The 72089-nt window shown below is 43.7% G+C and overlaps 1 protein-coding gene across 2 annotated transcripts; it reads right to left on the minus strand.

The window, feature by feature from the left end:
- Positions 1-33069: 33069 nt before the first annotated feature.
- On the minus strand, positions 33070-43159 carry LOC139296756 (tissue factor-like). Of its 2 annotated transcripts, none has more exons than XM_070919255.1 (7): positions 42964-43159; positions 40879-40993; positions 39471-39560; positions 38488-38594; positions 36737-36915; positions 35347-35503; positions 33070-33763 (listed from the first exon to the last, which is right to left on the minus strand). In XM_070919255.1, the coding sequence occupies exons 1-7, from the start codon at positions 43028-43030 to the stop codon at positions 33618-33620; spliced, it is 861 nt and encodes a 286-aa protein (XP_070775356.1). In that variant the 5' UTR covers positions 43031-43159; the 3' UTR covers positions 33070-33617. The 2 variants fall into 2 exon arrangements, with proteins under 2 accessions (XP_070775356.1, XP_070775355.1); XM_070919254.1 differs by having other exon boundaries at positions 39471-39680.
- Between the last annotated feature and the right edge of the window lie 28930 nt (positions 43160-72089).

Genomic DNA, 72089 nt, shown 5'->3' on the forward strand with positions numbered 1-72089 from the left:
CGAATAGAATAGTTGTTCGTTACGAACAACTTGGGTCTTATTCGTGTGCGGGCTCACTAAGATCCAGGAATGCAGTGGCAATCACCCAAAAGAAGACTTAACAGGACAACAACATGCAGCTAGTAAACACTGACCGAGGTTAGCCACATTCATGTACAAAATGAAAAACTGTTGATTGATCGCTGCAGTTACGAACACAGTTTTCCTGTGTTGATTGGAAATTATTTATCAAGTGTGCTCAGGTAGTTAAAATAATCTGGGTTTAGATAATCTGGATTACTGTTGACAACCTGCTTGATCATCTGACAGTTCGTGCGACCGTGTTCTCAGTCTCAGCTTGAGAGCGCTGCAGGGATGACGTATTTTTGTAGGCCAGCCCGGAAGTTAGCATCGCCCCTGGTTCCCCCTCGAGAAAAAAGCCAGTGGGATTTTGGATTATTGTAGAAAATAAGCTCTGTGGCAAAACAAACGATTGTGATACTCACACGTTTTGTTCAGCAAGATAATCTTCATCTTGATGATGATTTTGAAGCGTAAATGGAATCGCCAGAAGCAAAAAGCTAACGTTAGGCTATAAAGGAACTACACCATGGTCGCATTACTTCAACGTCACCACTGCTAAGCTTCACTTTTAAGAGAATATAGATAGACATAGATATATAGACAGATAGATATAGAGTCTATATCTAGAGAGTATATAGATGACTTTCCATGTTCGGCATGAAGATGTTAATGTCCACGACAACCTCTGTAGTTTAATTTAGCCACTTGTTAGCAACCGCCTTAAACCTTGGGGTACCTACTGACATATTTTATGTCGTAAAACAAAATGTTGAAATCTCTTAAGCTTATTTCAAGCATCCCACTCAAAAAACCCACTGACTTCCAGACGCGAGAACCGGAAGTGTAAAAATGCTGACTCAGCCCGGGTTTTAGGACTCATTCCTGCAGTTGATGAGTACAATATTATCATAACTGACTGCCACTGATGACTAAAATAAGACCCAAATTGTAATAAATGAATGATCCTTTTAATATTAATAGAACTGGCATTTAATGCTGTGTTATATATGTTTTCACTTGTAGTGTTAGTTAATCCTGGTGGTCCAGTAGACCACGGGTCGGGTACACATGAAGAAGAACAACAATACTTGCAGCAGCGCGCATCACTATACAGCTAGTGGCAAATGCAACAGCTGAACTATCCAGCATAACTAGAAATCCAGCCAATTTACTTATTATTAATTCCATACAATATGTATGGAATTAACATGTGTATTAATATATATGTGTATTAATAGTTAATCTGTCCATCTTGTCATTTAACTTGGATTAGTGTTCATGACACTATGAGGACTTCTATTGTTCCCCGAAGAGACATCTTTCCAGTGCTTCTAATTGGGTTTTCATGGAGTAATATTTTTTGGATTAGCAAAATCAAGCCAATTACAATCTAACTTCCCAAACATATTGAAGCAAATGGATCTGAGAGGATTTGCGGGGCAGATTTATCTTCCAAAACCATCGCTTTTACATCTGTGGGCCATTTGACGCCTTAATCACAAAGCTGATTGTTTTCACCCAGCAGAACTATTTGGAGGTAGTTGCTAATCTCCCTCCCTGGCGGAGTCTGTTTTGGTCAAACATAAGCTGCCAGAGTCTTGATTGAGCTGCATAATCCCTGGATGAGGAAATGTACGCCCCCCCCCCCGGCCCCCTCCAGCCTCTATTGGGTATCTCTGTTGGTGGTTAGCGATGTGACCCCACCCCCGTCTCCTCTGGCGTAGCTTCTGTACTGTATGAGTCTGCCCTGGGGGCTAAACAATATGTTCCTATTTTTTTTTTAATTAATCAAAACCTAAATCTGTGTCTCTGAGAGCAGATCTGCTCTTTCTGACTGACGGTGTTGATCTGAGGGCTTTCCCCTGCCGTTTGGCTTCCCCTTCCCCTTCCTTTTTTTCTCTTCCCTCCCTCACCTCCATCCTACCATACCGTCTTCCCCTCTTTGCTTCTCCCCCCCCAACCCCGGTTCCGGGTCAGTGTTTTTTTTTTCTTTTTTGTCCCGTGATCTCTTGTAGCAGTGAGCAGGCAAATTGCATAACTGAGCCTAGATAGACGTCTGGGGCTTCACTGTGACACTGTGCAGCCGTTGGAGATTCAGTGACGTGGAAGTGACTGACAGCTGGGGCTGGCCAAGGAATGAATGGAGGATCGATGACACATATCAACAGACAACTCCGAGCCATGGAGGGTGTGTGTGTGTGTGTGTGTGTGTGTGTGTGTGTGTGGGTGAGTGTGTGAATGATTCAAAACAGCAGCAAATACTCTTGAGAGGTTGGATACAACTGACTTTTTTTTTTTTTGATAAATGAAAGTTTAATTGATTATCAAAAAAAAAAGTTGCCAGTTAATGTTCTTTTGATCGACTAATTGATTAATGGACTAATTGTTTCAGCTCTATTGTCTACTGTTAGTTTATGAATTAAAGGACCTGTCAATCAATGTGAGACTGACAGCAGGTGTCCCGCCCTGTGTTTTAGATTCTGCAAGTGTGGCTATTTTTATTTTTATTTATTTACTTTTTTTACATCTGAATTTTGAATTGTACCTTACGTGGTCCTATTTTACAGGAGCTTCCAGTTTCATATCCAAGTCATGCTAGCAGGAACTTCCACAACTTTATGAACACTCCTAAAAAATAAAGACAAAATGATCCTCCAATAATGACTTGTGACAGTCACACATGGGGATTCTGTGTCAGTCTCCCAGTGATGGAAATCCGTTGTGCATTTCCTGCACTTTGTGCGCCCTCTGCTGGCAACAGTACAGCTGAGCACCATTCCCCTCCTCGACCCTCGCCATAAGGGGGTCTCAGACTACCGGCCCAGGGATCAGATCGGCCTATTAGAAAATGTTTAAAATGTATTTTTGCAGCAAATGTACCCTCTGTGTTTTCCCATGTAGATTTCTCTCCACTGTCTTTAATTTAACAAATCTTTTCAGTCTTGCGGGGGATGTGGCTCTTTGTTGTTGTTGTTGTTGTTGTTGTTGTTGTTGGAGGTTCCAAGTTGTCAGGGTACAGATATGTTCAGACACACTGGCTGAGAACAATAGACCATCTGTGGTCAAGAACAATGGTAATGTCACCGTAGTTTAGACTGAGAGGGAGGGAGAGGGGGGGGGCAGAGGCAGGGGTGAAGGGAGTGAGGGGGGCAGCGGGGCCAGGGGTGAAGGGAGTGAGGAGGGGGGGGTGAGAGAGAGAGAGAGAGACTGCAAGTGAATGGATAGATACTGAGACACTGACATTGCATCTAATGTAAGAACACGAAGAAGAAGAAGAAGGTAATGGTAAGGCGGACTGAACCCTAGAACCCTATGGTGCCTATTGTGTGTGTGTGTGTGAGTGAGTGTGTTCGCGCATGTGAGTGAAAGAAGCAGTGGGAGACAGAGGCAGAGCAGGAATTAAAAGAAAAAGCATGAATGAAAGTGATGTCATTCTAAAAGGGTTTTAAAGCTCCCACCTTATATTGTTGTCAATACAATGTTATTCTAGAAAAATGAATGACGTCATTATTTAACTTTATGAATAAAAAAAAAATAATATATATATATATATATATACTGTATATAATCATGCAAGAGGGTATCACGGCGGCCCGTAGCTTTTAGCAAGCAGAGAAACATCAGCAGCATTCCTGCACTGTGACTCAAAAATAATATGAGGCCCAATGTTTTAGTTTTCGTCCCACTGTGGATTGACAAGCACGCTGGCAGTATCTGACGAGAGTGACATGTTAGACCGAGGGGGGCAGGCAGATATATTTTGGACCAAAAGGTGCACCATATTGATGTCTGTTTAGAACTCTGACCCTGAATATATGACAGTAATTGAAATAATCAGTGGAGAGGGATTTGCTATCTGGTTGACGTTCTGAGGCTTTTGAGGCTGACATATGGTCGCTTTGTTTGTCAGGATTGCTGGAACACACAGCGATGAGCATCAGGAGCTACATATCATATATACCAGTGTTATATGTATGTGTCCTTTCTGTATTTAGTCTTAACATGGTATGACTAAACTAAACTAATATTCTGTATTTTATATTTAAAATATATTTATAATATATCTTTATATGTATTACAGTCATCAAATCTCAACCTATGGCTGCACCGTACTAACACTTGCGTGTGCAGAGACATTTCTACAATCTGAAAATATCTGGAGCGTAACCAAGATCGTCAGGCTTTTTTATCAAGGCGGTGGGGGGGGGTGGGGTTCTATGAGGCAATAGAGGCTTACAGAAATCAGACTGAAAAGGTGTGGGTTCTAGGTGAGCACCAAGACACTGTATTACAGCATGTCCTGTGTTGTCCTGAAGTTCGTCATTTCAGAGTTTGTCCGGGGCGAGAGTTTTTGTTTTCGTAGAACTTGGCTGACGGCCAACCTCCATATCGCTAGCTTTTGTTCTGAGGTCTCTGTCTCTCTTTGGGGTTATTTGCTTCACTAAAACTAACTCGATGGCGTCGCCTGCACCCACCGTGACGTCACCCATTGGTCTGTGGACTATTGCTTTGAAGCCTCGAGTTTGGCTATTTTGGCCGTCGCCATCTTGGTTTTTTGGAGCCAGAAGTGACCATATTTGAACGAGAGGCTGGAGCTGGGGATCTGAGAACCCGAAGACACTATGCACGCCTACCTATACCAGCAACCTGACTGCACCTGGCTCCTGGCTACGCCGTGCTAAGTAGCTGCTAACAAAGTTAGCTTGTAAATTACTGGAAAAAAAGAACAGCTGACTCTTAGAGTATCTTTTAGTACAACTGAATGCCTCAATCTTGATTGACCGGTTGCCGTGGTTTTTCGGTAAAACATACTCTGCTTTATCGTCAATTTTACTCTGAATGGGACCACAAGTTACAAAATGAACATCATGCTGAATTGAAGAAGACTTGAAACTAGCGACTGAGACCATAAACTCATCAGGAAAATGTTCACTGAGGTAATAAATCAAGTGAGAAGTAGGGTCATTTTCTCATAGACTTCTAGAGAGTTTTGAACGGAGGTGAGAGAGGATCACTTCTGTGAGTTGTACTGTAAAGGAATGTGTCATTTATTAGGTTCTCAGATGTTTTTTTCTTTATTAAAAATGCTTTTGAAAATTACAAATCCTGAAAAGGCCTGTCCTAAGCCAAATCGGAGCTACATCTCTTCTGCTAAAAACTGTTATTTAGAAAAGAAAACGCAAATAAATAACAAGTTTAAGTTGTTGGCATTCAAATCAATTGACTGAACATACGAAATTATACATACATTCGTTTTACAACTGTCCCCATGTTTTCGGTCAGTTCTGTCACATTTACATAAAACACCACATTAAAAAGCTTTAAGGTCAGAGGAAGCGATATCCTTTGACCGAGGTGACGCTGAGACTGATCAAGGGCCAATTCTGTCATTGAATAGTGTGATTTTAAGCTTGTTTTTTCATGTTTTTTGGTGGACAAGCTAAAGGGTCAGGCCCTGTCACGATAAAATATCCCGGAAAAGAATGTAATTGTGAATTCAAAACATGTCTAAGAAGTTTACTGACATTCTTTGCTTTGGCTGAGCGGTGACAGGGCCTTACAAATGAATGGCATTGTTCCTTTTTATTACCTTTGTTGCATAAAATATGTATTTAATGCATGCCATAGTAAAACACAACTTGAATAAATAGACATTACACTGTAAATTTGAAGCTTTTTATGCTCAAGTTTTGAAGTTTGGTCCATATTTTAATTAGGCCTATGTAGCACTGCCTTTGAGGTTACACTTTGTATATTAATGACACTTGAATTCAGATATACTGTAGATAGAATTGCAATTCATATTAGCCTTGACTGTAATTATTTCAGTTCACACAGATTGCAGTTAGATGGCTCCAGTTAGTGCAGCTGAGAGACTGCTGCTGTACTGGGATGTTGTGAGCTATAAAACAAAGGCATTCAGCTTCAACACACCAAGCACACCAACGACAGAAAAGGTCGAATGGGGTCCAAAAGTCCTTCAAAAGTGGAGCGTCATGGGATTATGATGGCGACCTCTACCTAGGCGCCATCGCCGTCACTGTTGAGGTTCGGGGGCAAGTGCGACGCATGCACCGTTCTGGAGTGAACCGATTCTTGTGGCCCACCAGAGAGGACCTGACCTGGTTCATATTCGCGGATGTCATACCTTTCATTCCACCTCCTCACCTTGTAACCGCCCGTCAGACGTCTGGACAAAGCTTGCGGAGCATAAGGATGAGAAAATATTGAACTAGCTGTTATTGTTCTGGTCACTGCACCCTCGTGTAGCACAAGCAGGGGTTTTTGTTTTCACTCCTGTGTGCCTTTCTAGCTGTTGATTGTTACTGCTATTGTATCTGGCTATGTTATTGTTTTTTTTTTTATGGTATTTTAATGAATTTGTTAAATGAAATATGTTTTATATTGAAATGTTTATTGAATCAAAAAGATGTTTGGACTTTATCATGTCACATTCTAATGAGTCAGGTCCTTAGCATACGTCCTTGGCTGAACGAACTGTTTTAGTCTAATATTACATTAACATTAAAATCACAATAATAATCTTAACTATAGGAATGCTTACCAAAACTTAAAGTCAGCCCTGACATTATGATATAAAAATTGAATATATTATATATAATATGGAGAAAATGTTGAATGAATCTGTGTAGATGAAGGTGGGGGATGTATATATATTATATATAGGCCTATGGCGGTTATTCTGCGCTGACCGTCGAAAAGTTGCATATCTTTCTTGCAGGAATTACAAAACCATGTTAGATACAATCGGGGACATGTGATCATTAAGAAAATGTTATTTGTATCAAAGAAATTCATTTGGAAACCATTCTAACAACCAAGACAAATTTGTCTGACAGTTCAGGGGTATAAACGCGTGTATTCTATTCAGCGCGTTGCCCATAGTTTAACGTGTCAGTGTTCAGATTCACGAATGAGGAAATGTGCGTTTCTGGCAGGACGTCCCATGATTATGTAATTACTTTTCGTGGATCGACAATACGACAGGGATGCGGCAGAGAAGCGGCAGTAGACCTGCGTCAAGCACACGGAGAGACACAAACAGGAAACTAGTTGGATTTCCTTCAACGTAAAAGCAGCATTTACAATTGGGACATATATAGAGAGCGGACGGAACTAACTCCGAGGACCATGTCAAACGGAAGAAAACATGTCACATATTGCTTCGTGATATTTTCTTTCCGTCGGTTGGCTCGTCAACGAGCCGACCTGGTTTTATAGTGAAAGGTTGGACAGGAAGTCGTGTTGTTTGCAGCCGTGTCTGACGGCAACCCTGTCACGGCTCAACCGGGACCTCACTCTCCACTCGCCTTGGTTACGGACGGTCTCCTGGTTAACGGGGAGGAAGCCAGGAGGTGAAGGACGCTGCGTAAATCTGCCTGTCGCGCGAGGCCCGTCGGTAACGGAGGCGGCAACCCGAGGATGAGAGCGCGAGCGCTGCAGTAATGATGCGTTTTATCCTGGACTGCCTGAGGACATCGAGAGCGAGAAACCCGAAGGATGAAGGGTAAAACCGCCACCGTCAGGGCTCCTTTCGTAAAGAATGAGTCGTAGCAGCTGCATTCGTACATTTCAAACTTTGAAACAACTTAAACGTAAATGGAGGCAACGTTTTAAACTAAGAACAGGGCCAATGGCGCAATCTGTAGCAGCTCCGGGCCTGCCGAGGTTTTTGGGGGCTTCAGCAGACGTGCTAAATAAACCTAAGGTTCTATATACAGTGTGGTGTGTATAGCAGTAACTAACTAGGCTACACCAACTCAAGTACCTTAAATACAATTTTGAGGTGCTTGTCTCTACCCGAATATTCCCATATTATGCTACATTTCAGAGGGAACTGTCCTTTTTTAGTCCACTAACGTTGAATTTTACTTTGCAGAGCAGATTTTGATCCAAAACATAAATCATGCACAGATGAAACTACCCAACAACAGTATTTAACATAACTTTTTACCAGCTGACTGAGGAATTTGCCGGCCAAAAGTGTGTTTATAAAACAGAAACACATAACACAAACAATCTTAACACAAATTCTTTAGATTTGTTTTTTGTTTCGCAATCGTGACCAAGATACCGTAGCTACATCCGGCGCGGGACATTTTACAGCGCAGTAATAAACTTGCCACTTCTCTGTGGTGCCACGGTTTCGAAATTACCTCAGACATTTAGCGTTTAGCATTTCTGCACTGCCGATTCGTTAGTACTCATCAGCCAACATATACATCAATACCGGTATATCTGCTCGAAAGCTAATGTCTGTTGACCTGGCTGGATCGGTCTAGGTCATAGACTGTAGCTCTAATGTAAAATATGTAATAGGATATATTAATATTACCTTCTGAAATGGGTCATTCTGCATCATGTGTACTTTTAAATTTGATACTTTAAAGGTACTATATGTAACAATATGAAATATTGTATATTTTACTTGTATCAACTGCTTTTATTGCCAATGTGTGAACAGATTGTAACGTCATTTTAAAAAATGAGACCCTCAATTTTCCGGGGAAAATCCAAAGGAGGTGACTTTATGTGCACTCCCAAGTGCCGAGCACAGTGTCCAGAGTCCAACACAAAGTCCACGTAGCTTGCTTGCTAACTCTGACAAATTGCTAGCCAGCTAATGTAGCAAAATACTGTCTTGGGTGGACTCCCAGGGCTAATCTGGCTGGTAAACTGGCCAGCTTGCCGTTTTCAAAATCACTTTACCAGCGATCAACTGTATGAAGCAACCAACGTCAGATCCATGCAGTGTAGCTAAGTTAGCAACTAGCTGGCTAACCTTGCTTGCTCGCAGACGTTATGGCTAGCAAAATACTATCTGAGTGGATCTGTTACTTGGCTAGCTTGCTAAATTACTTCAGCAGCTAACAGCAGCTAATCCATGATACTAACTGATGTATTATGACAAGCGGCGTTGATTTTAGCAAACAATAAATGATTTAACAGTACAAAGCAAATGTGTATTAACGTTATAGGGTTGGGCGATTGGACAAACATATCGGTGATTTGCTGAGTCCATCGCCGGGTTGGTTTTTGGTCGCTGCTCTGCAACAGACTCTCGTTCAGCGAGCTAACCCAGCGGTGACAGAGAGAGGCAGCAGGGGAACGACAGCGAGAATATTTTCACATCTAACTCGCTGGATTAATGGTTTATTAGCAGAGTTGGTAATTGTCGGAAAAGACAGTGGAAAGACTAACCAAGATGGTTTTGGTAAGTTTTAGTTTGTTTGTTGCGGGTTTTATGATGAGTTAACAAAGCAATTAAGCTAGTCTTAGTCCGGTGGAAGAAAGAAACTTGAATTCTGAAGGTATGTGGTTGTATACTCACGAGCCCCTGGCTGAGTGCAAATGTGTTGGAGTTCTCTGCGAGGGACAAGAGGGTTGCCTCTCTGCGCCAAGGAGTCGAGGAGAGGAAGTCTCTGACCGTTGTTTGTGCTTATGCACTGAACTGCAGTTCGGAGTACCCGGCCTTCTTGGAGGCTCTGGGTGGAGGTAAAATGGAGCATGAAACGGAGAGAATTGGTGTTGGCGTTGTACCGAACCGTCGTGATGAAGAGGGAGCTGACGTGATTTACCACTTGATCTACGCTCCAGCCTTCACATATGGTCATGAGCTTTGGGTGGGGACCAAAAGAACGAGATTGCGGACACAAGGACGAACTGAGTTTCCTCCGCAGGGTGGCTGGGCTCAGCCTTAGGGTAGAACAACTGCTCCTTCGCGTCGAAAGGAGCCTGTTGAGGTGGTTCGGACATCTGATCAGGATGCCTTTTGGGCGGCCTCCTTTGGAGGTGTCCCCGATTCAACGGAAAACTGCTAGCTATCGGTCTATGTAGATGGACCTTATTTCGATACAATCAAATCTTGAATATTTATTTAGAACAAAGCAGTAACGTCAGCGCTGTATCATAGTCAGAGCAGAACGCATTACTGCATCACTGCTATACATGAAGACATCCTGCACCTTAGCTTGTTGAACGGGCCACCAGACAAACATTCACAGCAGAAAAGTGCACTGCTAATGTCAGTTTGCAGGCTTTAATAGCTAATTAGCTAAAATTGATCGAAATGAGTGTTCGATTTTGACCTTTCAAAAGCAGGCGATTCTCCCTGTATTCTTATTTCTCTCCACCCCTGCCTACTTGCGTGTGTCTGAAGAAAGAGAAAACACTTCAAAGATGGCTTATTGGTACCCTGCAGCTAAACGTTTTGTGACACCCAGGGACACACAGGGAGGTGGTCAGACAGTCTGAGAGTGTCCTGTCGCAAGCCTGCCAAAGCCTGGCAGCGCGTCAAAAAAGTCAGCCATTTGATGGGCCGCCTGTCCTTACAGTCTGGATCCATCTTCTCGTCACCCACCATGCCATTTACCCACTAACCATCCGTTCATCACCTGGGCCATCCATTCCCAGGAGCCTGCCAGGAGTACAGGAACTGGACAGGAGCGCAGGAGGTACCATTAATGCCGGACTTTCTGAGGCAAATTACAAAGCTGACACAAAGCCAATTCTTCCCAATAGATTTTGATTGCAAAATGCATGAAAATACAAAGCAAGGGTCTTCATTTTTTTTTCTTTGGCAAGTGGCCGTGTTGTAAGAGGGATAGTGCCCTTCGAGGTGTCCTAATGGACCACACGCTCATTAATAATTCCAGAATCTATGAATATGCACATTTCGTTCATTTCTTAAGCTTTCCTGCTGGAGACAAGATGTCTCCTACTTCATTGAAACTGATTTTTTGAGTGGATGGGGACTTTGTACAATATTGCCTTACAACTTCACTTCTCAGTGACAGTAGCAGCATACCTAGCTGCTGGGTTAACTAGCTAAGTCGGTCTGTTTTAAAGAGTCATGATTATTTCAAATGAAAGCATTTTAAATTGATTATTGCTGAAGATATTCAGATCCAAATATTTCCTTTGACAGATCTGAACAGTTTAATTGGTTTACGTAACAACTGAAGTGTGAATGAATGCATGAAGAAGTCCTTGCTCCCTGGCAGTAACTGGGTTGACATCAGCACTCCTCTGCGGGCTTGTGTGGACAGTCGTGGACAGCAGCTTAAATCATAGTGACACAGTAGCTGCACAGTAGAAATTGCTCGCACTGTCGAGCCCAGTCTCGCATGGAAAGAATGGACGTGCTCATGACAAAGAGCTAAAAAACGATTGTTGTTTAATTGATTAGTCATGCACGAGAAAATGAATTCAATTAAATTAATTTAATTTAAACTATTTTGAGTGAATATTACCATATGGCAGGTTTTTGGACTATTGGTTGGACAAAACAAGCTATCTAAACAAAACTTGGGATGTGAAAAAAATTTAACAGGTATTTTTCTCCTATTTTCTGACATTCTTTAGAAAAACAATTAATTGATTAATTGAGAAAATACAGTATATGTCAAGGCCAGTTGGCATTGGATTTAATCATAATGGAATTTAAGTATTTTGTTGTATTTGAACTAGTTGTAGTTGAGGCATGTGTCAGCAGCTGTTAACCTCTTTGTTCTGTTACTGTTAAGTGGTCTTACATTTAATTCCACATCTGAGGGGTGTAACGATTCACCGATACCAATCGGAATCCGGTTGCGACTACATCGATGCGCGGACCCCTGGATGGATCTAAATGTACCTTGAACCGGTCAACGGCCGATTCTAAAGTTCCAAATTGGTTGACTGAAGGTTTGATGCTAACTCTGTGCAGCGTCTCCACTCTCGTAAAAAGGTCAAAGGTAAACGTGAGACGCGTCACGAGAGGCAAAAACAAAACATGTCCGACACGGTTTACAGTGCACCATCAAATCTAAAGTTTAGAAGACGTTTGTATTTCATAAGAAGTAAGGAACATTGGACAAAGTGTAAGGTCTGTAGAACAGCGACTATGTACCGCGGTAGCGCGACATATCTCAACACTCACCTGGTGAGACGGCATGGTGAAACCCCGTGCGGGTGTTTCGGTTTAAAGAGTGACAATGTTAACTGCGTCCGTTGTCGTAGTAGTTACGACAGCTGTTGAAAACAGCAAGACAGTAATGTAGCTGTCCTCGTAGGTGTCTAGTTTTTCATCCAAACATACCTAATTGATTAGTCTTGTTTGAGGAAAGTGTCCCGTAGGCTACTAACACTCAGTTGCATTTTGGAACGTTGCCTGTTGTTACGGAATTTGTTGTCTGTTTGAGCAACAAAAATACTTGGGATTCCCTGGTCTTTTATGAAAGAAATTTGAAGATAAGCACTGTTTCTTTTATAGAATTGGCTTATTTTAATTTATAATGGAAAATGTTAAGAACTGTATCAGATTGCATCGTATCACACCAAATCGTTTTGTATTAAAAATGTATCGTCCCTGAATCGTATCGTAGCCCATGTATCTAGATATGTATCAGATCGTCTTATAAGGGAGAAATGCACACCCCTACCACACACTGTGAAATATAGAGGTCTTATATCACTCAAAGGTCTTACACTCACTTGAGGTGTTTATTTCCTTCTCTCCATAAAGAGTTTATGTGACAAACAGGCAATGGAAACATGTTTGTCGATTACTTAATGATGCAGCGATGATCAGCTGTTTGGTCTGATTACGTTGCACAACAACTGTAAACTGGGTTTAAACACACTGAGATAAAGGACGGTAAGTGATCTCTAGCAGAACTGTCCCCAGAGCTGTCAAACACACTGCTGCAGCCGGGGTGGAGACTCTCCACTGTGAATGGAGAGACCCGTTACTGTCATCATCTTCGCTTCAGAGAGCAGGAAACATGGCCTCCTATGAGCTGGAACGGAAGAACCTTCCCCTACGGCAGTCACCTCGTGCTCGGGCAGACACTTTGTTTTGCCACAACCAGCTGACGGAAACACACCTCATTTTCCAATTGTGCAAAATGATCACAATCAGCTCAAGCAATTGCGATCATGGTTGATTGCGACAGGCCTGTTTGTGACTGTTGGATGTTTGCTAAAGGGCGGGATGACGTCCAGAATGGATGCTGACAAAAAACAGCGAGCATGCGCACGGCTCTGTTTATACTACACTGGGTGTCTGCATCAGTGTGCATAGTATACGTGTGTGTGTGTGTATATATATAATCAAGTCAAAATTCATGTGGCTTATATCACGTTGTCCTTGCGGCTCTGCAGATGCGGAAATATAATTTGTGCCTAACATGTTCACCTTAACAACAGCTTGTGCTGCTGCCCCCGAGTGATTGATTGCTAATGTTTGCATGTGCACACTGCTGCTGGATTTTTATGAATGGCTCAGTCGCTGCTGTCAGTGTGTGTGTGTGTGTTTGGACTGATGCATACTGCAGTGGCCAGTAATGCCGATGGAGGGGGGGCGGGGGGACTCGAGAAGCAGCATGATGGTAGGAGGGGAAAAATGGGAAAGACATAAAGGGAGGAGACTAGAGGAGAGGAAATAAATTCTACTCTACTGCTTTCACTCTGACTCATCCCCCTCTCTCTTCCCTTTCTCACATTGGTGCATTCTGCCTGTGTGCATCGATCACCAGGGACACACACACACACACAGGCAGACACGTTCACAGAGGTGGCTCCGCCTCCTCTGCAGTGTAGCGACAGCTAGTGAGGGCAGCAATGGAGGAGCCAGCAGTGCAGCAGGAAAAAATGGAGGGATCATGGGAAGGAGGGAATGATGGAGGGAAGGCAGACTGGAAGAATGAGTGCTCCCTCTCCTCTCTCCTTAAACACTCCTGTTTTCTCTGCTGGTCGTCTCCCAGGGACACAGACGTTGTGGAAACGGACGAGAGAGTCCTCGCCAAGGCAGCCGAGATCAGAGTAAGAAGACCGCAGCACCTACCGCTGGTGTGTGTGTGTGTGTGTGCTGGGGTTTTTATACACCTGTGTGAGTGTGTTTTGTGTTGGTATCACCTTTCTTTTTTGGAGTTTGTCAATATAAATAATGTGGACAGGACATAAATCACATGCGTGTCTGTGTGTGCAGCCTTTCCAGTTTTGGGCTCCTCCATCACTACATTTCCCATGATGCTCTCATGTGATGTCATGATGCTGTAAGACTAGTCTCTTGACAGGATGGAGCTGTGGATATACATGTGTTCAGTGTAAGTCCTGAGGGCCCCAGGTTTATTGTCTGGTTTGTTGTTATTTCATTCATTTCCTCTCAGCGTGATGGTAATGGTAATGGTTACCTTAACAGGGATCATTTCTCAGATCAGGATCAGGACCTAAAGCCTGCTTCTGCTGTTTTACGTAATTCTGAGGCACCGTCTTGTGGCCAGGTCCCGTGCCAGTGCCAATCACTGGATTACTTTGGTGCCAAAGAAAAGGTCAAAGTTATGTGATTATGAGCTTCCACTGTATATTTTCATCATAGATGAATCTGCTATTTATTTTCCCAACTAGATAGAAGACTAACAATACCTGGAAATATTCACATTTGGAAAGCTAGAACCTGTGGATGTTAAAAAACAACAACTTTTAAATTAATTAATTATCAAAATTGTTGCTGGCTGAATCATTTTCCCAAACCAAACGTGGCACATGCTAGCAGGATTAAGCCTTCTGTTCACTTTTGTAACGTCGAAAGGTCGAAGGTTGAAATCAAACCATTGGCTACCTGTAGAGGATCATTTGGATGTTGTGAAAGAACATTTCAGTCCACATTTCTCACCTGTGTTTGTGTGTGTGTGTGTGTGTGTGTGTGTGCCTCTACATGCCTGTTTTTTTCATTCCACAGTAGGTTGAGTTTGCATCATTCTTAAATCTTAAACAGTATGTGTGTGTGTGTGTGTGTGTGTGTGTGTGTGTGTGTGTGTGTGTGTGTGTAGGAGCTGGAGAATTCAGTAGCCGTGGAGAACTTGGAGCTTCAGGAGCAGCAGTCGGACCGCAAGGAGCTGGAGGAGACTCTGGTTAAATTAGAGAAACACAAAGAGAAGCTGGTACAGCAAATAAAGGCAACTAGACAGTTCTGCTATGAAGAGAGTCAACAGGTAATAATGAGCTGCTTCTGCACTGCCACTTCTCTCTGAACTGCATAATTAAATATTGTAGTATGTATGTATGAATAACCTGTTGTAACTGATGACTTTATATAAAGATGGCCGACGCGTCTCCACTTCCTCCCACTGTACACAAATGAAGCCCAAATATCCCGGATGAAACCTCACTTGATTTATTTGTATTATTGTTACTGTTGTTGTAATTGGCTAATTACTAACCCTAACCCTTTTTTTCGACCTGTCACCAATGATCATTTCATTTTCATGTACTTATTTATCCAGTTGATCCATTTACCCTTTTATTTCTCTCTATGGGATGCAAGCTACAGGAAAGCCTTTTCCAACCACTATTTAAGTGACAGATTGAAAACGCTGTTTTAAAAAGCCGCCAGGATGCAGTGAACTTAACGTCTAATTTAGCTGTTTTTATAATGTGATGACATTAATGATAAAATCAGCCCCTTGATGTACCAGTCGGGTTCTGCTTTCAAGACCTTCACATTTTAGTGGTGCAAGGAGATGATTAGTAGTTTGGAGCTATGAGTTTGTGCTCGGGATCAGTCATGAAGCTGAATTCTAGTTCAAATAGGCGTAAAAATAGTGTATAACTGACTGACTCTAGAAAATAGTAGTCCAATGATGAAATAAAGACACAAATAAGCTAAACTGTCCAGGCCAGGGCATCTTACATGGGAAGACTAACATTCTCTGGATTTTTATAGAACAAGATAAAAAGGCCTGAAGCTTCTCTGGCCTCCAGTTTCGTGGCGGTAAAGTGATGAAAATGGCCAATAATGTAACAATTTACATTGTCTTGTTGGTGGTAGGAATGTCAATGGTTAACCATTAATCAGTTAATCGGTTAACCACCGCAAATATTTTTGACCAGCTATGCATATCGGTCTATAGGTTGATTTGCATACACACTTCGCTAACGGCTTCGCTAGCTAGCAGTCTTAAGTTAAAAATTAAGTGCGCTAAATGAAGGTTGGTGTGGGACCATTTCCTCCAGAGAGGCAACGAAGTCAAATGTAAATTGTGTTATGCTACTCTTTAATAGCAGTACTAGCACTAGCTAGTCCGAAGCCATCATCCAGTCGGTGTGCCGAATGATTGAGACCGATACGCTACCCATCAGTGTAGTAGATGGCGAGGGATTCAAAAAGCTAGTTTGGTACCTCGAGCCCGAGTACGTTGTGCCATCGAGAGCTACTGTGACCAAACATTGAAAAACACTTTTGAGAAGAACAAGGATGAGCTAAAAGTCAAGTTAGCTGGGGCAGACAAGCTAAGTTAGCTCTGAACCACCCACTGCCGGACAGCTCTCACAAATGAAAGATACCGTCTTTAAAAAACACGTTTTAAAATGATTGAGAATGTACCGTATGTTAAAGTCACAGCTATCTGTGAGTCCCTAAAGAAATTCTATGTACACAGGGCTTGAAATGATGAACTAAGTGAAGTAATGCTGCTCATGATTACGAGCTAGTCGATTACATTTCCCAACTGCACACTGCTTACACTTTTCCCGCTGCCCTGCTAAATAACACTGGAATCCACCATACATCTCTGGATACTTAGAGAATAAGGTTTAAGCTTGTTGTTATTTTGTGTGATTTAATGAGCCACTGAAGAAACAAAAGCATGTTGAGCCACCGTCACACAATCAGAATCAGAATCAGAATCAGAAATACTTTATTGATCCCCGGGGGGAAATTGTTACAGTACCGGTGCTCCCATTCAAGAGTAAAGTAGCATCATTTAGAACTAAAAGTATGTACAAATATAAAAATAAGAAATAGAAAATAAAAAAAATATACACATTTACAGTATTTAAGTGAACAGTGAGGTAAAAAAATACATACAAAAACAATGTATATGTATGTATGTGTTGCACCGAAGTGTATGACTATATATCTATTGCACTTAAACATTTAAGAATAAATAGTGAGGTAGTATATGAACAGGTGAAGTAGATACAGATTTCCAGTCTCTTCCTGAGTGTCTGACACTCAGAGGGAGGAGTTAAACAGTTTGATGGCCACAGGCAGGAATGATTTCCTGTGGCACTCTGTTGTACATTTGGGAGGAATGAGTCTCCCACTGAAGGTGCTCTTGTGTCCGACCAGTACGTCATGGAGAAGATGTGAGACATTGTCCAAGGTGCCCCGCAGTTTAGACAGCATCCTCCTCTCTGACACCACCTTCAGAGAGTTCAGCTCCACCCCCACAACGTCACTGGCCTTGCGGATCAGTTTGTTTAGTCTGTTGGAGTCTGCCACCCTCAGCCTGCTGCCCCAGCATGCAACAGCATAGAGGATAGCACTGGCCACCACAGACTCATAAAACATCCTCAGCATAGTCCGGCAGATGTTGAAGGACCTCAGCCGCCTCAGAAAATAGAGACGGCTCTGGCCCTTCTTGTAGAGAGCATTAGTGTTCTTTACCCAGTCCAGTTTATTGTCTATGTGAACTCCCAGGTACTTGTAATCCTCTACAATGTCCACACTGACCCCCTGGATGGAAACAGTTGTCATCTGTGCCTTGGTCCTCCTCAGATCAACAGTCAGTTCCTTTGTCTTTGTCACGTTGAGCTGCAGGTGGTTCTGCTCGCACCATGCGACAAAGTTGTCCACAGCAGCCCTGTACTCCTCATCACCTTTGCTGATACATCCAACTATTGCTGAGTCGTCAGAAAACTTCTGAAGATGGCAGGTCTCAGTGCAGTAGCTGAAGTCCGTGGTGTAGACGGTGAAGAGGAAGGGAGAGAGGACAGTCCCCTGCGGGGCCCCGGTGTTGCTGACCACTCTGTCTGACACACAGTGTTGTAAGCGCACATACTGTGGTCTGCCAGTCAGGTAGTTGACAATCCAGGACACGAGGGGGGCATCCACCTGCATCTCCGTCAGCTTCTCACCCAGTAGAGCCGGACAGATGGTGTTGAACGCACTGGAGAAGTCAAAGAACATGACTCACAGCGCTCACCGGCTTATCCAGGTGGGCGTAGACGCGGTTGAGCAGGTAGATGATGGCATCCTCCACTCCAAGTCGGGGCTGGTAGGCGAACTGAAGGGGGTCCAAGTGTGGCTTGACCAAGGGCTGGAGCTGCTCCAGGACGAGTCTCTCCAGGGTCTTCATGATGTGGGAGGTCAGTGCCACAGGTCTGTAGTCCTTGGAGCCACTGGGTCGCGGCGTCTTCGGCACAGGAACGAGACAGGATGTCTTCCACAGCACGGGGACCCTCTGAAGACTCAGGCTCATGTTGAAGACGTGGTGAAGTACTCCACATAGCTGGGGGGCACAGGCTTTAAGCACCCTGGGGCTGACACCATCAGGGCCTGCAGCCTTGCTGGAGTGGAGTCTCATCAGCTGTCTTCTAACATGGTCGGCAGTGAAGCACACTGTAGAGATGACCGGTGGGGGAGGGGTGGTGTCGTCAGGTTGAAGAGTGCCGTCAGCCTGGGGACTGGTGAACGAGGTGTGAGGAAAGCTCTCACAGGGGGGTGGGGGGCTGTGAGGAGCAGGAGGGGGAGGGGGGAGTGGAATAGGTGAAGGCTGGAGGCAGACAACAGAAGAGTCATGGGGGGGTTGAGCAGGGCCCACAGAGTCAAATCTGTTGAAAAACAGATTCAGTTCGTTGGCCTGGTCCACACTGCCTTCAGCTCCTCTGTTGTTGGTCGGCCTGTAACCCGTGATGGTCCTCATTCCACTCCAGACCTCTCTGGTGTTGTTCTGCTGGAGTTTCCACTCCAGCTTCCTCCTGTACTTCTCCTTGGCCTCCCTGATCTTTACCTTCAGTTCCCCCTGGATCATTCTCACCTCGTCTCGGCCTGAGTCCAACAGCCAACAGTTCAATGTCCGGGCAACAGACACGATCCTTGATGGTAATGTGGGAAGGATTGCACCACCGGTTGTTAACGAGGACGGCAAGCCCCCCTCCTTTGCGCTTACCGCTCCCGGTACAATCCCTGTCGGCCCGGACGGTCTGAAAGCCGTCGATGGAAACGTTGTCGCCGGGAATGTCCTGGTGCAGCCATGTCTCCGTAAAGCACATTAAACTACACTCCCGGTACTCCCTCTGACTCCTGGCCAGTGCCGTCAGCTCGTCCATCTTGTTTGCCAGCGATCTCACGTTGCCCATGACGAGAGAGGGGAGACACGGCTTATATCTCCTTTTCTCCATAAGCCTCTGTTGCCTCGACCCAACTCTCTTCCCTCGTCGCTTCGTTCCCCCTCTGCATCCTCTGCGTGTTTTTCTCCAGATTTCAGCGGGGATCTCCGATTATCTGGTCTCCAAGCCGGCCGGCTTCAGAGCGATCAGCTGATCTCCGGAGTAAACAAAGCGGCCCAGAAGTTGCTGCGCGACCGTCCGATGTTTGAATGAAAGTAATTCCAGAGTGAAAAAAAGTACCAGAACTCTCTCCACCAGCATGTTTGAAGAGGGCACAACTTCAAAAGTCAGTACTTAAAAAAGTTCTGAGTTAAGTAAAGAAATAAAGGAGAAAAAGTAAGAAAAAGAAGAAAACAAACAGGAGCGACTGTAACAGGCTGCATGCACGTCGGCGCATGCGCACTACCCTCACAATAATCAGTTATTCAGTTATTATGTGTGTATGTGATATGTGACGTGACCCGCACCGCTCATTGTTTTGAATTAGCTCCGCCGTCACAGTCTCTCAGGGTGGTATTTGTTGAGAAAGAAGCGCCGCTTAAGGGAATAGTGGAAATTGCTTGCTCAAATAGACCGGCAAACCTTTTTCTACAGGCACATAATAGCTGATCGTATCACACCAACCCGCCAGCTCGTTAGTTGTCGAGTGTAAATGGAATATAAAAATCCCCACGAGCTTAAAAAGTTAGATGACATAGCTTAAGCGCGGTGGGAGTTCCCATCTGTTTCATCATCAACATGCTGTAGTGGTCCCCTCTACTGACAAGGTCACTTTCAGCATCGCTGAAGTAAGGGACGTTCATTTATATATAAGAGTCCAGTTTTAAACCAGTGACTAATAGTAATATAACAGTGGACTGGTTCTCTGTCCTCTCTTGCCAGATCCTGTCTCTGCAGGCAGAGGAGGTGCAGAAGGAGAGCCAGGTGGAGGAATACGAGAGGGAACTGGCCAGAGCCCGGTGGAGGCTGAGGAAGCTCAGGGAGGAGGTGAAGCAGGCCAAGAGGAAGGTGGAGGAGGCCGGAGAGAGGAACACTCCTCTGCAAGACTCCATTAGGCAGTCCTACGAAGAGATCCTGCAGGTACGAGAGGGGGGGGTGCATGTTTACATATGTGTGTGTGCATTCTCATGGCTTCATTTGTAAAATCAGAATGAACCTGCGCTGTTATAATGTGTTGATGGCGTTTGCTGGATACTGGATTAATAGGATGACTTTTCCGAGAGGTGCACCTGTCTCCAGGGAACAGGTTACGGTTTAGGGGGATGACCAGAGGACATGTCTTCTGCTCAGTTGCTCCAGCACTAGCATGTTTCTTATATCATGTCAACATGGTGCTGTATTACGCTTACCTGGCATTGTCAATTAGATGAATTACACGGGGTACGGAAAAGGAAACTGCTGCGTGTAACCATGGCTGCTGAAATAGTGACATACTTCCATCTAGAGAGACTCAATTTCTCAAAGGAAGAAAGTCCAGGTCTAGATCTTTAAATCTCACCCAGCGGTGGAATTTCATGCTCATACTATAGAGGCGGTGTTAACAAAAGGATAAGTGTCTTCTTTGGTAACTGTGTCTTGATTACTCCTTGCGCTCCTCCCTTCCTCGCAGGAGGAGCACACTCTGTGTTCCCTGTCAGGAGGCGCTGTCACTCCAGAAAGCCAGCTGGAGGAGTCGACGTCTCCCGCAGACACCACGGAGGATGATCCGCTTCCTATGAGGCCATGGGGAAGGAGCCAGTCGCTGCCAGCCTACGCCGACCTGATCATGGTAAATCACAGCAATCGTGCTGAGCACTACTCAAAGTTTGGGCCACGGAAAAGACACACTGCACACTCTTTGGTTGTGTCATGTTGTTTTGGTTCCACGCCGAAAGAGTTCTGATTATCGTGCGTGACAAAACTTAAGTATTCTCAGATTCATTTATCACCGAAAGGCTGAGCCACGGACTGGGGAGGTCAGTTTTCAAACATATTTGATTCTCTACCAGCTGAAAACAGGGTGCACCTGTAAGTTGGGGCCCCTCAGAGACGGAGAAGTCTGACACAGGAGGTAGAGCAGTATCCCTTGAGAGCTCATGGGAAACACAAACCACAACTCTCCACCCTATGTTCGCCTTCACAATCGGACATTTAATATCATTTCCCTCTAATTTCTTTTTACGAATTTGCATACATAGTTTACTATGTTGTTTTCTAAGTATTTGTATGGTGCACTCACTCAGTGTGTGACATCAGTGAGACATCCGCAACATGGCAACAGACTGGGACAAAAAAAAGAAAAGTCTTTTGGTTTGAGCAACTTAGTTTTAGTGAGAAGCAGCAATTTGATTATTTGCAGAAATCTGTAGTTGACATGAAAAATAGCATTGTCACTTTTAAAACAACATAGGTGTGCCTTCATCCTGTTGATCAAGTTGCATTTCTCTCTCACTGTCTTTGTCCATTCTGTCTGCTCTGTGGGTGACCCCCAGAGGGCCAGTGGCTCGTCTTTCTGCAATAATCTAGCAGATACCAGAGAAGAAGCAGACGACAGTGGGACCAGCTCACCAAAGGTGAACACCTCTCATCACACACAAGATGAAAGCTGGAGCAGAGTGTATGGCATATATAGATACTTTGCGCTGGTTTGCAGACTGAAATCATCAAAGCTGTTATGATTTTGAGAAATTAAACAGTCAGTCCATGATTTTGTATTCATGATCACACTGTCGACCTGTCTGATACAGAACTGCCAACAAGCAGTTGGTCACCGTTCAAATACGCAAACACTGTTGTTGTCGTGTTTCACAGATGGACAGATCCGACATAGAGGATGACCCGGAGGAGGGGGAGTTCAGCAATGAAGGGGAAAAAGAGAGGGCGAAGGAAGAATCCACTTTTAACCCGGACCATCTCAGCCAACTGGACTTCTACCAAGCCGACCCCTTCGCCCACTGTCAGAGTGAGCGTACGTATCGGACATGGGAGCCCACGCCTACGTCAGGCCGATAATACCTTTCACGGAATGACTTGTTTTTATCATTCGTTCATTCACCTGTCACAGAGAAGCTAGCACTGATGAAACTACTACCAGGCCAGACATGGCCATATGAGAAAATGCTGCAATCAGTAAGAAAAGGATGCAGGGCTTGAGGCGGGGACACGTAGACAAGTGCACACGTAGACCTGAAAAGAAAATGCACAACTATGTTAACTGTGTTAAAATATGTGTGCCAGAATGAGGTATCCAGGGCATGGATCAGTAATTATATCCCACATTACATATATGAAGGCCACATGAGGAAGATTGATCTTTAGGAGCTGAAAAAATCTGCAGCCATCTTGGATTTAAAGTAAAAAACAGATCAAACTGGTCATCAATAATGAGTTCCTGGACCCCAAAAAGTCTGAAAAGATCATTTCCAACATAGCCGATGGGAGCCATTTTGGATTTGGCGCTTTCACAAAGTTAGTCCGCATTTTCGTGAGGGGCTTGGGGGTTAAATTTTTTTGTTTTTTTTTAACCTAGATGACAAGCCTTTGCGACTCCTGGTGGGAGAAAAGAGAACAGCATGTCGGATTTTCCTCCGAGGATATTGTGTGGATATTACCGTGGCAACCCAGTGGGGGAGCTGCAACCAAACCGCAGTGGAAAAGTTGGACACAAACTGCTATCGCTGTGTATGGAAATCAAGTTAACCACTGGCGACATCCTCCTGAAACGTTGTGTCCTTTCTGACCGCTTGCTAACATCTAAAGCTAATGCTACCAATGATCTGCCTATCTAGACTCTATATGTAAGGGTACTTGGGCTGAATGGCTCCATAAGGAGCATACCTCTCTGTCTAAACCTGACGGTTAGCCCTTTTAAAGCTAACAAACCAGACATACAAAAATGCCCTCAGTTGTCAATCAGCAAGAAAAGGATCCAGGCTTTACCCTAAACCCCCAAACGGGCCATGCGTGGCTGGGGGGTTCAAGCCTTGGAAGTGTCAATGAGGAAATGAACTGAAGTTTAAATTCTGGAGCCATGGAAACCAAAATACCACGTTACTACTCAATATTACTTCGACTTAAAAACTTTTAAGGCACATCTTTTCTTTACAATCACAGATGTGCAAATTTGCCTCTGGAACTTAATTGCATGTGTGTTGCATTTTCCACGATCTTGGGTCCCTCGAAAACAAAGACGTAGTAGTACACGAGAATTGAATTGAATGGGACTTTATAGCGACCCAAACGTGCACCCTGTACCGAATTTATGCTGTGACTTCACTTTTATTTTCTCACCACATCTCGTTGGTTGTATATGACAGTTTTACAATTTCTCACTTGATTTGTAGATGACCTCTTCAATGAAGACCTGTTCCCTAAAACGGACACATCTGGTGAGTAGTAATATACTAGTTAATTACACTTTATTTAAGAGGATTTAAAGGTCTGCTGTTGGTGGAGGTCAGGTATATGACAAGTCAAGGTTTTACTTATATATCTAAACTCAAGTACTATTGTATTTCATTGGATTAAAGGTTTCTCTGGTATTTTATGTACTGTAAACTGTAAAGATCCAAAATGCGTTTAGACAGCAGTGGCATGTAACTAATGTAACTTTCTCAAGCACTGTACTTAAGTACAATTTTGATGTACTTATTTGTGTATTTACTTGTGTTCTATACTTGTGTAATTTCATTTTATGACGTAATACTTCTAATCCACTACAATTGTAATAAATACAAATAGTTCTTTCACCACTGCTTTTAGATACAGGGTTTCTATTTACTGATCTTACTAGATCTGTTGTTAGAAAATGCGTGTGTCATGTTGCTTATTAATTTGTGACATCCGTCCGAATCTCTTCACTGGCATGTCACTAAGCTTTTGTTAAATAACCTGTTTGCCAGATGGATTCGCTTCAGACCCTTTCAAAGGCAGCGACCCCTTCGCAGCAGACATTTTGTTCTCAGAGGCCAACGTCGGCACAGATGAGGGGGCAGGAAACGCTGTTGATGAAGCGGACACCAGTCTGTCCTGTGCTGAAAACAAAGCCTCAACAGGAACTCAGTGCTTTGAGTCCGAATTCCCCGACGAAGACAGCGACATAGAGATCAGCTACAGCCGAGAGGACCTGGACGCCATCGCTGTGGTCGATGATTCTTGTGGCTTTAAACCCATTCAGAGCTCGTCAGAGGAGCTCGGGCCAGAGCCCATCCAGGGCTGGAGGTCCCAGGGTCAGTATTCTGTAGAGTCTGACCCTAATGGGTATGAGCTGGACCTTGGCACTGTTTCCCCTCCCTCTGACATAGAAGAACAGAGTCTGGGATCTCTAGCTGGAGAGGCACCAGGACTGGAACAAGGTAATTTGTAATTCTTTTATGTGATGTTACCTGTTAAAATGCACTCAACATCATAACGTCGTAATTGAATTTAATGTGAGTTATGCAGGGTTACTACCTAATATTATTAGGTATACCCCCTCACCTTGCTGGGGGCTGCAGGGGTAGACTTTACTGCTCAGCCTCTGAGACAGCCACAGGCCAGCCGTATCATCTAGTAGGATGCCCTTATTTTTTATTACACTGATCTTATTCCCCTAGGTGTAGAATTTGAAATGGTCAGATTTTGGTTGAATCAAAAGACATTGTGGCAGACAACACATGCCAGTCTCAACGAAATTCAGCAGAAAGTTGGCCATAGGCCAAGGAAGAACAGAACCATGAAAAAAGTTAGTAATTCTACAACACAGAGTTGCACAATGAAATGCAAGTTGTAGCCCCCTTCACGCCACACACACAGAACATATATACAAATGTTTGAAATTAAAACATTTTAATTAAAAAGTAAAATTAAAAACAACATATACATTTAATTATATACATATATTATACAAAGGTAGTGTGCAAAACCAGCATAACAGAAAGTGGGGTGGGTTAGTATCCTCCAGGCTCTCTTCAGACACCTCACCTCACAGATATTACTGATGACTCTGTAGATGGGTACCAATGATGTTCTGGGTGGTTTCAATCACCTGAACCCAAAGTTGCTCCCAATGCAGGCCAGCACCTTGCATGGCAGCTCGGTCCGCCCTCAAGACATTGTGACAGACCATTCATACCAATCTTCAAAATCTCCATGCCAAACTATCAAACCGGTTACAGTGAAATTCAGTAGAAAGTTGGTCATGGGCCAAGGAAGAACAGAACCATGAAAAAAGATGATTTTTGAAGATCCTCACCATTTTCCTACAGGTGGTTGGAAAACTCTTGTTTACATACCTGTGCGCTATTCATGCAAGATTAAAATTGGTGTCATTTTAACCAACCATTTTTTTAGTTGCTTTCCATTCTCCCTAAAAACCTTTCCCCTGATGGCCCTCATTGTTTTCTTCTCCTAGGTCTGAGTCCTGGTTCCGCTCAGGCTGTCCCTGAGCTTGGCAAACAAGTCCCGTTGGAACCTGATTGGACAGGCGACATAAAGCAAACTTTGTCACATGATGCAACCTCCAGTCAGGGGGCAGAATGGGCTAGCAACATAGAAGACAAACCCCGAAATCCCGCAACTCCCCAGAACTCGCTCGGCTCTGAGAGCCTCTTCATCCAACCCGACTCAGATCAGAACAGAGATCTGAGCTTTGAGTTGAGCTATGAACCAACCAGTCAGTCTTCCTTTGATCCATATGGGTTTAAACTCAGTCCAGAACATTCTAGTCACACCCTCTTAGACCCTGATGAAGCTGAACTGAGCCCAGAACCGGCTGAAAATGATCTGGCCTTTGACCCTGAGCCCTCCTCTGTTCAACCGGACCAACTGAACTTTGATCCTTATGAGTTTGACATCTCATCCTCCCAGGGGGTACAGGACTCTGACCCCTATGGCTTTAAGCTCAGTCCTGAGGAAGAGAACCAGGAGGTACTGGACCTCTGTGGCCATCATAACCAGGAGGCAATAGACCTTTGCACCTATGACAACAATGAGCAAGAAGAGCCCTCTAACTATAGCAACCAGGAAGTACTAGAACCTCATAACCATGACAACCAAGAAGTGCTTGAACATTGTAGCCACAATAACAAGGAACTGCTGTATTTGTGTAACAATGGAAACCAAGAAGTCCTGGCATTGTCTAGTCTTGACAGCAGGGAGTTAGTTAGCAAAGAAAACCAGCAACTCCTGGATTTCTGTAGTGATGACAACCTGGAGGTGGTGGAAACCTATCACAATATCACCACTGAGGAACTACTTGAATCTTGTAACTATGTTAACCAAGAAGTGCTGGAACCTTGGAGCCATGGCAATCAGGAGCTGCTGGATTTCTCCTGTCCTGAAAATCAGGAAGTGCTGGATTTAGATAGCCATGGCAACCAAGAACTGCTGGATTTCTGTAGCAAAGAAAATCAGGAAGTGCTAGTTTCAGGTAGGCATGGCAACCAGGAACTCCTGGATTTTGGTAGCAATGAAAATCAGGAATTGCTAGTCTTAGGTAGCCATGACAACCAAGAGGTGCTGGACTTGTTGAGTAAGGACGTTTTCCCTGAAGCTAACAATAACCAATGCATTGTGGAACCAGAGATCAATGCCAGTCCCACTAACAACAGCTCAGATAGTGATGTGGCATCAGAAGACCTGCTGGGACTCCAACTCAGTAACACAAATATCTGCGCTACCAACAAAACAAACACCAATAATGCTGAGACCCTCAACATGGCTGTCAGCAACATGTCTGCTAACCAGGACTTAGCAACATCCAATGCTCCCACCAGTCACAACTTATTAGAAGGTGATCTGGGTTCAGTGTTTGGTGCTGGAGGATACATCGGTTGTCCTGATGTAGCCGACGACCTAGAGCCTCTGGACAGAAGGCAGGCAAACCCAGTAGCAGAGCCAGTACGACCAGTCAGACCAGTTAGGCCTCCTCGGCCCTCGCTCAGGGTAAGTTGGAAACCACACACATGCAACTCACATATGGTACTTGGACCCGACCCGACCCTGGAGTTATGAAGTTATGAAATGAGTAATACTACTAGATAAAATGATGATTAATAGCCACCACACACCTCTAAATTATGTATATTCTATTTTACTAAACAACCCTTTTGCACCTTGTCTTAAAGAATCATACTTACTGGAAGTGGCTTCAGACAAATGTGTCAGCCAAATGAACATAATTGAATGTAATGTAAATGTGTACTTGGATATGCCCTCATTAACCGTGTGCATGAGAGACAGCGTGTATTGCAACTCTTGGCAATTGTGCTCTTGAAACAGAAAGCCATTTATGCTGACATTTTATACTGCGATAAATTCAATTTTCTGGAAAATCCATTGAGAAGTTGTTAATGGATCAATCCCAATTTGCGGTAAAGCAGTCCCATTCAGTAATTCACGGAACTGCCCACAAAAACCTTATATACCCAGTGATATTACATGGGATATCAACTATGGTATTAACAATACGGCAAAATCTCAGACATTCGGTAAACTGCAACAGCAACTTCTACATGTCAGATATCATGGCATGAATTCACGCTTGTCATTTCTAATAGCTTTTAATAACATTCATCATCATGCCATCTGTTGTCATTCATGTGTGTTTTTAGGCCAAGGAGAAGGCTCAGTCCCAGACTCAGGGCATCGACCTGAAGTGATCTCTCACCCACCAACACTCCTGAGGGGGTTACCATGCCAGCAGGGTTCCCATAACAACAATGGCAATGCAAGAGATGAAGAGGACGAGGAGCGAAGTAAGGGGGACGGTGATGAAACGGAGACAAAGCAGGACGGAGCGAGAGAGGGATGATTAAATAGTTAGGAGGGAGAGATCACTCTGCTGTTATTTATGGCAATAATTCTCGTTTCAGACGTTTATTTTTACGTTTTCAGGTTTCAGAGGGAAACATTAAAAGTCAGAATGGGAAGATGAGAAGTAGGCAAGATATAAAAACTACCGTGGGACCAGCTGACCCCACAAGAGTTAATAATTACTATTAGGGAAACCCGACTGGCTTATGGCTTCAGTCCACTTAGAGAGATTTATAGAACTCAGGATTGGAAACAACTATATGAAAATGAAGTGTTTTTACCCCAGGTGATGCTTGTCAATTAACCATGAGCCTGTTATTATCTGTTATTTATTAATATCAGATACCAACACTCTCCTGCGTCCTCTGAGTCTCTCAGTTAAGCTTTCCATCCTTCCCGACACGTTTTGACAGGGATAATTGGTCCACTGTGAAAATAATCTCCCCCATTTTAATTTGATAGTAGTGTTGGAGCATGTGTAAGTGGACTGTCACATAGATGAAATGTATATAAATGGTGTACTCTGCTATTGTGGTTTTTAGTTTATCTAGTCAACTAGTTTTAGGTCTAAATTGGCGGAGAGCTGTAGAGCGAGTTTGGTCGGGTTGTACAGTGAGTGCATTATCTATACCGTCACCATGGTTACATGCCCAGTGTTGTCAGTCATCAGTTACTTTAAGGTGCTCCTTAAAGAGTACTTTAACAGCAGGCTGAAAAGCAGTGTTTCACTGCCATTTCGGGCTTAAGCCTTACAAGCCTGGCCCTCCTCTGACCACGGCATCGCTGATGGGTGCGGCCACAAGGGTGAGGCTTTGTCCCACCTGCAACTACACCCAACAGTGACGTCACCGCCTCCTGGAGTGCACCTGCAAAATCACTGCCGCAAGGTGCGAAGGCAAAGCACTTGGAGGTCAGCGAAAGCAAGGTTTTCAGAGGGTGTTAAGTTACTTATTAAAGCATTTTCGCCCCCGAACTTCATACTTGAACATTGTAACCAGCGGCGGTGAACGAATGAACCGTCACTTGGATACTAGCGCTGAAAACTGTCAGCGTTTCACCACATCAGTGTCCCAGTTCCACACGATATACTAATAATATTAAATAAAAACTATGCAGTAATGTTGACTGTGCACTATTTTGGTAGTTAGTACACAAGACACTGATTTTCTTAACTGTTTGGTACTAACACAGAAGTATTGACTGATGTTGACTTGGAAAGACTACTGCCAATTTCAAAATAAGAAAAAAACCAAAAGCAGGGAGCGATTTTTAAAAAAAAGTTTTATTTATTTATGTTTTTAGTAGTTTATCTGTTTTCTGAGCTGCCGCTGGAGCCTACAAACAACTGTCTGCTTTTTTTTCCCGTCACTAATTTACAGCTGCGCCACAGAGCTATTATGGTGCACTCACGCAAGCATCAGAGACCACTTTGACAGAGATGAAAAAGATAAAAAACAGAAACAGACCACACTAAAAACACAGGTAAAATTGGTTGTAATTTAGCCGGAGACAGAGGTTGCATCCCATGACAATTATGAACCCCCCCCCAATTAGTTGTGCGCGAATAAATTTCACTATCAGCCTATTATTTATTTCAGGAACCTAAATATACAGGAAAATATAAATGTATACAGAGAGGAAAAAAAAAACAGTGGCACCAAACATTAAGATATTTTAGAGCCTGTGTGCATTGCATTGTGGGACAGTAGTTTACATCAACAGCACGCTCAAAAATCTCTAAACCTGCCTAGAGTTAGTATGAAGTATGGAATTGGGACACGGCCAGAATCAGTAACCTGGTAGGATCCGGCACGAGCATTGCTTTACAGCGCAAAAAATAAAAATAAAATGTAAGAGGGCGCTGTTCGTCCAGGGGGAAATGGAGCCTTCGGAGTTTCATACAGGCAGGTGCCGGAAGTGAGTAAAATCCCTTCCAACATGTTCACCCTCATCAAGCCAAAGACATAAGCGCAGATAGAAACGGGCTTTAGGGTAAATGTGGTCCAAAGCGTTCTACCACCATGGCCTCGAATCTTGCTGCCTCTGAAGACCGCGATGTCCAAACTTTGTCTACATATGGCACTGGTTTGGGTGAGGGGAGTTGAATAGTGTCAGATACAACTGCATGTAAGTGAAACATTTTCCATCACTCTTTTGTTAAACCTGCAGTAACATTTTTTTACCACTTGGGGGCAGCAGAAACACGTTGTAAACACAACACTGACCCGTCGTCGCCTTTATGTGATATAGTGAACGTGTAGCAAACGGCTGTTTATTTCCACATCTAGCAGTTACAGAGCGACATGATCCTTCACGTGGAGTGTTTTTTTGGTCTTTACCAACTCCTGAGGGAAATATCTTAGCTCTTTAGCTGCTAAATGCTCCGCTATGTTCACCAGCTAGTCTGCTGCAACTGTGTCTGCTGCTGAAAAAGACAACGCTTTGCTGCGAATAAAGTTGCAGCCGGACAGATAAACAATGAGCTCGGAAACTCTGAGACGCTGGAAAGCTGAGGGGAGCTGCATCTCATACATCTCATGTTAGGAACACACGCCACTCAGAGCGAATGGGCTGCAGTTTAACTGTTTACTGCACTGTTTCTAGCTTGCTGTAGGAAACAGTCCACATGTACTGTGTAACCAATACACTTTATCTACTGGGTCGGGTATACAAAGCAGTGCACATTCAATATACCGTGTAACCAATTCAGTTAGCAGTTTACAAATACAGTGAAATATACGTATGTAGAATTATCCTCATATGAAATGAAGAATGTGAATGTATGTTAATTTACATATTGGTGTGTCCATGATGAATATATATCCCAAATGACAGTCTACCCTCACACCCTGGAACAGCCGTAGCAGGCACTAAAGGAACATTTCAGTTAATATTAAATTTCAGTTCATGCCTACCTCATTCCTACTTTGCCGTGAGTGCATGACAACACTGTGAAACCCGTGATTTTGACTCTTTTGTAAAGACGTGCAGTCAAGAAAAGAAAATGCAAATCCATGTCCACATCGTATAACCAGGACATTAAAAGGTGTGTGAGAGGCCACAGTGAGACGGATCTGCCATTCTGCTGCTGGCTTTACGGACAGGAAGAAGAGACCAGTTTGTAACAGTCAAATTTATCAGGCAACATCCCTAACGTTCATATTTTATATGAATATATCCATCTGAGCCAGTCTTCAGTGCTGCCATTTAACTATGGGTGACATGGATGAATCCTCTATCTAATCCTCTATCTCCGCCAATCCTCTATGACATACTAACGATGAACACATAATCAACACCATTCTGGACTTTTCTCTCTACTCTCCAGAGAAATGGTTCTTTCATTTAGATTTTCTTTTTTCTGCTCCCATTTTGATCCGCCTGAAAAGGAATGAAGCCTGCTTTAATTAATTCCCTATTTAACAACATCTGTCGATGATGATGACCAAATAATATCACTTAGCAACAAACCTTTGCGTGTTTCAGTGCTTCTGAACTTACAGAGTTCATCACTTTGGCTCATCTGTGATAAAGGTTTTCGTAGGTTTCCCCGACTGCTCACCCGAACTACCCGGTTCTTATTCTACGTATCCAAACACACCAAAACATTCAGCTCCTCTTCCTGTTTGACCCTGTTTGTTTTATGCACTGGCTAAGGGGCGGAACATCTTCTTGTATCAAAAGCCGATACAGGCCAAAATTCCATTTCATTTATTTGACAATATTACAGGTTGAGTTTCATAGAGGAAGCACCCATACAATCAGATTTTTGTTCTTTTAAAGAGAAGAACAACAACATTTCCCAATTTTCTTCCGGGAGTTTCCTCTTGAAGCACGAGGGGAAATAAGTAGAATCAAGCTCCCACTCTCCAAAGCTAAAACGAAGTTTTTGACCGATGAATGGCATCTGTGTCCTTGCTTTTCAGAAATGTTCAAAATGTATCACTGTACATAGGCACATGTAGCACAATAAACATCTCATTTCGTGCACTGTAAAAATGACAGGGTGCGCAAGCAATTTTATTATTTACCCAGATGGCAGTTAGATTCTTCGTTGGCGCTTACACATATATTTATTTATTTATTTTTGTATGTATTTATTTTTGTATTTATTTGCAGGCTGCTTATGATATCTGTTGTTACATGATCAAGACATGGACATGTGATCGGAATATTATCAAAAGCAGTTGTCAAAGCGGCAACATTGTTCAGAGAGAGAGAGACAGAGGGGATAAAGTTGCTTCTGGGGCTTTTCATTTTTTGCAGTGTGTGTGTTTTCTATGGTACAGATGTATGCACCTTAAAGCCATGGTTGAGTGAAATGATATTCGAAACAACTTCTGTGTATTGCCATTTCTTGTGATGATAATACATTTATGTGTGATGTGTGTGTTGCCGTCCAAATGTGAGGTTCTGTGTTGGAAAAATTAAAACTCTTAGAATTCCAGCATGTAGTCTGATTTGTCTTCCAGAGAGCATCTGTCCGAGGGGATGTAGCCAGTTTTATGCTTCATTTTTCACTTTGGTGTGTGTTGTCAGTGGTCTATCCAGAAACGGGACAGAGGAGTTTACTCTTCATCATCTATCAGAGAATGTGCAATATTCACTCTCTTTCAGCTCTGTTTTTGGCCGCCACCAACTCCAGGGGGAAATATGTCTCTCTAGCTGCTAAAAAAATCTCCATAAAGCAACCAAAGTGCTTGCTCATGGTGGGAATTGTTGGGTCTCTGTAATAACATTATAAAGAGTCGGTCTAGACCTGCTCTATTTTGTAAAGTGTCATGAGATGACTTTTGTTGTGATTTGGCGCTATATAAATAAAATTGAATTGAAATTGAACCTCAGCTCAGTCACATACAGACCGGACCAGTCAGATATAATAATACAATTTTATATATATATAATGATAATAAAGTCCAGATATATCATGTCTCACTGCCTCTCCAAACCCCAGAACATTGTTAATGATAATTCAAGCTGTATGTTCAAATAAAGCATAATTCAGTGATGAACGTCCCTCCAGAATGTGACTATAAATGATTTAAGAAAATAACAAGATCTGGAGACAAACATTTATTGCATTTACTTCCTTTTGATCAACAAAAAGCAAGTCTTGCTACACACAAAACAACAGAATAATGAATCCGAAAGAGTTCTACCACATAAGGCGAAAAGTATCAGTGCATATGGATTTATAGAGATGAGTTTGCCGATGTAGTTGTAGTTTTGCGGGGCAGCCGATAGGTGCCACTGAAGAGCAAAATTTACAGTACTTGTGGTTATTTGTGTTTCATCCTGACAGAACTTAAAGGGAAAGTTGGGTTTAGAGAAAACAGCGTCGGGACAACTCGATTAACTCACTGGGTTAAAAGAAGAAGACAAGCTAATGTTTGTGAAACAAGTTGCAGAATTCTTACTCAGTTGTCAGATGAAGCTGCACATTTTGATCTTAATGTAAAATGGAATATGAAATAAACAAATAATGACCACAACACGGTGTAAACAAAGAGCATGTAAGCAGTGTAAAAACAGAGAGGAGATAGAAAACTGAAGGGAGGCCAGCTCCCTGTGTTTGAAAGACACACACAAACACACACACACGCACACTAAACAAGCGCCGATGACTGAGGTGTGTGGAGGGTTTTGTTTCTTTGTCGGCAGCATTTGCAACAGAGGACCGTCACCGTGACGAGGATGATGAGGACGGTGAGCAGGATGAAGACTCCGCCAACCCACGCGCCGAGGCTCCACTCTGGAGAGACAGTGAAGAGTCACGGTTAGACAGACGGATCTGGCTCGCCACTCACCACATTAACACAAACACAACATGCATTGTGACACGTATGGGGGGGTGATGGTTCCCGTTTAAAAAAAAAAGGGGGGGGGGGGTGCTCTAATTATCTGCTCAGCCTCCCTGGGAAAGCTTATGCCAGGGTTGTTGAGAAGGGGCTCCGACCGATTGTTGAACCTCAGATCCAGGAGGAGTAATGCAGATTTTTGTCCTGGTGTTGGAACAGTGGACCTGCTCTTTACCCTTACAGGGTTATGGGGGGGAGGTGGGGGGTCATGGGAGTTGCTGGCCCATCCAGTGTACATGTTTTTTGTGGACCTTGGAGGAGGCTTATGACCATCTTCCCCGGGGAGTCTGGTCTGGTCCTTTTATAACCAGAGGGAGAGCATGCGTCAGTATTCTCGGCAGGAAGTCCCTTGTCACCGCTTCAGTTTGGAATCATCAGAATCAGAATCAGAAATACTTTATTGATCCCCGGGGGGAAATTTTACAATATTTGTGGATCTCAAGGCGCAGCCGTAGGGGGGGGAGGAGAGTGTTTGGTTCGGGTCGCTGCTCTTTGCAGATGATGTGGTTCTGTTGGCTGTTCGTCAGACTGTGACCTTCAGCACACACTGGGGCAGCTTGCAGTCGAGACTGAAGCGGTCTGAGGCCATGGTTCAGGGTTGCAGCGCCAAGTGAAGGCGTTCTTATCATTGTGATGAAGTACCTTGATCATTCAGGTATTCAGTTCACTGGATCAGCCAAAAACGGACACTGCGATCTTAGTATATTTTTTCTATGTGTTTTCTCAATGAAAGATTTACTGCATTGTGATATATATCAATATCATGATGTAACATTATAGTGAAAGAAGACTTAATTTCCATATTACCCTCTGCTACTGACCAATAAATGTGTAAAAAGCAGTTTAATGTTAAAAGGTGAAGCTAATTTTAACTACTTTAAATACCAATGGGTAGTCTAATCTATAAAAATGCGTCATGTTTTACAAACTGTGTACCTAGATTTACACAATTCCTCAAAACAAAAACCAAAGAAAGTCAGGTAAGCAGATGTTTAATGAGGTAGGAAATGCTTGTCTGTTAGCCGCCGGGGATACACAGTGTGTTGGGTGAGCGAATGTGAACAAAACCGCGTTTGTTTACACCAAAGCTCTTTTCCAGTTGACGCACTTTGAGGTCATTTTTCGAAGCACACCAGACAAAAGAACTTCTAATCCATGTCTTATCCAGGACTCATGACCTCGGTATTTCTAAATTCCTCTGACAAAATGTGCATTTTTCTATTTGCAGGAACTAGAACAAATACTGGCGTCAATTCAGAAACCCTGGGGTTGGCACCGCCAACTCTACAGCCATGTGAGTCTCACATGAGGTGCTATAGTGCAAAGACATATTCATCACACCACTGAACCACTGAAGTTTCACTTTATTACCTTCCAGTATAGGATGTACCTGCCATAATGTGATGCTGACGTTGCTCGCCAGATGCTTGTATGTCCATACTCTGTGTAGTGTAGTGTGTACAGAGTGTGTGTGCACCTTGCGGGACGTGTCCATGTGTACACTGCTGTAAGCTCCAGGCTCCCAGCTGGGTGGTTTTTCTGGAGGGGATGTAAGCTGCCACCATGAAGCAGTAACTCTGTTCTGCATCCAGCTCCGACACCTCTGCCATACTGGTGTCAGATGTGATGTCTCTCTATCAGGTGAGAATAGGAAATATTACAATCACTCACTTATTAAAGAGGACCTGTTATGCTTTTCCTTATTTTCTGTTGTATATATAATGTTACAATGTTGGATATTCATACTAAACGTTGCCAAATAATGAGGTAAAGGTATGTAAAAGTAATCCCTGTGAGCCAAAAGCTCAGGCTTCAGACTGCTCTGAACGCTCCGTTTCAGTTTTTTCAACCGCCGGGTCTATCTGATGTCAGATAGGCACGGATGTCCTAATATGGTATCTCTGCTCCAGGCACAGACCAGATGTTTATGTTTATGTCAACGTTGCTTAGTCACGTTAGGTTCACAGTTTGCCTTTGGAAAGTCTTCCAAAGACTAACCCTAACCCCCTAACCCGGCCAATCAGAAGAAAGTGGGCTTTTGGGGGGGGGGGGCTTAAAGAGACAGGAGCTCAAACGGCTTGTTTCAGACAGAGGGTGAACTGAGGGGCTGCATGAAGGGCCAGTAGAAGATAAATCAAGACTTTTTTTGAACAGTGCAAAGCTACTCTAGTGGAGTCACACAATGAAAATATAGAGCTGGAAATGAGCATAATAGGTCCCCGTTTAAAACGTTTTGTAAGTACCTTTCTAATATTAAATCTGAGGTCACTCTAGTCACGGCGCACAACTCTTCCCCAACATACCTCACACCGTATTCACCAAAGGTTTTCTGGCTATCTTGCAGTGTCTGAGGTTTTCTCTATAATGGTTTCTTCATATCGAGTCCATCAATTAGTCATGTGACTTGTAAATTACCATAAATACAAGGTATTGGAAATGACATTACAATTACATTTCCCAAATAGTTTCCAAAACAGAATACAACATGAAAAGCTTCACAAGAAAAACATACAGTGCATGTATATCCATAATTCATATATTTTGTGGGTGTATTGTATTTTGTTAAAGCTATTTTGAAAAGATAACTGTAATGCGGCCATTTATAGGTCACATGACCGATTGACTGATTATGAAGAAAGCAAAGACAACCTTGGATACCACCCCCAGTCAAGGGGAGATAGTCGAGAACACTCTGCGAATAACTAGCGACATGTTGGCGAAGATGTAACATGTCGGATGAAACAATTCGAACTTACATTTCAAACGGATGAATAACATAAATCCAACAGGTTAAAACTACTCTGCACAATAGTTAGTGGGACTGCGTTTGTGTGACCGAGCTTCATGCTGACAGCTGAGCACCGTACCTTCCCTGTGCTTCCAGACTTGTAGTAGCTGATCTTGTACTTGAGGTCCTTTCTGAGGACGTCCCGGATGCTGAGCTGCTTTCCGCCCTGATGGACGCTGGTCAGAGGATCCGTGATGTTGACAATGGCTCTGCCCTCGCCTGCATCCTCCACAGTGAATTTCACAGCGCTGATGTTACCTGAGGAAAGGCCAAATCGAATGGTGACGATGAGACTGAAGCTGGAGAATGTGGGTCCATCACGCTGGCACCCGTCACTTCTCTTTGTCATCTGTGCGCTCACGTTTGCCATGTTTCTGACATTAGTATGATTTAATTTAGTCAATTTGGCCGTTTTATTTCACTTGTCTACACTAGTATCCTGGTTATGATTGGGTTTTTGGAGTATCCCGGTTATGCGCCTGATCCTGGTTTCAGAAACCCGGATGTGCTACCTGAGGCCTGTGCCACAAAGCAAGTTCAACATACCCAGGATATCTTTTCTGGCTTCACTAAGCCTAACATCCGCAATCTTGCTAAACGGGTCACGCAACGGTGGTTATCAACTCAGTAAATCGAACCCGGGGTTTCCCAATCTAGCCACGAGCGTGTTCACATAAAAAGGCCGGTGTTTGCAGCATCTGACCCAATCGCAAAAAACACTCAGCCCCACTAAGAGACCCCCTCTCGATCCACGCCCCGAGCTCCACGGGATCTTCTATGATTGGTGATGCCATTTTCCAAGAGAATTGATTGGTTAGTAGGGCGGGAGGTTTGTAGCATAAGTAATCATGGCGATGTACACCAGGTGAGAAGTGAACCACTGTCGTAACCCTGAAAACCCAGGGTTAACCCCCAGGGTTACCTTGCCAACCTCAAATCCTGCTTTGTAGAAACAGGCCTCAGGAGTGCTCCAATAGAAAACCAGGATGCTGTGGCACGTGAACACCTGATCCAGGTCTCTGGCCGTTCTTTGTCTGTACAGAACATAGTGACTGAGATTGGCTCAAGCACCTTAGGCCCACCCCTGGGGGGGTCGATGCCTGTGCCTGTACAGTCAGGGCCTCAGGGCTCTGAAACTAGCAGAATCACGCATTTCTATGTGAGCGCTCATCCTGATTCCAGGTTGTTTTGTTATTTTTACCTTTTTTTTTTGTATCTTATATTGGTGGAATTCATTTTAGCTGTTTTATTCTGATCAAGTCTGTGGTTGTAGCTTCTGATTTGATTTTACTACAGTAGACTTTTATTTGCTGTCCTGTATGAAACACTTTGTAATCCGTGTCAGTGAAAGAGCACCCCCGCCGATCATACAACAGCATCGGACTCATGATGGACAGTTTAAACTATGCTAACCTCTTAGTCCTTGGTGAAAACAAAAACCTGGGGCCTCTAGCCTGCAGCAGAGATGGAGCAGTGGGCTACAGAGGTCTGGTGAGCTCACTTTTTTCTAACTCTCTTTCTTAGTGACATCCCTCGAGGACATTTATCAGACTTGCAGCTCCCTCCGGAGACACTAAAGGCATCATACAACTTTAAAACATACGCAGCAGAACTCCCCAACACCTGGAAACACACTGTGTCACAATGTGATCTTGCTTGTTGCGCGGAGCTTGTTTTTTTGGGGGGGGGGTTTTCTCTCTCTCAGGGCTGTTTTGGAAATTGACGACATTGATATCTCACCTTATGCCTCACTGGCAACTGTAATGTGTGTGTTTGTGTGTGTGTCTGTGTGTGTGTGTGTGTGTCTGTGTGTGCACATGCGATACCTACTCTCTCTATAGGGGTTGAACGTCAGGGAATAGGTGTGAGGGAACAAATCCAGGTCATAGTCATTGTGCATGGACGCAGGCTCTGTTTGGATGTCGGCAGAGTAGGTCCTGTCAAATGGGAGAACACACATGTGGGTTGGAGATGCGTGATGCGCATTTAACATGCACGGTGGGGAAAAACTGGGAGTTAGACTGGTTGCCATAAGGAGAGGACAGGGAAATTCCTAAAATTAGACGTGAGAAGGACATGAGATAAAAGAACTGTTTGTCAACAGAAACAAACTTTTGTCCAGTTGTAAAAAAATAAAAAATAAATAATGATAGCCATCGCTATCTCTGGTTGGCTGGGACAGGCCAGAGTTTCATTCAGAATCAGAATCAGAAATACTTTATTGATCCCCCTCAATTCAACAATTTGATGTTTCAAACCCTGGACTTTGATCGGCTTCGAGTAAGTCATAGAGCCATATAGGACACTATACATGTCTCACCACGCTCTGCAAGCTCTGTTAAGATTCCCTGTTGAATGGGGTGCCACACACTCCCTCTTTGTTATAATTACAACCCTTTTCAAAAAAAAAAGGTAAAGAAGCATTTTTTTTCATCTGTATTTAGGTGATATTTAAAAACAGAACACTGTTAATTAATCAGGTAGTGATATTGCTGATGATATCGGCCTCTAGTTTCATAGCGGTGAACTGGGAGAATATGTTGAGTGTTAAACCCAATCTCCAACCAAACCAATCAAATCACATCACATTCATGATCAGTCATAGACTGACAGTTGGGCTGACTTCATCAAAATGTATGTTACTATATGATGATGATGATGAAGAAACAAAATTGAGATAAAGATGGGGTATGATTATAATGCTTTAGAAATGATTACCTACCAGATATCTAAGCTCTGATGGAGTATTATGTACATGTTATTATTATGGACATAATATACAGGGCTTGAAGCGATAGAAGTCTTGTTCCTACCTGTCGAAGGGTACCAGGTAGTTGGTCAGATCACATTCTGACTCTGACACTCGGATGCAGTCCGGACTCTCCCTCCAGTTACCCTCGTCCCTGATGGTCACATGACAAAACAGGAGAATAATGCCCTCAATGGAAAACAACCCACAGACCGCCCGACATTCTGACAACCTTCTGTCCCTGGCCTGATCCGGATCTGGACTTTTATTTAAACTAAATACAAAAAAAAAAGATAAGTCCTTGCCGTTTGAAAAGACGGAACCCTGAAAACACTTTTATTATCGTCATGGTTTAATACATCGAGAGGTGTTTGTGTCCATAGGTATCGACGCTAGGCTATCTTTCTTTTCTGTGCAAACACAGTGGTCTTATTGAAATCAACAAGACCACTTTTCATTTTTTATTATTTTTGTTAATCAATGCTAATGCTGCAGCCCCTGATTCATTTCACTGAGACTGCTGCTGCCACAGAAGGGTCGTCCAGCTAATAATGAGGTTGATAAAACTTCAACTTTCCCAGCATTACACTACGTCAGCCATCAAATATGTAATGTCCTATATATTTGTAGTGTGCGTCATGCAGCAATGTGCTTATTCCACATTAGCACTGTCTAGACCAGCGGCTCCCAAACTGGGTGGCACAAGATCAGTTCATTTATTTTATTTTATTTTTTTACCATACATTCGGCAAATGTAAATGGGTGCACTTATATAGAGCTTTTATCCAAATGTTCCTCTCATTACCCATTCACACACATACACACACACACACACAAACACAGTTACACACCGATAGCAGCGAGTTGCCGTGCAAGTCCTGAACCACAGCAACCCCACTTTAGATATATATATATATATATATATATATATATATATATATATATATACACACATATATATATAAACAACACGAGAAAAGAAAATGAATGCGTAGTGTCGTGTGTGCATGCTCATTTCCTCAAAACCCTGACATGTCAGCTATTAGCAACTACCAATGAAAGTTCTTCATTTTCATTCATTATTCATGTATATTTGCAGTGGGCATAAAAAACTGGTCTCGACTAAGCAGAAAGTATGAAAAGCACTGCGCGTGTTCCATTCAAAATTGATTTTTTTTTTGCCTCATATTTGGTTTCCCGCCCTAACCCTACTTGTAGCGACACAAAAAAACACATAACGCAGCAGCAGTGGAAGAAGTATTATGACCCTTTACTTAAGTAAATGTGGAAGTACAACAACGTGAAAATACTCTTACTATAAGTAAATGCCCTGCATTCCAAATTTTTGTGAAGTAAAAGTATTAAACCCTTAAATTCTCATAAAACTTGATCAATTCAAAGTTTTCCACTGTGTGTGGGTGTGTGTGTGTGTGTGTGTGTGTGTGTGTGTGTGTGTGAGTGGGGGAACTCACCCAGAGTACAGGACAGTGTATGTGTAGTTGGATGGTTTGGTAGTCCAGGTGAGGATGGTTTTAAAGTCCAGAGACACCCAGTGTACTTGCTCAGCTTTGGGCACAAAGTTGTTATCTAGTGAATGAAACGTAACGCAGTGTTACTCTCCACAACCTTCTCTTTTCATTGATATACATGTCAACTTAAATGATAAATCAGATCAAATCCCCCACCCCTCTTCTTTCTCATAAACAGACCATAATTCAAGCCGAGACCATGACAGGGAGCCAAAAGTTATAAATGGTGTTCGTACAGTTTGAGATACTGAATGTCTGGCAAATCAGCGTTATCCTTGTGACATTCCATTAGGTTCTCATTGCATTATTCATAATGTCTAAAGCAGCGTCACGATTGCGTAAAATGCACCATCGTGGAACATTTACTGATTACACCTGCATTTTTGAAATACCTCCAAGCCCGCAAAGTTCCATCAAACTCACGGAGGTCCCTCCCTCGTCAAACGCAACCGGCCAGACTGACTACATGAACTTTTCCACTATTTGAACATCGTTTCCATGTCCAATATAAATATATAGTATATCTAACGTGCATTCTTGTCCATGGTGTGCGTCCATCCAATTCTGTACCTGCAGCATTGAATAGATTTGTCACATATTTACGTATAAATGTCTATGAGCCAAACTACTTCTCTGCGGCGGTGCGGCCGCCAAGGGGTGACCAGTGGTGGCCATGGCACCTGGGACTAAAGTCTGCCCAACACAATGGAGATGAATGAACAATCCACATTATCCACATAATCCGGGGGGTTCTACTGAATAAATAGTCTCTATGAGAACTGCACAGTGAGGCCTGGAAATGGCCTTCGCCTCTGTTGTGTTGGCGTGGAGGCAGAAATCCCGCAGGTTAAGTATTTCAAAAAAAAAAAAAACCCGGTGGCCATGGCACCTGGGACTAAAGTCTGCCCAACACAATGGAGATGAATGAACAATCCACATTATCCACATAATCCGGGGGGTTCTACTGAATAAATAGTCTCTATGAGAACTGCACAGTGAGGCCTGGAAATGGCTTTCGCCTCTGTTGTGTTGGCGTGGAGGCAGAAATCCCGCAGGTTAAGTATTTCAAAAAAAAAAAAAACCCGGACACATAAAAGCGAACCCGGCAGCGCAGCTTTATATCAGAGAGATGGCTGCCTCTCCCGATAGAGGCCTACCTCTGCAAGTTCAGACAGGAATGTAGGAACCAAACTCCAAAACCGCAGAGGTACCAAGGTACAGGCTGCCATGCCAGGCAGAAAAAGTAACAAAAGAGAGTAAGCAGGTCTCAGCCTGGTCGACCCCAGAAACTTTGTCTGGCTCTGCCACTGCTTGAACGTTGTATATATCGGCAGTCTCGTCCCCTATGTGTTTCATAATTGTTTCTCATCACCAATCTCAATCTTTTTTCTTCTTTTTTTTTCCTTTTATGTATTATGTTTTATTGTTTCTCTTACTTGCGCAAACTAAACCTAAACTACGATCACGGGTTCAAGGGTCCATTTATTGGCCACTTTACCACATAAGGTTGTATCACGGAAATTGCCACACACACACACACACACACACACACACACACACAAACAAACAACACTGAGCAAAACATGGACAGCCTGAGGGAAGAAGCTGCTCTGTAGTCTGGTGGTGCGGCAGCAGGCCGAACAGGCTGTGGCCCGCGCGCACACCCCACGCCAGTTTGTAATTTTTCTAGTCTGGTTTGCTCTCCATCTGTAAAAGTTGACGAGAACTTGGCACGGGAATTTCGCTCTCTTAAGAAGTACAGCCGTTGCAGAGCGTTCTTCACCAGGGTGGAGACGTGAGATGGCTTCTAGTTCTGGTAATGTTAAAAGAATGTAAATAGGAACCACATGGGGATGTTGGGACATGTTACGTAAACTTTAAACCTTACACTACACTAATAACACGAAAAAACCTAAAAAAGTTTTTTAAAAAAACCTCAGCGCGAGTCCTTATTCAACAGAATTCTTAAAAGAAAACTGAAAAGAAATCATATCCATCTATCCATCTAGACAACCATGCAGGTCTTACCTGCAGTAGTGATGATCCAAGCAGACAGGCAGATTCCCAGATAAAGCAGAGTTTTCAGAGATGCCATGTTAGAAAAAAAGCCAAAACCCTTTCTGCTCCAAATCCTGGATCTTGGTCAAACTATCTGAACCGAGGGAAGGTAGCTTGTAGGCGAGATGTCCGTTTGTGTTGGAGCCGCTCGGACTGGCTGTTGCTTCTGGCAAAAACAGGACAGAGAGTGGGGGCTGCAGATGAGGGGAACTGGGGTACTGTCAGGGGGTTCCGCCTGCTGATCCCTCCCACACGCCTGCCTCCCTGCTGAGGGAGGATTCTGCAGCGATTGGCTCGGTTTGAGACTCCTCCTTTTACCAAAGCACAGATTAAGAACATCAATGCCCTTGGGCTAACACGCAAGCACCCCCTTTAAAACTTGGACACCATCCCTTTGTGACTATCCAACGTGGAAACGCACTGGATTAAAGGGAAACATGAGCAACTCATTAGCAACAGTTACACTCACCCTGACAAGCACCAAATGGTTGAGTCTTTCTTTGTGGGAAGGAGGCTGTCAGCATGCTGCTCGTATGTTGGGCCGTGTTTCTGTGGAAAGTAAACAGCTTTGTCCCAAGTGGTCCAGTTCAAGCTCTGCACTGGCTTTTTCACTCCCCCAGAACTTACTCATCTCCTTCTAAACCCACATAGCAACACTGGAGACTCAGCACACGCAACTACCGGACAGTATGTCACTAACAACATGAATTACAGCTGCATTCCATTCAGCTATGCCAGCTCTGCTGTTCTGGTGGTGCGCATAATGGCCCACTGACTCATTACATCACCTTAATTTAATCAGGTCATGTTGTTGAGATGAAGATCTCTTTCCCAAGACAGAGACCTGACAATAGCAGAGAGACAGAAAAAAACCCAAAACAAGCCAGACAAACAGAAACACAGTCAGACTTCACTAAATGCATTTGTCATAATTTGTAAATCCAGTTAAACGTCACAAATTGACATTCAAGTTGTTAAATCCTCCGCAATTCATTCCATTCATAAGGTGCCGAAAGTAGGAGGGAGGCAGTCTGTCCGAGTTCAGTACTTACCCGAGTTAAACAGGCCTGAGATCAGCTCTGGTGGGCAGTGGTTTTAAGCGTGAGGCGTGCTTCGCTGAGAGACCTTCGTCAGTAACGTAGAATAGAGCGTGGTTCTCTCTTCGTGTCGCCGGTGAGGACCATCAGTACGTTCCACAAAGGGTCATTTGTTGCAGGAAAAGGCTGACACATCCCATGATCACAGCCAACCCCCCCCCATCACTGACTGTATCTGCTAAGATAAGATAAGGTAAAATAATACTTTATTAATCCCTCAGCGGGGAAATTTGCAATGTTATAGCAGCATACAGGATAGTGCAATAGAAAAATCAAGATATAATAAATACAAACAATAAATTTACAAATTCACAGGACAGGCTTGCTTTTACTGCCTAGTGAATCTTCCTCCTCTGTGCCATAAAAAACTATTAAAAACACACCAATGAGCAACACTGTTGCACTGTTTGAGTACGGTTTAATATAAACTACGGTGGCCAGCTGTTTCAGGAACTGGCCGAGCCTTTCCTTTCCTTATGGTTGTCCTACATGATCACCGCCGTTCATGCTCGAGTAGGTAAGGACAACAGCCAGAGCAGCGTGGGGGTTTATCACAAATCTGAAGTTTACCTGAACGTTGGCAGCTGTGAATCTAGAAAAAGTATTTAAAGCTCCAGTAATCATTAATAAACAAGGGATTAAATGAATATGTCTAATGTGAAAAGGGTTGATCATAGTGAAGAACCCAGAGAATGATCACCAACTCTGCAGTGTCCCTTTGCTTTTTAGCCTCTTTTGGCTTGTAGTTTTGGTTTTCCCACAAACTCCGCTCCGCTAACCGTTTGCTAACTAGTTCCCCGTGGCGACCTTTTCTTGGTGGTAGTATGTCTGCGTTGCGTTTAAAGCTCATTCTGCTGCCAAGACATCTTTCGACGCAGCTATGAACAGACAGCGACGTTCCTGCGACATGACACTGGGGCCTTTCGGGTTGTAAACCTTGCCTCAGTGTTGCGCCACAAGCTCAAGCTCACAAACATTAAACCACCAATCCACACACGAATTAACGTGACATTTAGCGGGAAACCGCAATTTTAAGCTGAGGCGAAATATTCCGAGGCAGTTGGGGCAAGCTTTTTTGGAATATCAAAGTATTGTTTTTGGTGCTGTTTATTTTCAGTCATTAACAGAAAAATGTCAAGCCATCCCGATGCTCTTTTGCATTTACGAAACAAACTGCTGCAAACTTTGTTGCCTTCTTTAGCCCTTTAGCCCACCCCCCCACCCCCCGGGACAGGAGAACAGGGAAAGGAATGTGGGACTGAAGAAACATACTAAGTAGATATTTGCAACGCTCGCAGCTAAAGCAGTGGGTATTTCAGACTCTTGTGAGAATCAGCGATGCCAGTAATTCTGTCTGTTTAAAGTACTGGCGTCTGGGGGGGGGGGGGGGGGGGTCAGAGATCCGCAGTAAGAATGTATGATCTGTTTCGACAGATACAATGGCACTGAGCAGCTGCGTGGGAACATTTCAGCAGAGCGTCATTTAGGGGAAACCTCCTGGTAGCAATTACAAACTAACCCACGGAGACAGAATAAGACACTACGTATTACTCTACTCAGTAAAGATGACACTAATATACAATCTATTTGCACTAACATTTTGTAGCAAACAATGCTGCCCGGATTATTTATCAGCATAATGAGGACACAACTTATGCTCATTTCCAGCTCTATATATTCATTTTGTGATTCCACTAGAGCAGCTTTGCATGATTCACAGTTCAATTCAATTTTCAAGTCAATTCAATTCAATTCAATTCAATTTTATTTATATAGTGCCAAATCACAACAAAGTCATCTCATGACACTTTACAAATAGAGCAGGTCTAGACCGACTCTTTATAATGTCATTACAGAGACCCAACAAGTCCCACCATGAGCAAGCACTTTGGCAACAGTGGCAAGGAAAAACTTCCTTTTAAGAGGCAGAAACCTCGAGCAGAACCAGACTCTAGGTGGGCGGGCATCTGCTTTGACCGGTTGGGTTTGAAAGAGAGAGAGAGGGAGAGAGATAGACGTAGAGACACAGACAGACAGACAGACAGGCAGACAAGCAGACAGGCAGAGATGTATGGCAGCACTAGCAGTAGCCATAGCAGCTATGATTATAATAATACTGGAAATATGACTGACAATAGTAGTTACAGCTGTAATAATAGCTGAGATTAATAATAACAATAACACTTTTAATAGTAACAGAATTACGACTCAACATAAAAACGGAGCGTTAAGAGTAGTCTGAAGCCTGAGCTTTTGGCTCACAGGGATTACTTTTACATGCGTTTGCCTCATTATTTGGCAACATTGGCAACGTTTAGTATGAATATCCGACATTTTAACATTATATATGTGACAGAAAATAAAGAAAAGCATAATAGGTCCTCTTTAAAACCTTCATTCAAAATTCACTGCCAACATTTCCAATATAATATTTTTGAATGGTTGTGTTCAGGTGACTTACAGCTCTTACTTAGGGTTAGAGAAAGAGGTGGTCTTGATTAAATATTGAAAAAGTCAACATTGTTTTAGTAGCCTAGAGGCAAGAGAGGAGGAGGCTGTGGACCCTGGTCTCTGGTGGTCCCCTCCTTATTCCTGCTCTGGACCCAGCAGGTCCTTCAAACTACATGACAAAATACCAGCGGAGATCTGGGGCCTAGCCCTGAAATCTTTGACTGTGTCTGGGATCACGCTTCAATCCATGAATATTTCTATATAAAATAATAATTATTGTTATTATTATTATTACTTTAAACAGATAGTTAACTGTCAAAGACAATGCCTGTCTCCTTTAACGTATTTGAAACAAATTGAAACGTATCTATCTACTTTTATGTAGTATATGATTGTATTATTATTTCTCATGCATTCATGTTTTTAGCATTAGCATTTTACTCGTGTAGTTGGTTGAGGTGGAGCTCCTCTTTAACTTTTTTTTATAGGGCTGCAGCTAATGATAATTTAGATTAATCTGCTGTTTTGTTTTTTTCTTGATCAATCCATTTTAGTGTTTGGTTTGTAAAACGTAAAAAAAAAAAAAAAACATATCTGAGAAACACTCATCACAGTTACCCAGAGCTCAAAGTGACGCCTCCATACAGTATGTCTTGTTTCGCCCGACCAAAAGTCTAAATCTCAACAAGTTGACTGTCATTTGAGACAGGAAAAAAAAAAAGCAGCAAATCGTCACATTTAAGAAGCTGAAACTGTGCAATGAAAAATGACAATTATTCCGTCATGATTAGTTGACTGATTACTTGAATTTGACATGCTGTAGGGTTGTTCAGTGGAGTTTCATTCACGTTCTGCTGGCCTTTTCATAGCTCTGCTTCATCTGATGTGTGGCCACCTCAACACAAACACCTGGCAAGCAGGTCATGGTCATGTGACAGGAAATTGCAGGGGGATCATCTCCAGAGATGAAGCGAATCATTCCAGCAGAGTGTGGGAGGACTTTATTAAGCAATCTGTGAGACCTGAAATTAAACCACCCCTTGCCCTGCCTTGTGGAGCTGCTAACCCCTGAAACTATTTCAGTGAGTAAGCATTAGAGTCCCTGCATGGTCTAATGCTGGATTAGAGACACCCCCACCCTGACCAGAATTACATTTTAAAGTCAATAAAATTCACATATGTTTGTTTATTGCATTACCGTGATCAAAGTGAGGAATCTGTTTTATTGCCAGTCATAAAGCCTCTCCTGAAGGCAAACATTTGGAGGAAATGTGATTGCTTTAAAGAGTAACTACACCCTCAAACTCTGCCAGAACCCTCTCTCCCAGCATGTGAGGGGAGCAACAACGGCGGGAGGCGTGGTCGTGTGGCAAGTGGGTCAGGGGGCAGGGGGAGACTGACACTGATCAGAGGGCGTTAACTTTCTTTTTTTTTTCTCGCAAGGTTCAGGGCTGACTTAAAGCAGCAGAGGGCGCATGGAGCCATTTTCAACCCGTGAAATGACGTGACGACTTTCATGCCTTTGGTAGGAAATGTCACTGTTTCATCACGGTGCAGTCACGTCATTTAGTTTAAAGCGGAGCTACAGTTACGTAGCGCTTACGTAATGGAAAACAGAGGGGCTCAACGAGTGTATAGGATTTATTGGAGGAGTAACTGAAGCGGGGGAAGACCAGGGTGAGTGTGTGGCCGATGGCGTGGAGGCAGAGGAAGTTGAGGGCACGGCGGAGTAGCAGGTGAGCAGGCAGGCGACTCATCCTCAGTCGTTCCTTCCTTTTCATCTCTTATTCATGGCATGCAGTGAGTTACCAGGTGCTTCTAGATCTTGATAAGTGACATTTGAAAACCAAATGCGTTCCTGATCTGACCCTGAAGCAGTACACAGAAATCTCTTCAGTGCTGAACTCCACCGAGTGCACTCCTGTGGGATTTAATTAGGGATGGCAGATTCCAAGAAATAAAGACAGGGAGTCTGGAGAAACTCCGATTTACTGCCCTCCCTATCTTTGGGTGTGGGGAAACTCCATCAGTGATATTCATGCAAGGAATGCCAGTTTCCTGGAAGGGTGCGCTGTGTAGGAAGGCTCAGCATACTGTCTCACCAGCCCACAAATGTGTGGAAATCTAATGGCTGACCCACCCAGTGGTGTTTTCTGACGTATTTCAACTCACGCCTCTGACTCACACCCTGAATAACATGCATATGTGCCTCAGCTTCAGTTTGATTGCAGCAGACTTCATTACATGTACACACTGCTCTGAGGCACTTGGATGCTGTAGCCATGTGGTCATAAATGGGTTTCAGCTGCAGCTGGAACATTTACATCCCAGCTGAGTTGTCGCTATCATTAGCACGTACATACTGAGTAAATCTGATGGGATTTAAAGGGAAATGACAGTTTATTACAAGTCTCATTTTTGTAGTTCTGGTGAATCATTTCTATCAGTTATACTAATACTTACCAAAATCATTTCTGAGATTAGTGCTAGCTAAAAGTGAACAAACATATTTTTACTTTTACTGATGCTTTTTCAAGTTTGGTATATACCAGGTCTGCACTGGTACTGCTTCCAGGAAATACGCATCGCTCTCTGACACTGAAAGAGGCTCTCACCGTCCCCTGCCCACTTCAGCTTTGAGACCTGTATGTTTTACTGTTGACAACGTGTGGCAATTTTTACAACAAAACCCCAGAACATAGTCTGTATAGGAGCCGATGTGTTTTGAATGAAATGGCCGGGGCGAAGCGCTTACGTAATGGAAAACAGAGAACCTTCCTCCCCTGTGTAGTCTTTTGCTCAGCCTCTGTCACTGAGTTGAATGAAGCGGGTAAACCCAGCCATGTTTACTCAGCGCTTGTATTAGCATACATTCAGGTCACAGAGGTAACCATCAGTTCCTCAAAAAACCCAAAAGGTGAGCAGCGGTGGAGAGAGGAGAGAGCGTAAGCAGCAGCATGCAGATCGCTCCTCCTTTTTTTGTGCGGCCGCTCCGAGCCCCTCTTGTTGAAAATCTCAGGCAACCAATCATATAGGCCTATTAGGTGGGGCGTCACTAGTCACCCTGGTGACCAGGAGAAAGGAGGAGAAGCTTGTTCTGGCCGTACCCTGAGATTTATGATATGCCCCTAGCCAGAAAAGCCCATTTGTGGGAGCAGATCGGCCAGACACTGAGACCCCGGACTCATTCAAGGGTCTCATCACAAAGCTCCGGATCTCCACTGACCCAAGAGCAGCCTCGGACAGTTCCTATGCATGCACTCCTACCTGTATGCCAAAGACTACTAAAGATGGGGTGGATTGGATTGACATAGGTACAGCTTCCTGCACCAGTGTCAGATCAACTCTATCAATATTGGAATGTTCATATTTGAATGTAAATTTTGGCCATTCTGCAAAATACTGGATAAAATCCAGTAACTTTTATTTATGTCCAATGCTAATCTTCTTTCTAGGATATCTGTGCATGGCAGCAAGTCTGTGACGGGGGTGAACTCGTGCACAAAAGTCACGAGCTGTCCATGAACCACACTAACCTCCACACCGGACACATTACTTCCTGCATTGGAACTGGATGTAAATTGTGAGGTGCAGAACTGTAAGACATTGAGGTAATTCCTAATTCCTTGACCTCCACATAAAGTGGTTTGGATCATCTGTTGGTTTGCTTCCAACCTGATCATCTGAATGCTCGTGTTTCTGACCTGTCAGACTTCCTTTTTAGTCATGTCTCTGTGTTCCCAGGTCTCAGAAACTGATAGGATTAAGGACAAAGCTATGAAAATAAGATCCAAGCTCATCCCAACCAACTCTGTCAATGTATATTATGTGCAGAATACCCATCACCATGAGGAAACAGTAGGTAGTAACTTTCTCAGTCCAAACCTTTTACTCACAGAGCTCATGTGAGGAGCTTCCTCTGTGTTTACATGGTTCAGGCTCACTTTGTCCCTCACATAAACAAACCAGCTGCACCAATTGACTTTGTTTTTACCAGAAATGAGCCATGGCCCCAGATTTGATCGTTTTTGACTCGTGGTCTGAACATGAAAAAAACTTCAATCGCCTACTCTGTTCTGTGCTACTCTTTTGCCCTTCCTTCGCAGCATGTTGGTGTGTAACCTTTGATTTGAGTCCAAAATGGCTCTGGCTCACACACACACACACACACACTCAGAGTAATAAGAAACCATCTTGTGACTGCATCAGATAAACATGGCCTTAGTTGAGCCTACATTCTCCCGGAAACACAGCACTTTGTGGAGTTGTGCTGACTTCTGTCTGCCCAAAGAACGACTCATCTGTTGTATCATCAAGCTGAAACAAGGCTGTTTGTGTTTTCAAAGTTCCTGCAAAGTTGCCATATTTGAGATGTGTAAGCCATATTTATCTCATGTTTTACTGTCAAATCTGAACCTGCAGCCAGTACTTCCGGCCATCACCAGGAAGTGATGACCTATTTACCTGTATAAAATGTAGTGGAATTAAAAGTTTGCCTGCCTGCTCACCTGCTACTCCGCCGTGCCCTCAACTTCCTCTGCCTCCACGCCATCGGCCACACACTCACCCTGGTCTTCCCCCGCTTCAGTTACTCCTCCAATAAATCCTATACACTCGTTATCTGCCTCTTGGTTTGTGTTCTGCATTTGAGTTCACTCAGAAGCAACAATGGACCCAGCAGACTCCAGTGGATTGCCGCCAAGTCCTTGCCAAACAAAGGCGCCCTTGTGGGACAACATAACCAATCCCTCCGGGAGGTATTGGAGTCTGTCAAAAAACTTTCCGACAGCCACAGATCGGCAACCAGATAGACTCCACACACCTCTCCTCTCTTCCCCCCGAGGCTCAGTCTAGCTCTCCAGCACCTTCTCCATCTATTTGGCAGAGTCCAGCCAGCTAACCAATCATATGCTAGCTTTATAGCTTGAACATCCGGTTAGAGGCAGAGATGCCGCTCAGCACCTCTTGTGTCTTCGTCAGGGCAGTCGTAGCGTAACCGAATTCTCAGTTGAGTTCAGAATAATCGCTGCTGAGCCAGGTTGGAATGACAAGTCTCTTCAGGGGAGTTTTTCTTAACGGGCTTAGTGAGGCTATCAAGGATGCGCTAGCTGCTAAAGACGAGACAGCTAACTTGGACAGCTTAGCTTCCCTGGTTATCAGGCTATCAGGCTTGAGATCAAGCCCCATCCACTGCAGTCAGGCCGGCCATCGCCTGACTTCCTGTCCCCTCCGGCCAAAAGAGGAGGCTCATCTGTGATTGTGGGGAGTCCTGGTGAGCCAAGCCAACTCCTCTCCTTTTCTACATTCCCATATGCTGCTGGATGCCACTCATTTTGAACAGCCAGGCTATTCCCCTGTGGGCCCTCATGAACTCAGGAGCCAATGAAAATTTTCTGGGTACCAACTTTGTCTCCCAGGCTGGCATAGCGGTGGAACCACTCGCCGCTCCCTTCAACGGTAACACCCTGGACGGCAGGCTCCTCGCCCAAGTTACCCATAGCCCCTGAATCGGAATCTGGAATCTGGAATCTGAAATCTTATTCTACGTTCTGCCTTCGTCACAGTCCTTTGGTGCTTGGTCAAACTTGGCTCATAATCCCCACTTCGATTGGGCTGCCAGAGAAGTGATAAGTTGGAGCTCTTTTTGCCACTCCTCCTGTTTTGCACCATTCTCCCCCCGCATCGGCCCTGTGACTGCGCTATTGACCTTCTCCCTGGAGCTCCCTTGCCTTCCAGCTGTTTTTACAACCTGTCCCGCCCTGAACGTGATCTTCTCCTGGAACCTGGAGGAACACACCCAGCATGTCAGGCAGGTGCTCCAGAGGCTTTTGGAGAACAAACTATTTGTTAAGGCTGAGTTTCATGTTGACTCTGTTAGCTTCCTGGGCAGGTGAAGACGGACCCAGATAAGGTTTTGGCAGTCGCTTAGTGGCCTAAAGCACCTGCAGCGGTTCCTGGGGCTCGCTAATTTCTATACGCGGTCCATAAGGGACTGCAGTCATGTTGTGGCACCTCTAACCAAGCTGACCTCACCGTCTTCGCTGTTTGCCTGGACCCCCCAGGCAGCCTCCACTTTTGCTGAACTGAGGAGATGATGCTGTGATGATCAGTGATGCACCAGTCCTGCTTCAACCAGATTCCTCTGGTCAGTTCATTGTGGAGGTGGATGACAATACCAGTTGTTTTTTTTGTTTTTTTTATAAATATTTGAATTGAATATGTAAGATATTTATTACTTTTTAATGTATCCATTTATTGATACATTAGATAACTGAAAATGTTTAACATACATAAAACTAGTGATGAATTAGACAAATTGAACATTAAGCATGTCTGCTTTCTGTGGATGTAAATACAGATGATAAATGTAGAGTTGTTTTTTTTTCCGTTACACATAATTTTCTGTAAGTGCTCTTACATCATTATGTGCTCCTTCTGATGGAGGCTGATATTTGGATTACTCCTGAATGATGACATTTATGAGATGTTTACGTCGGTCTTCCTTGCCGTTAACTCTTTGCACTTACAGAGGAGCAAACAAAACAAGAAACCCTGTTCTTTTGGATGATCCAATAGCAACTCACTCCCAAGGCAGTCAGGATGTTATGAAAGCACGGCTCATCTAAACAATTCTCCAGTCCAACTTCAACATCAGACATCTGCTCCACAGCATCAGAATAACATAATGTGTTATTGTTATGTCACTGAAATATGTGTGTGAGCAGGGTGGGAAGGGTATGAACACGCCTTCAGACTATGTTACACTTCCTCCATTCAGTTACACAATAAACCAGCATAACAAGCATTCCTCACTGTTTTACTCAATCTCACCATGACATGATACGGTGGTATGCACATTACCAGCTTAAACGCGTGCCAATATAAGCGTGTTCAGTTTGAGCTACCTTCTTCATTACTGTGGAGCTCAGGGCCCATATTTATCAAACGTCTGAGAAGCACATTAAGGAGTGCTCTCTATTTAACAGATGTGACTGAAACAATAAACTCCAAACTGAATCATGAGGGTCGTCTCCACCTGCGTTTGTTGGTGAAGCACTGGCTCAACAATATCTGTAAAAAAGGGCACACACACACACACACATACACGGGCTCAGGTTAGAGGTGTCTCAGAGGACCTTGACCAAAATGGTTTGGTCACAGGGTAAAAAACAATTTCATCTATAACACTGTGCAATACAAAGCAGAATATACACAAGGAATGAATCACACGCAGCATAGGGACAGAACGTGCCATCTGATGTTGTTTGTGGATCACATGTGGTCCACAGAGCATGACCACCACCGGCATGTCTGTCTGACTGTTTCTCTGTGTTTGCTGCACTCTTGTGGCTGTTCATTGAATTGTTAGGTGAATCATCCAGTTACATTATCAAGCACACACCAGCTGGTCAGGGGTCTAAAAACAATGTCCACCTCCCCCTGACTGGCCTCCTTGGTTTGTCCAACAAGACTTCACCACTGTTTTTTTTGTGTTGGGTGTCCTGCTCCATACAGATGCAGCAGTAAAACGGTGGTTTATTCCAAGAGGATTTCCAAGAACTTCCCCGCCCCCAAAGCTGAAACTGAAATCTGTAACTACTAACATTAACAGCTGTCTCTGTTCCATCAACTATAAAAGTAGGCTGTGTGCCCTTCTTGTTGAGGGCCCCTGTGTTGCTAGCCCACGATAGAGTGTTGCGTTAGCATCGCCCTGGTTCCCTCGACAAAAAGTCAATGAGATTTTTCCATTGGATTTTGGATTATTGCAGAAATGTTTTGCTCGGCAAGACAATCTTCACAAATGTACACCACTTTTGGGATTTAGCATAAATGGAATGGTCAGAAGTAAAAAGCTAACATTAGGCTATAAACGAACTACACCACGGTCGCATTACTCACCACGTCACCACCACTAAGCTTCATTTTTAAGAGAAAATAGACAGATATAGATATATAGACAGATAGATATAGAGTATAAACAAAACCAGGCTGTAAAGGCAGACAGGTGAGTAGACTTTCCGCGTTCGGCAAGAAGAAGCTAACGTCCGCGACAACAGTAGTCTCATTTAGCCACTTGTTAGCGACCGGAGTGAGGTATCTACTGACGTATTTTATGATGTAGAACAAAAAATTTAAATCTCTTAAGCTTGTGTTAACTGCAGACCTTATTTCAGGCATCTAAGCCACCCATTGACTTCGAGACGAGGGAACCGGAAGTGTAAAAATGTTGACTCATTTCCAGGTTTTAGCACCCATTCCTGCAGCCTTCCTCGATAGCCTTCCATTATATGGAAATCTACTTATCCATGACTGAATAACATGCTCTAACCACAGCTGTTGTTCACAACAAGGTTTGGTGCCTGTAACCAGACTGTAAAGAACAGCAGCAGAAGTGCAGTTAGTTGCTTCATGTAATTCATGACAACCTATACTTTTCCTGCTATGAAATGCCAAAATGTCTACCTTAAAAAAAAGGCCTATAATTCCAAAAGTACAGCTGAGGATTCATCATCTGAGGGCTGTGGATGTCTCGGAAAATTTCATGGCAATCCATCTAATAGACCCAAAGGGTTGAACCGATTAACTGATAGACTGACAGCCAGTCTAGACCATCCATAATTTTTATGGTGACAGAGATTTTGATTTTTCTGGGAGTTCCTATACTGCAGTTTCTCCTTGAGGTCCACATTTTGGTGTGCACTTTGCAGGAAGTGCAGTGGCGTGACACAGAACAGACTTGACAATGGAACAAATGACATGGTACCATATCAAAAGGTGCTGCTTGTAGTGATTGTAGTTTTTCTCAGGAATTGGTAGAGACCAAACACAGAGCTAAAAGAGAGAATATTGAACTTGGATTTAATCAGGCGACACAAATGTGGCTCCAAATGAATGATCATGTTGCTCTCTGTAAATAAACAACTGTTTGTTAACATGTTCATCACAACAGCTGAGTGTGATCCCATCTTGCAATCTGTTGTGCTCAGCTCATTCAGGAGCACAACAAAAAAGGGAGGTCCACACGGAAACAGCTAAAGTAAAGGAATAATTTGTTGAGAATAACTCAGCATAAGTAAATCAGGAGATGTAAAGTCAGTTGTCAGTTGTGAATAATGAGTGTTGGGTGCTATGAAACTGTACAGGCTAACCTAAACTATGTATAACAGCAACCAAGGCTAAACTGAACACAATCAAACCAAACAAAACCATGAATGGGTAGCTGAAATGCCTCAGAGAGAGAGGGAGCCATCTTGGAATAACTCACAAATGCTCCAAGCAGGTGACACCAATCCCTTGATCATGTGGGAGGGGCCACGGATACCATCCTAAGGCCTAGGGCCGTCACAGATCACACCAGCCGTGACTCATGGTATTGGACCACAGCCACGTCCCAACATACTGGGATACAGTGACTTGAAATGAATGTGGACGAGGGGTGTGAAGTGATTTTCGATCTCAACTGCCACAGACATATGAATACACACAGAGTCACAAAGTGAAAACAACAGCAGCCACACGCTGTCGCCGCTGGTAACAAGCATTTACAAGAAATACTTCTAAGCCTTTGTAACACTCACAGGTCCATGCTACTTAATGAGTCAAGGTAGGTCAGCTTCAGTCAGGCTTACAACCTCTCTCTCTCTCTCTGTCTCTCTCTCTCACACACACACACACACACACAGTAACCCTGTGTGCCTTCTTCATCGGGTAAGTGTGCCAGTGCCCCTTGGTTTCCATGGCTACCATAAACCCTGTCACCACATTAATCTGGAGCTACATCCCCCGGCAACGAGAAACACTTATGGAGGAGCAGTTGAGATGTATGAGGCATCTCTGTCTCTCAGTCTATACTGTGAAACAGCCCCGCCCAAAAATTGTTCAGTAGGTAGACCCACATGGGGATGCTGGCTCATCTGTGTTAAATACATTTTCAGTTCTTTAGTCATGCCTCACTTTAATAACTGATATCACCACATTAAACAAAGTGAATTCAGGTTGTATCAACGCATCTGGTGAGCTTATTGTGTGACGTTAATATGTGGTCAGCTCGTGCATGAGCAACATCGTGCATGTGCTTGTTGTGTTTGTTTGGGGCACGCTCACAATGAAGTTGTTTGTCTCTTATCAGTAGCGAAAAAGGATCTTCTCTGTTTAGCCTTGTTGTTATTGTGTTCGTTGGAGAGCTGTTAGGGTCTGAACAGGCAGACAGTATTGAACGGCCAATGGCACATTACCAACACCATTATATATGTAATGGAAACTGTCACGTCCCTGTGTGTGTGTGTGTGTGTGTGTGTGTGTGTGTGTTAGAATCATTGACCCAGGACCAGCTTCAGTCATCCATATGATTCCATTAGCACATACTGAGGTCCCTGAACATATACGAGCAAGTCATTTGGCCTCAAGTGTGTGTGTGTGTGTGTGTGTGTGTGTGTGTGTGTGTGTGTGTGTGCATGTGTGCACATGCAGAACTAGTATTAGTACTATTATTTGATATTGTGTAACAAAGTGTAGACTCAAGTAAGTAGGTAAGTGCTACTTTTCTCCACATTGGAGAGAAGAAGAAAAAATATTGTTACGCTTCCACAAGGAAGGGTTTGCACTCTTAAGCAACAGAACTCTTAAGCGTAAACCTCGGCCTATCCCTCTGTCCCTCAGTCTCTCTCAGTGTCTTAGGATCCAAATACACCCCTGACTGTCTCAGGTCATCAGCCTGCTCACTGTTGGAGAGAAACGTGGAGAAGCTGCATTTAGTTACTGAGCGCCACAGAGCTGGAACCACTTATTGGCCACCTTTAAAATCCAAGTTCAAAACATTGATGTTCATATGCCTCAGTGTGTCCCCTGCTACAGTCTACGGAGCGCCACGTCAAAGTCTTTCAGTTACAGTACCGTAGCTCCAGTGTAACAGAAGAGTTTCTGCAGTTTGGAGCTCTGTTCCACTGTGTTGCTCTCACTTTTTCATTTAACAGAAGTGTAGCTGTGTTCTGATCAGCTCTCGTATAGCTGTGTATTAGCTGTGTTAAGTCACAACGAGTGCAAACTACATATCTCCTGCTGTTGTGTCACGCCGAGGAAAGATTTTATTTCAGGAAATGCACCGCTTGTTGATTTCTCATTCAGTGCCAAACGTGGAGCAGGAAGTGATCAGACCATGCTGTCACAGAGTCACGATGTAGTAGAGTGAGAATGAGTAGTGTTGTGTGAAGTCATATTGCAGCTTTTGTTTCTAGATTAGATTTTAGGGCTGAGTTTGGGATCTGCAGCTGTAAATGTTAATAGCTCAATACATGGATTTTGGTCGTGATGCTAATGCAGCTCTTTCCAGAGGACACTGAGAGAGACAGAGGGACAGAGGGATAGGCTGAGAATAGGCCGAGGGCAGAAACCAGCCAGAGGGATTTGTCGCCGCCAAGTAGTTGTTCTTATTAATGGCTTATTACTGAAATAAAAAGCATTAGTGCATTATTTATTAACCTTCACTAAAGCTATGACGTATGAGGCAGTTAAGTGTCAAGTTGAGTAGGGAGCCGCGTACACAGAGCACAATAACTTATCAGTGAGGAGGGGGACAGAGAGAGGGAGGGTGTTTATGAACAGTACCCTATTATGGTGAACGGTGAACGGACTTCACTTACACTTCGCTTTAAAACCTCAAAGGTTCCTTTACAGATTGGCCGAGCTGCCATGCAAGGTGCTGGCTTCCATCGGGAGCAACATAGGGTTCAGTGTCACTTTGACATGTGCTCTACCCTGCCCTACCTCCTGTGTGACAGCGCCAACCACTGCATCACCATGCTGCCCTATCAGAAGGTGCTAAATGTCTTTTAGCTTGTTGTGTTAAAGTATTGGTGCACTAGATTCCTAATGCCATTAGTGTTTGCAATATCACCCATAATAATAATAATAATAATAATAATAAACCAAGCATAATAATAGTTTGCTGTTTTTACACAGATGATACACAGCAGTTTATGCAGGACAAAGGAGGCATCAAATTCTGCTTGGGGCCATGAAAGGCTTGGTGCGGCCTTGTCTTTTGTCTGTACGATGGAGGAAGATGCTGAGTGTACATGTGATGGGGCCAAAGTCTTGGTCACGTCTGTGTAGACGTGGCCCCCAGTCGCAGCAGGTGAGTCTGTCCCGGACACGACATCCACCATGGCCTTTCGTGGCTTTTACACTTTGTCCCCACAACCAACCGTCCGCACGGCCTCATTTTATGTGAGAGTCTATGATGACAAGGATGCTGTCTCTGTAGCCTGGTTTTTCACCGTTGCTAGGTAACAGTGTGGGGGTTTGCCCAAATGACAACACAGAGCCTCAGAAGCTGTGTAAGGGTGTGTGTGTGTGTGTGTGTGTGTGTGTGTGTGTGTGTGTGTGCGTGTGTATGGGTGTGTGCGTCATGGCGGAGAAACACTAAGTCTTTCAGTGAAGCAGGCACACACTTACGGACGCTCGACACGTTTCCTCCTCTCTTTGCTCCTCTCCATCTGTAGAGACCACCCTGCCCAGTTTAGGTGTTTAAGATTTCTAGGAGAGAGTGATTCTTTAGGTGCTTTTTCTTGAAAATGAAGCAAATCTATATAGTCAAATGTATTTTTTTGTTCTTGTTTTGTTCTCCTCCAACCTTGCCAGCCTTTAACAGCCCAAAGCTATCCACAGGGTCAAGGGGTGGTGTTGGGTTGTAAACAAGGCTCTAGTGCTCTAATCCAGTCTTGGTCTAGAGCACGGGTGTCCAAATGTCACGCCAGGGGCCACACAGGGAAATAAGTATAGTCCTCCTGGGTCATGAGCCTTTTAATTTCAGAGACTATGATAATGAGTGAGTTTTACACATGAATCTGCAGTAAGATGATTGAATCAGTATCAGTAAAAGTCTGGTAGCAGAGATTTGAAGTACATCAGGGAGGTGAATGTTGGTCATCTTGGATCTCTGAGCACAGTCACACACTTGCCCAGTTTCACAGGTATGTTGGGGAAACGACAGATCATTTCTCGCAACTGAGACGTGTGCATCATTGCCGTCACTGATTTGTCCCATCAAAAAGTCTTCACAGCAAATGGCTTATGACTTATGACGTATGCGCATACTTTTGTGACACAAGCCCATCTCAGTCCTTGCAAACTTTTGTATGGCTAGTGATAGTGATGAGAAGACCAGTTCTTTTAAGTAACCCGGTTTGTTTCGTTCACCTGCCCTTAGCGTACATACTTTAGTCCTTAATTTATGCTACTTTCTACTCTTGAATGGGAGCACCGGTACTGTACAATTTCCCCTCGGGGATCAATAAAGTATTTCTGATTCTGATTCTGAACTGACTCATAAACGACTCTTTTGGTTCTGTATCTTTTTATTTCAGTGTTTAGAATGCATTTCATACCAACCAGCGTTGATGGCAGAGGATAGAACCCATAGCTGTTAGTGTTGTCACTAAATTTACTTTTGAATATTTGTTGGCAAGAAAGTAGCTGTTTTGAACATGTGGTCGATTTATCAAAGTGATAGCCTACTGGAATATTTCCTCCTCCATCTTCAGAGATGGAAGGACCTGCATCTCTGATAATCTCTAGTAATCTAATTCTCACGACGAGTGAGAATAATCATTGTATCTGTTGACCGCATCTCACAGTTGATACGGTTGAAAGCTCTGAAAAAGTGGACCTTTGAGTTAACATAATTTTGTCACACAACAGGTGTAAACAGTTGCAATCACCGGAGCCTCGCGTAGCTGGTGAGAACACTGTTGGACCGTTTTCAGATTGAGAGTCCAGACTTGAGGTACTCTGTGTTGAGAAAAGCCTTTTAGTCTTGTGGGTTATTTTCTGTTGAAGTTATGTTAGACTTGATTCATTATTCATTACAGTTTAAAGAATTTAAACTTCACTAATCTCCGCAAATGTTTGCTCCCTCTCCCATTAACTTCAACAAAAACGTGATTAAAAAATTGAGCTTCCTGTTTTGGTTCAATCTTTGGCTTGCTCCCTCAAACTCAAAGGTCATGCCCAGTGTGTCAGTGCAGTGATGCAAATGTTAATAATTGGAACAGTGTCACCCTGTTTTGTACAATCTTCCACCCCTAGACTGCAAAGGGCGGAGAGATAAACTGTGGTTTGTCAAGAAATATTATCAGCACCTAAACTCCCCTAAAACAAGATACATGGAGTTAATCAGTGAGCTTTCAAGGTGTTGGTAGGCATATAACTTTAGCGAAAACCAGGCTAGCTGTTTGTGCTAAGCTAGGCTAATAGCCTCCTGGCTCCAGCTCCGTGCCTAGTAGACATGAGAGTGGTGTCTATCACCTCATCTCACCTTCAGCAAGAAAGCGAAAACACTCATTTCCCAAAATGTTAGATGAATAACGGTCCCAGGCCAGTTGCCCACTTTGCCCAGTTTGAGCAGCCTTGTGCAGAATAAGGACTGTGGATTTGAAAATATAATCTGAACTCAAACTGTCAATTATGTCCTCCTGGACCTAGGGACAGTCAAGAGCAACTGGTCAGCAGACCTCAGGCTATGAGCTGGAGGGTTCGATTGATTTCTGGTCCAGTTGGCTTGAAAGAAAGGCATGAATAAGGGTTTTTGTGTCCTGAAATGACAGAAAAGATCTAATCCTAGCAATGCTCCTGAGCTGACAGACGGCCGTTGTGTTACACAAATGAGTAGAGAAGTCCAGATCTCTAGCCTCTTTTGCACGGAGCAAGTCCAAAGGGCACCTAAACTCCCCTACTCCAACCGTAAGACCATCATTTCAGGGTTAGGGTTAGCACCTGCATTTAACATGAGAACGTTTGTGGCCCTTTAGGACTTTCATATCAGCCAGCCAGGTTGTAAGTGATGTGACAGGGGAGGGGCTGATGGCTTTATGGGCAGATATATCTGGGTATCGTCAGAAAAACAGTGAAAGAAATGTTGTAACTTCAACGTTTGTTTTCAAGGCAGACACGAGGCAGAGGTCACTGGAGAACCTAACAAATCTAATTCAATGTCCATTAGAAGGCACACATGATCACATCTGCTTTGGTTCCGCTCTCCCCAACGCACACTCATAGAATCATGCAAACAGCTATGCACACCCACAGATGATAATTAGCTGGGACTAAAGATAGATCAGGGCAAGTCGAATAAAGGAATGAAATCACTTGCATCAGAAGAGTTAATAGGAAGCCCTTTATGGGTAAATAATGAGCTCTCTTCCATTGGTGTTACACCAACAGTGAGGAGCAATCTTGTGCTTGACTGCAAAGCTCAAAAAATTCCAGTCTTTATGCTAAGCAAAGCTAACTATGTCCTGACCCCAGCTCAGTACTTTGTAGGCGCACTGTCCAATTGCCTTTTTTGGATGTTATGGAAGCACAGAAAGGCTGCAGTTATATGATTTAAATATAAAACGGAATACCTCACAAAAATGTAAACACAGCTGAATTGACATTGAACTTTGAAATACTTTACTTTGAAAACCATCTATCGGGTTGTATGTGGTTTGAATTCCCCTCTTTGACATTTCTAGAGGGTCTGCATAACAAACTGATGGTGTGGAGCTTGAAAGATCAGGGTGTTCACCAGGCAGGGAGGGTCTAATGACAAATGGTGATGAGTTGCATCATAGGAACTGTAGGGTTCAGCTTTTTGTCTGTGCTTACACCTATTGTGGGGACAAAAAATTGGAATATCTCTTCTGCATCAATTTGGAACATTTTGCTTTAACCTCTCTCCTGCAAGCCCACCAATTTTGTGGAAGTGCAATACTATACACCTGGAGTGCCTTTTGATTGGAGCATTAAGGCCCTTTCAGACAGAACACAGCGACGGCACCACTGCGCTGTGAAACTCCATTATTTTCAATGGTTTTCCACTCCATCGTTTCACTGCATAATTGAACTTTGGGCACAGTGCTAAACACAGCGGCGAGCGCAGTGTCTGAAAGGGCCATTAGGGCCTCGTCCAAACCATGAAAAACAACTCCAGGGCAAATGTACATAAACTTTGACTCTACATTCAGTATAGTTTTTAAGACACATTTATTTTTTGGTCCTCATCACGCCCAATAATGACATGAAAAGACAAACACAGCGGAGAGGTATGCTCTTAAAATGGTAAAAGCAAAACGAAACAACATAAAGGTTTCATGCATTAGCTGTCTCCTCGGCCAGTGATCAGAGTGGAAGGATTTGCTCTCGTTCGCTGAGATAAATGGGAAGCGGTCAATGTGGTCTCGCGAGCTATCAAAGACCAAGACACGCACTGGCCCTTTAATGAATGGACCGCTCCATTCATATTTATAGGGGAGTACTGACTGGACGACATTTAGATGTACTCAAATTCCATAAACAATGCAAAGCGCCAAGGGGATATACCGACGTGAATGACGTAGAAAGGCTCCATGTCAGACAGTAAATGCTTACAGTGGATGTACATTGCAGCACAGCAGCACTCAGGCCAGTCTGCCCTCCCGCTCAGCCGCATCCATCGGTCTCATTGCAGAGACTGAGCTGCTGGCAGATACGTCAAAGTAGCCAGCATTGGTACAGTAATAACCGGAAGACATCTTGTTTTAGCCTTCAAAACAAAAACATTGCACAGGATTCAATTCATACGCGGGAAGCAACTGTACCAAAGGTCTTTGATATTTGGAACTTGTTTGAAGGTTATTATTTAAAAATGACATAGCAGGTTTATAATGACAGCCTAGTTTACACATTTTGCACGTTCTTGCCTGGAAACAAAACAACAAACTATGAACACTGGTCCACTGAATTATATCTGGTTCAAATGAACCTCTCCTTTTCCTTTTTGGGGGAGTTTTACATAGGAAAGAACAACGTCAGCCAAATCTGTACAAAAACCCCCATATAAACGTCGGCAAGGATTCAAGTAAATTGTAGACAAAGTTTGACCTTTGTTCTGAAAGTTATGAGCGGAAGCGGCTGTCTGTCGCCGTGCAGGCTGACGGCGGAGCTGCTGGCTGGGAACAGGATGCTGTCAGGCCGAACAGACGCACCGACCTAACGGGGAGAAACCGCAGCAGCATCCTTTGTTTTCCGGAGCTGGGTGTCCAGGTAAGGACGGCTAACTAGCTTATTGTGATGCTAACCGGACTGCCCGCCGTACCAACTGTGATTGAAACGTTACTGAAGCCGGTGACGATACGCATGAGCTGCCCCCCCCCTTCATTTCCAGTCATGTCAAAAATATGGCTATTGTTCGGTGTGCTGTCATACAGGCAAGCAGCTCATGTAACGCAGCATTGGTCCGCGTAGCTAACGAGGTGATGGTGAGTGGCGCTTGTCTGCTGCTGTGTTGTAAACAGCTGTATGTGTGTGTTGGTGTGGCGTTTCAGAGCTAGCTTCCAGCTCAGAAGCACGGGACATTGTGCACATAACACCGTGCTGTTATACCTCCATGGCTGTGCTGCTGTATCAGTGGGGGTTTGGCATTGCATTGCACCACCAGCAGCAGCAGCGCGCGCGCACGCACACGCACCCTAGTGTAGTTAGTGTTTGTGTCAACTTGTAGTGCAGGGATGGATTTTTTTTTTTTATAATGTGCTTTGTTGACTGTTGTCTCCATCCCATAATGTGACCGGTGTGTTTGTGTTTGGATGTGACCAGGGCTGGGTCCCAATATGATCTAGGTCTCAATACCAAAATGAAACCTTGTTCTTTGCCAGGTGTATACGCGCTCTAAATCCAGTTTGGTAGACTTTTGATTCGGCAGGAAAAATAGAATAATCAGAATTATTTCCATTCAGTTTGAAAAATGTAAGCATTAATTGGTGGCTCATTGGCTATAATTCTTAACCCCCCCCCCCACTAATGTCAGTAATGCTCTAGCAATGCTTACTTAAAACAAGTTCACAAAAAGAATTGTCCAATGGACCAAATGGACCATTAGAGCTAGCAGTGCAGCTGTTTACATTCAGTTCAACAGCTTATGCTCATACATGGCAGGTATTAACCAGTTCAGTGGCTCTCCGCAGCCCTGGAGGTCCATCCATAGGTGGTTAAGGTGTCTGCCGAGGCGGTGGATAATTCCTGGATGGCTGCAGCTTGTGATCATTGATTCAGGGCCATGGGTAAACCCTGGATGACTGTGCTTGGAGTCGCCACAACAGACTGGAGCCGAATCATGGCCCGTAATAGACACATCCGAGGTGATTCGACGAGATGAACGACGTTGACACTCTTGTGCAGTGCCACTGTAACTTCCTGGGGAACCACGACGCTCCCGAGCAGTAGATGTGACTGAAAATGGAGGATCCTCATTTGTCGTACTGATGACATACACTGCATGAGCTGCACCTCCAGGGCCTGGCCCGACCAGCGCGGTGAAGTTAACAGACAACAACTGTAACAATGCCAAATCTTTCCAGGTGGAACATTTTCTTTGCTATCGAACAAAACAAGCCAACTTTTCTTGAGCATCCCTTTTTCATGTTGCCCCCCCCCCCCCCCCCCCCCCCCCGTTCTGGAAAATGCGCCGCTTTGTTATCCAGCCAGTGACAGCTTTTGGGGGAAAAAGACGAATCCAAAGACTTTTGCAGGTGCTGAGCATGGCTGGATTAACCTGCTAGGGGCCCTATTAACCTCAGTCCGTGTGCAACGTGTACTGCCCCCCCCCCCCCATTCTATAAAACTACCTGCCCACAGATTTGCTGAGTGGTGAATTTGTGTAGCCTTATCATAGCTTTATATAACCGAGGCCTTACCCACCTTATCATGCCAGTTAATCGTGCTGTAGTGCTGCATACTTCCAAACAAATGTTCAATGAAATCAGCACAAACCAGCTGACCCACAGTAAGCCCGGAGCTTTTGGTGCTTCTGGAGTTTTGGGGGCCCTGGGACAGTTGCCCGCTTCGCCCAACCTGGTAATCCTGCCATGGTGCCTGGTCCAAAAAAAACCCCAAACTAAATATTGGATCCAGCATTCTTTGTCTTGCCTTTCCCAGAATTTAGGCTGAGCAATATGAACAATATAAATACTGATCACAAGAGAAATAGTGATTTAATTTATACCATAATAGCGGTATATAGTATAGTATAGTGTAGTATATAGTATAGTATAGTATAGTATAGTATACTCTGATGTTTTTCAATATGTTTTTTCACGTTTTTTTCCTGTTTTCAAATGAATGAGAATGGTATCCCTCTCCACAGAGACACAGTGTCAGACAGTGAAGCCCAGCGCCACTCTGATTGGTCCAGCAGATTGAGTTGTCATTATGCAGACTGCAACCGCGTGAACGATGAGTGTGTCTGTGTGTATAAGCTGCCCGCTCAGACAAAGCCTGACGAGAATCTCTGTTTCCATTAAAGTGAACCGAATCGGAGGGGTGAAAGTGTGACTTCCGGCCTTCCATGACCAACCTGTTCTCACACAGTCCTAAAGAACGGCGTCGATGTGCAACAAAAAGGCTGATATGAAATGAAATGTCATTAGGGATCAGGTGCCCCTTTGCAAGAATTCCCGGCCTCTCCTCAGAGATGAGGCGAGGTTTAAAATTGCAAATCAGTTCGTCCTTAAATTCGTAATGGTGCCATGGCTATAGTTTCCAAAAAGTCAACAAATCGGGGCATTGTTGTCGCATTGATCATTTACTAATGGCTTCTGTTGTACTGTGGTGGACTATATTTAACATAGACTGTACAGAGTGATAACAGCGGATGCAGTCTGGCTCCTTCATTAGTCTCTCCCAGCTCCCACCTTGTTCTGCCATGACAACGGGTCGTAATGAGTGACTGAATGCCTGACGTGATTTAAAGCTCGATCTTAACTCTATGTTGGAATGATACAACGTATTTAAGTTGTAGTGTTGCTACCAATGCGACCTTTTGAACTTACACACAGCTGCTGCGACAGGCCGCTGGGAAGTAACGATAAATGGAACAAAAGGTGAAAGAATAAAGAGATCCTGTTTTTTTTTTACTCGTCGTTCAGTTACGTTGTGCTTGCTTAGTTAATGTTGCACAGCCTGTCCACTCTTCGGCCTGTAGAAAACTCGAATGAGTTTTATCAGTGCTCTCCATGTTGCATACTGTACATTCAGATCACCTTGCATGCAGTTTTCGGTTATTGCGGCGCTTCCACCTGGTTATAGAGTCAGGGGAAGGTCGTGGAGTTTGACATCAGGACATTGCTTCTGTGTGCAGTCTTGGTGAGTAATGCTGGATCCTTCAGTCTATGCAGACACTAACATAAGGGTTTTTCCTGGCTCTGACTGGAGCTACAGTGTTTGGGCCAGGGCTGCAGTGTCTAGGAACAGTTGAGAGGGATATGATCCATCTTTTTGGGGGTTGAAATATGTTATTGTTGCACTTGACTGGGTACTAAAGCATGCTATTTCCTCATGTTTAGACTTTGTTTGGGTGGTCCACTGAAATAGACTTTCCCCCTCCCAAATGATGTCTTTCTAGAAGTGAAATTGACCACAAATCTTCATATTCAATGTAAGTCCGCTTGCTTAGGAATTTTTTCAACTCAAGTCAAACAGTCAAGTCATTTTCTAGGGCAATGATTTATTACTGTGTCCTGTAAAAACAAAACAAAACTAAAAAGAAAACAAGGCAAACTGCACATGGAGGTGATGGTTGAATCACAACTGTTATCGATAATGTTAACGTGCTCATTGCTTGTATGGTTAGTCGTTTAGTCTATGAAATGGCAGGCAGTAGTGAAAAAGGTCCATCGCAGTTTCCCAAAGTCCTAGGAGACAGCCTACAAATGTCTGATTTCGTCCGACCAACAGTCCAGAACCCAAAGATGAAAATGGAGGACAGGGTTTCCCCCTGGAAAAAGTTGTTAGGCCCGGTGGCCCAGCGCGGGAGACTTGAAAATATGAAGTGTTGCTAGAAATAGGTCATTTATCCAGCACACATTTAAAAGCAAAAATCAACAGCTATAGCAGGGTCTTCCAAATAATCTTGACTGACTGTGCAATCTTGGAATGCTGCGTTTTGAACAAAAACAATAGAAATTCAATTAAAATATAGCGTTACCGAGTACCGAGGCATTCGGCTCCACAGAGGATGAGGTGATTGTGCAGTAATTAGCATGTTTAGCATTTCTGTTGGCTAAGTTGCTAATGGTCAGCACAAGGGTTTCTTACTGTTTTTCAAAGATACTCAGCATCTGTTCAAAAGCCATATTAATTGAGCTAGTATTGAGAATCTCATTCGAAATCAAGATTATATTATTTACCACACACACACACACACGTCCTCCTTAGACATAGCCTTTTTTTTATTGTGAAGGATTTCTGCAGCAGTAAGCTTGTCTGTTGCGGTCATAGGCTGTATTGTGTTAGACCTTGGCTCCTGAAATGGTTCTGAATTGGATTATTTTCATGAGGACATACTGCAGTGATTGTGTTGACTCTGCGTCGCTGTGACCTGTGCACTGGCACACCCACACCCACACACACACACACACACACACATACACACACACACACACTGTAGTTTATTTTGACTCCATCTCACATACACCGTCCTGCTGCCCCAAAAACTCACTAGAGCACCAAATCTGGATTAATACGCCGCGGAAAATAGTCCCCAACAAAGTCAAGTCAGTTTGAATTTTTATAGCCCACCAATAACAAATTGCCTCAAGGGGCCGCATAAGACACCCTCTGTCCTTCCTCCCACCAAGTCTCCCTCCTCCATCCCCATCCTTACGTGCCCGTGTCGTGAAGATCCAGAGTCTGGGGCAGCGTATATCCACTGACAGAGCTGTACAGCAGAATGACGAGGGAGGGAGGGTTAGGGCTGAATAACTGGTTTGCCCATCGATGTGTGGATCTGATATTTTATTATGATTGATCAACTTCACAATCGGCTTCGAAGCGACTCTAATTCCACGTTTGGATTAGGCTCCACAGTTCTCATCATTGTTGTTATTTTCCAGGATTAGTTTTATGGCCCCAGTGTGACAGTGTGAGGCAGAGATTCAGTGTTTTAGCTGGTCATTAGTGTATGTGTGGTTTGCCATGCAATGTTTCATTTGAAATGAGTGTGTTTAAAGAGAGCATTAATAATGTAGAGTGTGTAGGCTAAACCAGGCTCTCTGTCTAGGTACAGCCCTGCTTGCATTACACTACACTAAGTGGTGCCCTCACAGAAATTCAGTACTTCAGCATACAGAAACAAGGCAGTTCACATTGGTACCTCAGTATCGAGCTGATTCCAAACGTGTATGAAGCCTCACTCACATTTTATGTTATGTTTTAAGGAAAATAACACTCCAGGAGCGTTGTTGTTACTTCTTTCTGGAGTGTTGTTTACCTTTTTAAAACGTGGCATAAAATGTGATAAACAATTTAATTAAGCAATTGAACATCCACCTTACCGCGTCAACCCGCTCCTCGAAAGTAGCGCGGCTGCTTCTGGGCCCGGTTCCCTCCTTTTGCTTTTAGACATTTTTGTGTCCATCATCCTTGGCCATCCATGTCATTGACTGCTGTGCGCTACTTAGGCAGCATGTTAACGCGCATGTGCACTACAGACTTCCGGTTTAGCCCTGTGCTAACTTGAATGGGGCTAAAGTAATTCAGTCGTGCGGCCCTTCTGGACTGTCCAAATGTATCGGGCTGAATTGATCAAACTCAACGCAGTGACGCACAAAAGTATTTATCTGAGCCGGGGATCGAACACCCAACCCTGCTCTAACCAGCTCTACCTCCCGTGCGAGAGTGCTAACCCCTGCACCACCATGCCGCCCAGTGCACCAGTGGGATCCTGTGTTTTTGGAGACCCATACCAGGGTACTACAAGTCAGGTGGAGGACTCAGCCTTTGCTGCTTTGATTGTGACCATTCTTTAAGTTAATGGAAGTGCAGTGCTAAATCACATCTTAATATTATTATTATTATTATTATTATGATATGTACAGTATTTCCTCCTGGTGGTTAGCAGCAATATTTTTGTATGTATCCATGTAAATAAATCCTGCTTCAGCAGCTGTAGTCCCATCTGTCTAGCGGTCACTGAAACCATGTTGGAGAGATCAGCTGTGACCGTGTGTGCATGAGACACCCTACCTGTCATGTGTGTCAGCTGGTAATTGCTAGAAAATGGGCGCACACGCTCTCACTGACACACACACACACACACACACACACACACACACACTGTAGGCTTTCGTTGGGCTCCTTCAGATGATATGAGGTGGTTAGATGATGGGTGAAGCGGTGAGGACAACTGCAGGGATGGGGTGTGGATATGTGTGTGTGTGTGTGTGTATGTAGGGGGTGGGGGGCTTCCAGATGGCTGGCCCAATCAGATTAGAGATGTTAAACCTTTCTACTTTGCCACCCCGGAAAACAAAGGCAACCGACTCATTGTTCTGTTCAAGTGGAAGGCCAAGTGGTTTCAGTTATTGTCCTGCCTTGAGATGAATTAATGAACGAATGCTGCAAATAGTCATTGTCCGAGGGTCAGAACCCCCCCACACACACACACACACACACCCACACCCACCCACCTTCAGTCTTCAGTTGCATTCATTTAGCCCTCAGCGTCGGCTAAATCTGCCGTAGGGCATGAATTTGATTTCCCTCGTAGTTCTTTTTATTGGTTTACTGTATTTAACGTCTGTTGAAATGTGCCAGTTGATTTAAACAATAAAAAAATATGTATACCTGCCTAACACGTGTCCTTCTCCTCTGAAGGCACGTTTCCGTCTTATGTTCAGGTCAGCATGTTTTTTTTTTTTTTTTTTCCAACAGAGACGGATAATCTACAAGCTGTGACTTCTAGACAGGGATCACTGAAATGTATATGTTCATCAGAGCGTGTTGGTGCCATTCATGTGCCGAGTTAATAACGTTACATAAGAGCGATTTTTTTTCCCCCCAATAACATCTGCTGTTACAGTGAGGGTACTGAGGCTTTTTAGATCTCGCCGCTCCTCACTGTATCTGCCACTTAGTCATGTTGATGTGTCCAAGAGGCTGGATTTCAGGAGGGATGGACCATCTTCGAATCAACATCGCACTGGTTAATATCTTCAGCTCCATGTGATGCAGTCTGAGTTCCCTCCTGTTCTTCCCTGTTCCGCATTGTTGGCGTTGGTTAGAGTCACAAAAGAAAATTTTTGGTGTGTATAAGGGTTAGGGAATTGGTCCAGTCATAGAGAGGAAGTGTTTGTGTGTGTGTGTGTGTGTGTGTGTGTGTCTGTGTGTGTGTGGTTACTGGATTGAGGCCACCAAAGCCACAGAGTTCAGCAGGCTAACTGTCTATCTGTGGATCTCAAAACCCGGCCTGGATTAACCTTTGTGTCCCCCCTGATCTGGTTAGCAGTACTTATGTTGCAGTGTAGCTAGCACTGCCACTGATCCCAGAGCAGACTATTTGATGTGTTGTTATTGTAAATATGTATTTGTTATACAGTTATTATTCACAGTTGTGTGGTTGATCTCCTGGTCTGACAGCTTTACTCTGACTGTTGAATGACCTCCATCTTGTCGTCCATGGCGATGTGTTGATGATTCGATGATAACAAGTTAGGAAGTAACTAATTTCAAACTATGAGTTCAACTCAAAATAGAATGCAACTTGAAATGAAAGGACGTTCTACATGACTCAAAACAAATCACGGAAGCTCATCTTCATGTCATTATTTCTAATTCTCCCACAGTTGAAAGCTGTTACACTCAGGCTTTTCATTACCTGGTTTTAAACCGGAAATGAACAGATGATGTTAGTCCAATTTATAGGATTTTCTAAATGTTGTTTCAGAGGCCTTTCTTCCATGACAAGACTACATAGTTATAGTGGGAAACACTGACAAGGCTTAATTTTCATTTTCACTAGGCATGGTGAAGTTCGTAAGCAGGAAGATATCTTGAGAGCTATGATTGACAGAGCATTGAATGCAATGTGTTTTTCCATTTGACATAATTATGTCTATAAACAATGTCTGAAAATAATCAAAAATGCCCATCCACATGTTCCAGAACCCAACACGAGGTCATCAGTTGACTTGTTTGTCCGACCAATAATCCAAAACCCAAAGAGATTCATTCAACTACAATATAGCGGAGAAAAACATTTGAGATACATGACATACATGACTTAAAGATGAGTTGATTATTATACATTCACGAATGATGAACTAATCGTTCTCATGACTAGTCCATGTTGAAATTAGCACAGCTTCACTAAAACAAACACAGCCTCCTCGTTCACTTCAATGAGACCACTATGTCAGAACAGCAGGTGTCATACCAAACGGCTCGCGGTCTGACTAAGCTTCCCTGTAGATTACAGGGAGACCCTCCTTAAGAAATAAAAAAACCTGCTTTTTATTTGTGCAGAATCTTTCCAGCTCTGGGGCAGATCTTACAAATTAATAAGCTCAGTGGACTAAAAGTAACCTTTTTAAAAGAATTTTGAGAATATTGTGTCCTTGTTTCCTTGTTTGCTTCTTGTAGGGATTAGTCTCTGAACTGATCTTGGCACCGCTTCCTCTGGCACCAAGCTGGCTCTTCAGGCCTACTCTTCTCTCTTCCTCATCCTTTTTTTTTTCTAGAGATGCCAGCCTCTGTCTT

The sequence above is a fragment of the Enoplosus armatus genome, chromosome 14, assembly GCF_043641665.1.
Source record: "Enoplosus armatus isolate fEnoArm2 chromosome 14, fEnoArm2.hap1, whole genome shotgun sequence".
NCBI lineage: Eukaryota > Metazoa > Chordata > Actinopteri > Centrarchiformes > Enoplosidae > Enoplosus > Enoplosus armatus.

What these genes read in the sequence shown, in the direction of transcription:
- LOC139296756 (XM_070919254.1), bottom strand. Translation starts at nt 43,030, where the DNA reads ATGGCATCTCTGAAAACTCTGCTTTATCTGGGAATCTGCCTGTCTGCT. An exon ending in AGTCTGGAAGCACAGGGAAG is followed by an intron (nt 35,504 to 36,736) that starts GTACGGTGCTCA and finishes CTCACCTGATAG; the next exon opens with AGAGACATCACATCTGACAC. An exon ending in ACATGGACACGTCCCGCAAG is followed by an intron (nt 33,764 to 35,346) that starts GTGCACACACAC and finishes CTGTCTCTCCAG; the next exon opens with AGTGGAGCCTCGGCGCGTGG.